Raw genomic sequence first — 72,089 nt, forward strand, 5'->3', positions numbered from 1 at the left:
CTGATATCTATATGCTTTGACTTTGAGTGAAAACTCGGATTCTTGGCGAGATGAATGACACTCTGACTGTCGCAATACACCAAGTACTTGTCTTGCTCTAAACCCAACTCCTTCAAGAATCTTTTCATCCATAACATCTCTTTGCAGGCTTCTATAAGAGCAATGTACTCTGCCTCAGTAGTAGACAAAGCAATACACCTTTGCAATTTTGACTGCCATGATACAACTCCCCCTGCAAAAGTGAGTACAAAACCTGATGTTGACTTTCTTGTATCAATATCTTCAGCCATATCTGCATCTGTGTAACCTGTCAAGACAGTTGGTCCACCCCCAAATCTTAAACAAACTTTGGAGTTCCCTTTGAGATATCTAAAGATCCACTTTATTGCTGCCCAATGCTCTTTTTGTTGGATTTGCAAGAAATCTGCTAGCAACACCTACTGCATATGTGATGTCTGGTCTCGTACATACCATCGCATACATCAAGCTTTCGACTTCTAAAGCATAACGAACTTTCTTCATTTTCTTCTTCTCCTTATCACTTGATGGACTCTGCTCTGAGTTTAGCTTAAAGTGACTTGCAAAAGGAGAGCCAACTGGCTTTACATTGTTCATACTGAACCTGTCCAACACCTTCTCGATGTACTTCTCCTGTGATAATCATATCTTTTTGGTTTTTCTATCACGAGAGATCTGCATGCCCAATATTTTCTTTGCTGGCTCTATGTCCTTCATTGCAAAGATCTTATTCAGTTCCTTCTTGAGCCTGTCAATTATAGACATATCTTTCCAAAGGATAAACATATCATCAACATATAACAAAAGAATAACAAAATTCTCATCGAACCATTTTATGTAGACACAATGATCTGAAGTCAATCTTTTGTATCCATTTTCAGCCATAAATGAATCAAATTTCTTGTACCACTGTCTTGGAGCATGCTTCAGCCTATACAAGCTCGTTTTGAACCTGTAGACAAGATTTTCTTTACCTTTGACTTTGAAGCCTTCTGGTTGCTCCATATATATCTCTTCCTCCAAATCACCATGGAGGAAAGCAGTCTTCACATCTAGCTGCTCAATCTCCAAGTCCAGGCTAGCAACAATACCTAGAGCAACACAAATAGAAGACATTTTAACAATAGGAGAGAAAATCTCTTCAAAGTCAATACCTTGCTTTTGACAAAAGCCTTTCACAACAAATCTAGTTTTGTACTTTGGTTGAGAACATTGTTCTTAAGTCTTCAACCTGAAAACCCACTTGTTCTTCAAGGTCTTTCTACCTTCTGACAGTTCCACCAAGTCATAAGTGTGGTTCTTCTGCAATGCATAGCTATTAGCTACTGCTCTTTTTGCTCACACTCTTATGCTTCCTGGTAACTCTCTGGTTCACCTGCATCAGTAAGCATTACATACTTATATGGAGAATACCTTCTGAAAGGTTGTGACTTTCTGAAAGATCTTCTCAGCTGGGGTTCTGGAGGAGGTTGTTCTCCAACTTCTTCATGCTCAACATGACCTGCAGGTAAATCAACATGAGCCTCTGCATCATCTTCTTGCACTACTCTTTCTTCAACTTGTGCCACTGGAGGAGTAACTGGATTCAAGTGGATAGATCCACCTGCAGAAGTCTGAATTGACACCTCTTTCTTGATATTTTCAAGTGTTTGGTCTTCAAATAATACCACATCTTTGGATATGAATACCTTCTGCTTCTCTAGATCCCATAGTTTGTAGCTGAATTCAGCATCACCATATCCCCAAAAAATGCATTGCCTCATCTTATCATCAAGCTTGAACCTCTCCTCCTTGGGAATATGTGCAAATGCCTTGCATCCAAATACCCTCAGGTGTTTGTAGGACACATCCTTTCCTGACCACACCCTATCTGCAACATCATTTGCTAAGGCATGAGCATGAGACAAGTTGATCACATCAACTGTTGTCATTAAAGCCTCGCCTCTGAATTTCTTTGGTAGCTTGGACTGCGCAAGCATACACCTGATTCTTTCTGCAATTGTATGGTTCATCCTTTCTGCAACTACATTGTGTTGAAGAGTTCCTGAAACTGTCAACTCATGGTGAATTCTAAGAATTTTATAATATTCATGGAACGAACCTGTGTACTTGCCACCATTATCTGACCTAATGCATTTCAGTTGTTTTCCTGTTTCTCTCTCAATCATAGCATGGAATTGTTTGAATACATCAAGAACCTGATCCTTGGTTTTCAGAGGGTATACCCAAACCTTCCTAAAGAAGTCATCTATAAAAGTAACAAAATAAAGTGCATAACTGAAAGTTTTCACATCAATAAAACCATTAACAATTTTTGTTCTCAGAGGCCCACAAACATCAGTATAAACTCGCTCCAGAATAAGAGATTTTTTATGAAAGACATTTCTAACAAAAGATACTCTATGTTGCTTACCAGCTAAGCAATGAACACACAAGTTTAGATGTGTACCTTTTAACTCTGGAAGTTGCTCTCCCTTAGCAAGAATCTGCAAGCTCTTCTTACTCATGTGGCCTAAACGACTATGCCACAAATCAATAGAAGAGTCATCAACTGTATTCAACTGTCCATTGCATACCTTGCCTTGCATCTTGTAAAGAGTATAACACCTCTTTCCTCTGGCCTGAACCAATGACTCGCTACTAAGTTTTCACTGTCCTTGGCTGAAAACACAATTTCTGCCATCTTCATCAAGCTTTTCTACTGAAAGCAAATTCAATCTTAAGTCTGAAATATGCCTGACATCCTTGAGCACCAACATGTACCCAAAATTGGTTTAGAGATGAATATCTCTAATCTCTACAATTTTTGATGTTTCTGTGTTTTTCATTTGGACAACACCAAAATTACCAGTCTTGTATGTACTGAAATACTCTCTTCGTGGTGTGGCATGGTACAATGCTCCTGTGTCTATGACCCAATCTGTATCCAGGCACACACAGATACATGGATCATTAGTAGTAGACAAAATCACAAGCTCACCTTCAACTGTGGCTGTGGTATCTTCTTTGGTTTCTGATGATTCTGTCTCTTTCTCTTTTTTCTGATTTTTCTTTGGCTCTTTGCATTGGTTCTGCAAGTGTCATTTCTTTCCACAATTGTAGCAAGTGATGTCCTTCCTTGACCTGAACTTGCTCATATATCTGTGGTCATTTTTTTTGTCCTTTGACCGACCCCTGCCTTTGGATGAACTCACCATCAATCCTTTACCAGAATCGTCATTTAGTGATGGTCTTCTCCTAATTTTATTTGAACTGAGGGTACCTGTAACCTTTTCCATATCCAATGTTTCTTTTTCATAAATTATGGTTGTCACAAGATACTCATAGGATGAGGACAATGAGGTTAGTAACAATAAAAATTTATCCTTATCTTCAAGTTTAACATCCAAACTAAACAGATCAGCAATAATCTTATTAAATACACTGAGATAGTAAAAAATGAGAGTACTTTTCTTCATACGAAGACTATAAAGCCGTTTCTTGAGGTGTAACTTGTTGGACAAGTTCTTGGTCATATAGAGGCTCTCTAGCCGCAACCACAATCCTGCCGCTATCCTCTCTTCTATCACGTTGTACATGACTTCATTTGATAGACACAACTCAATCACACTAGTGGCTCTCAAGTCAAGATCATCCCATTCATCATCGGCCATGGTCCTTGACTTATTCGCCTTTCCGACAAGGGTCTTGTGCAACCCTTACTGTGCGAGTAGAGCCTTCACCCTTCTTTGCTATAAGGACAAGTTTTCTTTGCCATCAAACCTCTCCACCTCAAACTTGGAGCTAACTGAATTAAAAGACATGACTTTCCACGAACCGGTTTTGATACCACTTGTAGAGTAATGAAGATAACAAAAATATTCGCGAAAGCAATATAGGATCTAACAAAGTCACAATTAAATCACAACACAAGGGTTTACGTGGTTCGGTCAACACGACCTACATCCACGTAGAACGAAAAGAATAATCCACTATAATAAGAGTAGAGAGTACAACGTCCAATAGCTAAAGAGAACAACAACAAAATAATCACAAGAAAAAGGGATACAAGATTACCTCTGAGGTGCACAACCCAGGTCAAAACCCACACCACAACCAACACCTCTCTGAGGATTAATGTGTAGTGACGAACCTTCTTCTCTCCACTCTTTCTCTCTCTTACTTCTTTTCTTACTGCACACTGTCACTTTGCTCACAACACCTACACTTGCACACAACCACTGCACCCCCTTTTTATAGATGACATAGAGTCTTCTAGACTCATTCCAGAAACTGAAAGGATTTTGGCCCTTCAACTTTTTCTGCATTAATGGGAAGCATTGAGTGGCTATTCCACTTCCCCACGTCATTAATGGAAGAATAGGACTGGACCCAATAACAAGAGTGTAAATCGAATGTACCTACACCCACTAGTGGGCAGGGGATGGAGTGGTACTATATTGAATCCAACACTTCATGGACCTCAATTTATTTTAAGGTGCATCAGTCTCTTCTTGCGGAGGAGTCCATCACTCTCCCTCAACAATGCAGCTTAATATGTAATTCTCCTTCAATCTGTTCCATCCATTTTGTCAATTCAAATGACAAATCACTCTTTTGATGTCAATTCCTCTTTTAGACCTTTGGTTTCTTCATATATCATGGAACTTACATGGTTCAACTCACTTTTATGTTTGCTATCCTCGTGAGTTTTAAACCCCCTAGTGAAAAAGTCCAATTATTATAAAAAAATTTGCATGACATGGCATATGTGATTTACATGTTGGATTTTTTTTTAATGTGTATATTGAACTTTTTTTGGCCTACATTGTACCAAAATTTCAACCCTCAAAAAAACATATTTTCATATAAAAACTATGATGCGATGGTTGATTCCTACTATTTTAACTATAGTGAATACATTCATAGGGGCAGATTTGGTCAAAACAATCTCCCCCTAAGATCCGGATAGAGCTGAATCCTCCAACTTTTTTATTAATTTGTCAAAAGATATAACTCCTTGAAAGGTTGCTACATCTAAGGAATGAAAGACCTTCCTTGTTACAATATAATTACAAGCCAAATTGAAAACTTCCTTATCAACAGGTTTATTGGAACGATTGAAGATTCTTTTCTTCTCTTATATTGTGTAGGTAAGCTGTTTTGGAAACTTGCGATTCAAGTCTCTGGACCTCCCTTGACTCACACCTATTAGTCTAGCCTAGTATAGGATCCAATCCAAGTAGAACAGCTTGGTCCAGATCATTGTACACCTTCACTCTCCGCCCTTCAACTTGTCTGTAAAGAAACAAAACTTTGATCCAAACAATGCCTTAATAAGATATCTATGGGCTTATCTGCTGAATAAATAAATTAAACTTCTATATCTCCTTTTGCTACTCTTTCCCTTATAAAGTGATAATTAATTTCTATATGCTGCATTTTTGCATGAAACACTGGATTGGTGATCATGTATGTTGCTTCAAGATTGTCAAACCATAGAATAGGCACCTCCTGGGTCATGACACACAAATCACTTAGCAATTGTTTTAACCACATCAACTCTGACACTGCTCTAGCTACGCCCTTATAGCCACAGTGTATTGCTTATATGTGTTCCATGAGAGCAAGTTTATACCTAGAAAGGCGAGTTATCCAGTGGTAGATCTCTAATCATCAGGACAATAAGCCCAATATGCATAAGAAAATCCTGCAAGTCTAAAAGAATGACTTTGTGATATGCAAACCAAAATTCAAAGTACTCTTAAGATATCTCAAAATCTGTTTAACATGAGTCCAATGAACTTGAGTGAGTTCATGCATAAACTGACAGGCCATATTAACGGCATATGTTATGTCAGGTCCCGTAAAAGTTGCATACTGTAATGTCCCAACAATACTTATATATTGTGTGTCATTTTCTAATGTTTCATCAAAAAATATTGATAAAGGAAGATTTGTTGCAGTAGGCGTGATGACAGGCTTACACTCGCTCATATATGAAGGTCAGTGATGTATTTCATGACTTTATTATTAACTTTTAAATAACTTTTAAAACAATGCAAAGTACTTAAGTCCTTTATAGAAAATTCTTGGCCAAATGAATATATTATTCTTTACTTCAACATGGGAGGTCCATATTAAGATAATATCATCTAGGTATGTCAAGATATATATTTTTATTTTTTCTTTGTTTCTAACAAATAAGGACATGTCAACATTATATTCAACAAAGTTAAGTTTTTTTAAATATGAGGTACTTACTTTAGCCCATATATTATTTTATTCAATTTGCCAGATGTTGTTTATTCTCAAAACCAGGAGGCTGTGACATATAAATCTCCTCCTTCAAATATCTATATAAAAGACACACCAAGTTGATGGATATGTCAATTCAAACTAACAACAATTGAGAAAACCATCTTGATAGTAGTGGGCTTGACCATAGGACTAAAAATTTCAAAATAATATATACCTTTTGGCTACAAGCCCGACCTTATACCGAGAAATAGACCCTTCACCATATTGCTTGATTTTGTAAACCCATTTGCATCTTACAATATTATTTGCAAGTTTAATTCTTATACAACACTCATATTTCTTCTTTTATGGCTTGTGGCCACTTAGGCTCTTTGATAGCTTGATCAGCCGGGTATGGTTCATTTTCTTCTTGGACAACTTGACCAAAAAAACTAATAAATATAGAATATTTGGTGGCAACAAACAACCTTGGCTTCAATGTTCCATCCTAGAAACTGGTTATCATGTGATAAGCACAGGTAAGACCTTGGCTAGTGAGATCAACTATAAGGTTAAATCCTAATGACTTTGAGCTGAGTGTAGGGCTTAACTCTTGAGAAAACGCTGTAATGTATGGGAATCAGGGCTACCAGTTTGAGAATGATTTGGTGTAATTGGTGAACCTAGGTCACCTTCATCTTCCTCACTCAGTTCATCAACATTAATATCATGGTTTTCGGCAGCAGGCGGACTCATGATGATGGTCTGAACATGATCAGTGAATAGACTCACTAGTGGTTTGGTCTCTAACTTGACTCTCACGAGAGCTTTAAATCCCAGCTGCCACCTCACTGTCCGTAATCGATTCTTTTGACCCAGCATACAAAAGCCTTCTTTAATCAAATTTAATCAAAGAGCACATGCCAAGACATAAAAGTTCTCTGTCATAACAAATAAATAAACAAGCCTTAGATTTAGGATCAAGCTTCCAACTGGTATAAGATTTAAAAATTGAATAACATGTACATCCAAAAACAAAAACCATAAGATGCTTATATCCTGAAATACAATTTAAAAGCAGTTCATAGAGTTTTCTCATTAAAATTTGGTGTTGGAAGCTGATTTAAAAGATAAACGATTCTTCCAAATCCATCCACCCAAAATTTAGCATTCAGAGATGCACGAGTCATCAAAGTCAAACCTGTTTTCGACATGTTTGCGCTCCACAACCCCATTTTGTTGAAGTGTGTACGAACAAGGCAACCATCCCTTAATACCATGATCCATTTTTTTGAAAAAGCTGCACTAACAAACTCTCCACCACGGTCGCTATGAAAAGCTTTAATTGTTTCTCCACAATGATTTTGAAAATTTCAAAATATGGTCATGCAAACAAACCTTTTAACCAAAGGAAACAACCAAGTAAACTTTGAATAATTGTCAATAAGTTGGTATCCATAGATCAACATGAATCAACTCTAATGAAAACTTAGCAACAAAATCAGTTCTTTTAAATGAAAGTTTATGAATTTTATTCACAATGCCGAACAAAGTTTAGAATCATAAGAACCATCACACAAAATTAATCTATTCCTCTCAAGCAAATTAATAGTCTTAGAGTTTAGGTGACCCAAACATGATGCTAAATAATTATAGGAGCTTTAAACTGTTTTTTATAAACATGAGCAAAATAGGCTTCACCACCTTTAGATCTGTCAAACTGTTGACTAGGCCAAGGATATAAATCACCTTTATTCGGTCCTCTTAAGAGAGTAATCTCGCTCGATTGATCCTTCACACAAAATTCATGAGCATATAACTTGAAAACATTGCAAATGACATCAAATTCATCTTTAACATTAGGTAAATGAAGAACATATCTAAGGAGAAAAGCATTTTTATGAAAATTCAAAGAAATATTACCTAATGATGTAATAGGGAGATTTGAACCAATACGAACCATTATAACATCAAACCTAAGATATAAGATTTTATTAGTCATCCGCTTATCATTGAATAGCCAGGTACCATGAAAAATCTTGCATGTTAAGTGTCATGGCTGCAATTAAAAGCATTGAAAATATCATAATAGGTCCGAGCAAACTGATTTTTACGTCCACATAATTGGCACACTATTTAAGCATCACGTTGAGGTGATCCAATCTGCCCTTAATTGTCCTTGGCCACCACATTCTGCATATTTTGAAATATGATATTATAATGGCCAGCTCCTCGACCATGGCCACATCTTCTCTGAGCAAAGAAAGTCGTGGGCAAGGTCTCCATTTGTTGTGGTATCTTGTGATGTATCATCTAAAGTCTCTTCTTTTGATTGAAGAGAAGATCAGATATCTCTATAAACATGAGTAACTTCTTAATCATTAGTGGTGAAGCTTTTGTACTCGCTAGGCAGTGCATTCAACATTTGTGAACCCTAACTCATTCATCAAACTGACTCATCTATACCACAAAGCGAATCAACCAAAAACTTGACGTGATTTAAGTAGTTTACCATCGACTTCTCCTTCTGCTTGACATCTATAAGATCACGTTTCACCTGCATGATATGGATAGTAGACTGGGAGGCATATGAATGTCGAGAGCAAGCCAAGCTTCACAAGTAGTAGTGATACAAATGATTTGTCCCACCAGGCTTTCGTTTACGGTAGCCTTAGTCCAACTTAGTGCAAGTTGGTTTGCATGCTCTAGATTTAGTTTGCTCTGTTTACCTTCAGTAACAAATTAACTTGGTGTCGGAGATGATCTGTCCATATATTTGATGAGATCCTGATTACACATAACTAATTCGATTTGTGACTACCATAAGAGATAATTGTTCAAATCTAATTTGATCGATGCTCGGAGATGCAAAAGTGTTCTATTCTATGACAGGATTAGGAATAATAGAAGAAGACAATCCAGATGCCATAACAAGTCCTACACACCAGCGGCGGAGCCAGGGGTGGGCAGTCGCCCACCCCAGAATTTGAAACCGAAAAAAAAAATACTGTGCCTCCAGCGATATTTCGTAAAGAAACAAAGAATCTGATTTTAACTCTTGTATGCTAATGCCTACCGCTATGTGTGTTTTAATTTGTCTGGTGTGTGACAAACAGAAAATAAGTGTATGTTTACTTTCAATCCAGCAATTTGTTCTGGATATTATAGTCCGTGGTGTGTTGTCATTTAGATGCAGTTTGTTTTAGGTGGCAAGCACTTGCCCAGGACAGCAATCAGCAAGTGGTGCTGACACGTTTATGTCTTCCCGTGGCAGCGGTATCACATACACTCTAAGCTTCCACCTAATCTGGACCCGTGTCTGTCACTCCCCGAGTTCGAATCTGCATTCAACGCATTTTAAACTTTAGAAGCTGCTTTCGGAAAGCAGCTTAATGTTCTGGTTCCTTGCTGTTTATTTGAGCTGAATGTATGCAAGACTGATCTCAAATGATTTGAGTATATAGTGATAAATATTGCTGATTTTTTTTACATTGATAACCAATTGATTTCAATATAATTCAAAGGCTTATTTAAGTTTTATCTCTTCAGGAAGGACTGTGCCTCCAACGATTTTTTTTTTGGCTCCGCCATTGATCCCAATAAATGGATCATCTTTCAAGACCATAGCATTGTCCCCGAGACCCGAGGTCTGCCCACCCAACGGAAAACTCCTGGCTCCGCCACTGCTACATACAACCCACGATCTGGTATGAGCCTTATGACTCATATCATGAAAATTCACACCAAGAACAAAGAACAAGAACACACAAATTTAGAGTGATTCAGTCAACATGTGACCTACTTCTAGTATGAATCATGACACCTCTCTCTCTCTCTCTCTCTCTCTATATATATATATATATATATATATATATATATATATCTCACGATAGAGTTCCTCTTCTCCCTTTTTATTAATTTTATCAAAAGCTACAACTCCTGGAAAGGTGCCTACAAGGAAGGAATGATCTTCCTTGCTAGGATAGAATTACAAGCCAAATTGCAAACTTTTTATCTGTTGTATAGGTAAGCTATTTTAGAGACTTTTCATAGCTACAATCCTTGTCCTTCAAGTCTCTAGACCATCCTCCATTCACACGCCTGCTAGTCTGGTCTAGTATATGGTCTGATCCAACTAAAACACCATGATCCAAATCATCGTGTGCCTTTACAGGTCCTTGGTAAAATGCCACATGTTCGAATGATGATCGCCTTTACATGAGAAAGACAAATCACTCTTTAAGCCTAAGTATTCCTCAATGGCCAATAGCATATACGTACCAACGGAAAAATTTTATACCAAACCCAGACCCGACCCGAGCTCCGATTAAGACCCATAAATTTTCAATGTAAAAATGATAAAAAAATATGGTTTTACCGGGTTCGATTCACGTAGTTCTTAACAGGTCCGGGTATGGCTTTTCTTATAGTGGACCTGATTAGACCCTGATCTGAACCCGATACCATACCCAAAAATCTGGTCCAAGTCTAGTTTCAATTGGGTCTGAATCAAACCTGAACCGTTGACACCCCTAATCACCATACCCGGACCCTATAGGGTTTGGTTCAGGTCGGGTCTGGGTAAACCCGACCCATTGACGTTGCAAGCTCGAATCTCAATGGTATATGGTTGTATAACTAGTATGGGTCGGTCTAACCCCCATCTTTTTCTGTCAAAAAAAAAAAAGTAAGGTATAAAAGAAAGACGCTGTACAACTAACGATATGCAAGTTGTATTTTTGTTCTCATTAAAGGAAATGCATGAAGACACATGCATCATTGGGACAACACGTACTCCTCTAGGCTAAGATGAGAGCAAGTCGACAGGCAGAATTAAAAATAAAAAAATCAGATCTTTTTATCGTTTTTATTTTGAGAAAGTTTAAGATAGAAAACCCCTTTTTTAATAACCAGATAGAAACTTTAGAGTTTATTACTTTACTGTGCCCATTTTAGCTCAAAGCAAATCTTGTTAATCTTAGAGGATATGGGTCCGGGTGTCAATGGGTCAGGTTGGTTTGGACCTAAGTGAAACCAGACCTAGACCTCATTTGAGATGATGGTTTCGGGTTCGAACCTAGGTTCACTCGGACCCCACCATAAGAGAAACCATACCCGGATCCTATAAGGATTAGATGACCTAGATGCAGACCATATATGGTAAAATAATATTTTTTAATCTTTTTTACATTGAAAAATTGCGGATCTTAATTGAAACTCGGGTCGGGCTTGGGTCAGATAAAAATTTCACAGTCCTTACCTGGCTCCATATATTAATTGGACCCTTCGGATCGGAGCCGAATTCTAATCAGACCTTATTTATCAATAAACCCTGACCCTATAGTATCAATCTTACCACCCACACTACCATAGAGCAAAAATGGCCTATTCATTGGAACAAGATCCAGTCATCCCCTAAATAATCCATATAATCATATCATTATATGGGATCTCATTGTTGCTTGTTGTCGTGATCAAATATGTCATGACAGATATGGTTCATTTAGTTTAAGCTTGAAAGCAACTTGTGTACATAATTTCTTGGTGATTAAGAAATTAGCAGCTGGAAAAAACTAATTTTTTATGACTTAAAATATATCATGATGTTCTAGCCCACAAGGGTTCTGCTCATGTGGTAGGAGTGACTTGTGAACGTTACCAAGTTGACAGGAAGTCACAAGTTTGAAACCAGATGGGGCATCCTTTGCCGCAAGGTTGAAGTTGGTTGTACTTGTGGGTGGTCAGGGGGAATTTCAAAGGTTTTACCAACTGGAGGCTAGCCAAGTTGTCGTCGGTGATTTGGAGGAAGGGTCAGTTCCTTCTTTGTTTTCAAGCCACACAAAAAAAGTTCTTTTTATTGAAAAAACACGATTTAATAATCGGTTATTATCAAATCAATCATGCTGAATCTGGTATGAAGTGGGATTTGATCAAAACAGCTAGCAACAAAGAGTTTCATACTGGATCTCTTTCCCTATCCACATCACCTTTTTTGTTTTCCAATTGTAGCTAGGAGTGTCCATGTGAAAAAAAGGTGTAGTCTAAGAAAAGATATCATGGAGCACAATGTAAAATCCTGGATTATCCAATATCCCAAGGTGGTGAGGCAAAATACAACAACAGAATAAAATAATGATTTTTGTTTTTTTGCATTGCATGTGATTTGAAATCACAAGGTAAACAATGTGATTTTTTTTAAAAGGCAAGGTGGGGTTAGGCATAGGGATGGCAGTGGACTGAGGGAAAATGGGCCCCGCCCTGCCTTGCCCCGTTTGAACCAGGGGGATGGAGGACATGAAATGGGGATGGAGGACATAAAATGGGGATGGAGGTTAAAATCAAAACCTGTGCAAAGATGGAAGCCAGGGTTTCACCCTGCCTCGCCCTATTTGGACCGGAGATGGAGGATATGAAACGGGGATGGAGGTTAAAATCAAAACCTGTGCGGGGATGGAGGGAGGGATGGAGAGCAGGATTTTGAGACTGGGCTAAGGTAGAGACCTTGTTCCCCGCCCCACCCCAGTCCATTTCCATTCCTAGTTAGGTAGACCCCTACTAGTTATACAACGATATCATTGGGATTTGAACTTGAAACGTCCCCTCACAAGGTGACTTGCACTAGCTGCTCCTGCCAGACAAGCTGAATCCTCCGTTGGTGTAAACAGTGTGATTTTTTAGTCAGAAGAAAAGTGAGTAAAATGACTCTTCATCTGATTTTGATTTAAAAAAGGGATCCCTTCCCACGTTTGCTTCCACTTGCACGTTAGAAATGAGAATTGTTCTCACTGTTCCCATTTGGAAGCTAAGCAAACGTGCTCATCATGTTCACAGCTGTAGGCAGAATCTTTGGGAATCCAATCAATTATTAAAACTCATGCTATAGTGATATAGTCTTTCAACTCCATGATTGATGATCAGTAAATTTGACTAACACTTAATCTTGACTCTTTTGAAAGAATACAAGCCCTTTCTAGATCCTGAAAAGATAGTAAGCTTGACACACTTGTAGATGCACAAATAAAGTCCAAAATTGACGTTTTGCTTGCACAACCCAATAAGAACACTTGTCTTGTTTGGATCATGATCATTATATTTATTATGATTGATTTACATAAAATGATCGTACAGTACAACAAATATGATGCATTTTTCAAAATGCTCTACAATGTTTGCTATTCTCTCCATGTTCAAAATCACAAATATTTAGTTTTAAAAAAACTTTTTTACTTTTTGCATATGCGATTTTCTAAATATCACTACAAGAAAAATGTTAATTAGCGACGAAAATTTACGACAGAAATAATCCGTCACAAATTTGCGACGAATTAGCTAGAAAAAACTACTTGTCCCTAAAATTAAAATTAGTTGCGGAATTAGCGACAGAAAAATTCTGTCTTCAAATCCATCGCTAATTAGCGACAGAAAATTTTTGTCTTAAACTTCGTCGCAACTTAGCGACGGATGAGCGACAAAATATTTTTGTCGCTACTCCGTCGCTAATTGACGATGGATTAGGAGACAAAATTTTTCCGTCGCTAATTTTTTCATAAATCCCTAATGCAAGCCCCTTTCTTTTCCTTTCTTTTTTATTCCTCGCACGCAGTCACCTCTCGCCGCACGTCGGTCGAGTTCTTTCCTTTTGCCGCCCGCCGCCCGAGTAACTTCTTCCCTCACTCTATCTCTCTCGCCGCCGTGTGCCGCCACCGACCACTGAGCCCGAACCCTCACTCACCTTCCCAGAAACCTCTCTCCTTCCGCCAATCGTCGTGTGCCACCGCCAACCACCGACCACCATGTTACTTCTTCCCTCACTCCATCTCTGTCGTCGTCGTGTGCCGCCGCTGACCGCCGACCTCGAACCCTCACTCACCTTCCCTGAACCCTCTTCTTTCGCTGATCGCCGTGTGCCACCGCTGACCACTGACCATCGTGTGCCACCGTCGACCACCGACCACCGTGTGCCATCGTCGACCACCGACCGTCGTGTTACTTCTTCCCTCACTTACATTGTTGAACCCTCTCCCTCGCTCGAATCTCATAGTCGAACCCTCATTCACCTCTCTAGGTAACCTCTCACCCCCTCTCTCTTTCTCCTGTGTCTTCTTCTTCTCCTTCTATTTCTTTTCTGTCAATCGGCAGGGGCCGATCGTTCTTCCTTGTCGGCAAACCATGGCCGACCTGCAGGGGCTTAAGGCCCTGCCAATTTTTCTGACAGGTCAGCAGGGTAGACACCCATTGCCGCCTGTGAAAAAAATTTCAACAGGGGCTTTGGCCCCCTGCCTCAGTTTTCTTGGTTTTGAGGGAGGGGCTCAACCCCTTCCCGTTTCTCCTTCTTGGTAAGGGAGGGGCTGAGACCCCCTCCCTGTTGCTTGAGTTATGAGGGAGGGGTTCAGCCCCTCTCCCGTTCCTTCTTTATTTTCATTCGGTCGACAGGGGGCGGAGCCCCCTGTCCTTGGTTCTTTCAGTCGGCAGGGTGCAGAGCCCCTTCGCCCCCTGTCCACTTTGTTTCTCTGGTTGGCTATTATCTTTTCTCGTCGGGCAAGGAGGGTGAAGTCCCTACCTGAGTGGTTCTTCTATCGATAAAGGAAGGGGGCTTTACCCTCTGTAGTGTTCCCCTTTCATCAAGCAGGGCGTGACGAAGCTCACTGTCTGTGTCTTTGTCTTTGGCTAGCAGTCTTTGTCATTGCAGGTACATAGCAGAGAAAAATACACAATGCTTAATCTAAGCATCGTATGCGACTTAAAATGCTATGCGAAAAGAAAGAAGAAAAATGCAAATGCAAAAACATGCAAATCGGGTAAATACCCATGATGAGTAAGTGATGCAAGCACATCACAAGTTATTTATTTTCTTGGATGCAACACTTTCCTGCTCACACACACACTTAGTTGTGGATATTTAGGACTGTTTTGTTGGAGTTCGGATTACATGCTAGGCATGATAGTAGTTAGTGGGATATTGGAGTGTGTTTGTTGCAGGTACATGTTTGACATTGTCGCAATATGAATGATTGAATATATTGCAATATTTGATATGACTGTTTGCATGCTTGCATGAAGTTATTTTGGATTTTATTATGCATTATATATGAAATTGTATCATGAAAACATGCTTAAATTGAATGTATCACATTTGTGAATGTGATTTCATCTTTCTAAATATCCTTGTCATTTGTATAAATATGATATGATGGTGTTATATACAAAAATATTGAATTATGAATACATGCATAATAGTTCATGAAATTGCATTTCATGTTAAACATGTTTGTGGTAGAGAGGGAAATAAAATTTGCGCATTAACTGAAACAAAAAAAAGTGCTCACCAACAATCACCAAACAAGAATTTCTAAAAGATTTGTAAACCATATAGCATTCTTATGATTCTCTTTTAGCTGGTTAGGATAATATCCATAACATCATAGGACAAAATGACTGCAAACGGTAAATGGATGTACCGTAGGATAGTTGACAATGAGGTATCACTTGAATATATGGATGGTGTTGACAGTTTTATTGAATTTGCAATGACAAGTGTCAGTACAGTGGATCTCACAGGTCGGATCAGGTGCCCCTGCACGACATGTAAGAACAATCGATTTATAGAACTTCATGATGTTAGACATCACCTATACAGGAAGGGTTTTGTGAGCGATTATCAGAATTGAATGCTTCATGGTGAAGAATTTTGGAAAAAAATTTGACGGAAGGGTGGATGTGGTGCACGATAATCCATATATGGATTTGATATTTGATGTCGTAGGACCAGAACTGGGTTTTGGTATGATTCCTAGTGATGTACCAACTAGGGTAGAGGAAGAAACAGCAAACAATACAGCTAGTAGATTTTATGACTTACTTAGAGATGCTGATGAGCCACTTTGGAATGGTTGCGAGAGTCACACTATCTTGTCTGCAACTTTTCAACTATTGAATTTAAAGTTCGAGTATAATTTGAGTCAATCATGTTTTGACTATATGTGCTCTATTATGAAATGTATGTTGCTCAAAAATGAAAAATTACCATAAAATTTCTATCATGAGAAGATTATGATCAACACTCTAAGTAAGAGGTATCAAAAGATAGATGCTTGTCCAAATCACTGCATGTTGTATTTCAAAGATCAAGAAAATAACAGATCATGTCCATCAAGTGGGCATCCTCTATTCAAGCCAAAGACAAGAGACAATGGTAGCACGAGGTCAAAAGAAGTGTCATACAAGTCGCTCCGCTACTTCCCTCTCACCCCTAGATTGTAACGATTGTATATGTCTTTGAGGATAGCTAAACACATAAGATGACATGCAAATAAAGTTTGACATAATGAAGACAAGATCACGCATCCTATTGACGTGAAAGCTTGAAAGTACTTTGATCATACTCATCAGACATTCGCAATGGAATTGAGAAATGTTAGGCTCGATTTATATACAGATGGATGAATTTAATCCATTTGGGGGTAGATCAACTCTATAATCATGTTGTCCAGTATTTGTCACTCCATACAACCTTCCTCTAAGCTTGTGTATGAAGCGTCAAAATCTTTTCTTATCTCTATTGATTCCTAGTCCGACATCTCTGGGTCAAAATCTTAATGTATATTTAAGGTCATTGATTGATGAACTGAAAATACTGTGTGATGACGGTGTTCTCACGTACGATGCACACAAAAAAACAAACTTCAATATGAAGGCTGTTGTTCTATGGAAAATCAGTGACTTTCCTGCATATGGTATGTTATCTGTTTGGAGCACACATGGGAGGTTGACATGTCCGTAGTGCATGAAGGATACAAATTTTTTTAGATTGACGCATGGAAGAAAGTCGTGTTGGTTTGATTGTCACTATCGATTTCTACCCAACGACCATCTGTTCCGACAATAAAGAATATGTTCTGAACATGCATAACTGAAATAGAAGGTTCACCTACACTATTGTCTGGCATAGAGATTTTAAGATGATTGTGATACTTTTCATATGGACTGACAGATGCCTGTAGTCCAACGCCCTTCCTTAGATTTGGGAAGGATCACAATTGGACAAAGAAATCTATATTTTGGGAACTACCATATTGGTCGACCTTATTGATACGATATAATTTGGATGTGATGCATGTGGAGTGTTATCATCGCAAATTTTTTTTACTTTCAAACTGACCTTTGAAATAGTTTTTGAAAATAACTCGCCTCCGTTTTAAAATGCGGGAAAATTCCGTAGAATGGGACTCGCCTGTCGGTATGAGGTTCGACCTTTTCTGCCACCTTTAACAGGGGTAATCGAACCACGGATCAATCTACTGCTTCGCTCTATTCAACTTATCTAAATCATATTCTAATTTCTAAATGCACATAGAATCAGGCATGTGCTATGAACTTTCTGAAAATGCATATTTGAAAACATGATGTTTGCTTTGAATAACTGAAACACTTAGAATAGATATCACATGGAAAATCGTGAATTGGGATTTGAAATGTTCTTCTGAGAAAAGTAAAAATCGGTTTCTGAAGAAATCTTGAGATTTTGTGAAAATTGATTCTGAGAAATGTGAAATAACTTTGAAGAACTTGATTTCTTTGAATTCAAACTTTGAAATTGAAAATATAACTTAGAAAATCGAATTTGGAACTTGGGAAATACTTGAAATATCATTGGCAAATCAATATTTTGAGAAAATTGATTTTTGAATAAGACTTAGAGGATTTTGAGAAAATGAACTTCTTTGAATTGAGATTCGAATTGGAATTGGCAAATGCACGAAATGAATGAATATGGATTTGAGGAATTGAGAAATACTTTTTTGTATTTTTGAGAAATGCAGTGCATTTTGAAGTTAGCCTAAGAGTGTAGGCTGAATGTGGCTAATGTGAAGATCATAAATCTGGGTATCATTCATGTTCTGACTATGGCCATAAATACGAATTCCACCAAGTTTATAAACTTCATAAAAGCTAGTGTGTGTGCCATTCGTGTAGACCATAGTGAATTAATAAAATGTGCATGAATGATACATTCATCAGACATTTAATATTGGCAGAATTAAACTATATGCAATGCATCCTATTCTATGCAGGAAATGTAAATTCTCATTCCAAAGTTAATTTAATTTACATCACTATTGAAATTTAAATACATGAAATTAAAATCTTCAATATACCTGCAAAACTAGAAAGCTTGGTTAGTGAATATATGTTGGCTTTTCTAGGTTTATCCAGTAATATCTAGAAATTACTGGATTTTGCTAGATATAAGCCATTTTGCCATGATTTCCTTAAATAAAAATTATAAAATATGAAATAAGATTGAATAAATATGAAAATGAAATTTGAAATTTCGAAATTGGGGTCAAAATGACCAAAATACCCCTAATAACAAGACTATGGCCTTGAAATCAGGGTTTTTAGAAAGATATTTTGTAAAAATGCAACTTTTAAAATTCAAATAAGAATAAATTGAACTAAGTATGATGTGACATGATAAAAAAATATGAAAATTAGGGTTAGGGAATTCGAAATTGAGGTTAAATGACCAAATTGCCCCCGATAGCAAGACTATGACCTTGAAATCAGGGTTTTTAGGAAATATTTTGGTAAAACTTAGGTTTTATGCACTAAATGAAATCAAATGAACATCAAATTTAACCTAAAGTATCCTAATATGATTATGAATATGATTAAACCCTAAAAATATATGCTTATACACGAAAATCCAAGAATATCACAAATTTTGTGATTTTTGCAGTGTTTTGGAATTCTTCGGGTGCCCTGTTTTGCAATTCAAGCCATTTAAGTATCAAACGGATTCTAAAAATCCTCAAATTGGTACCTGCACTTGTTATAACTCTAATATCAAATTAGAATTATAAAAATATTTTTTTGGCATTAAATTAATCCAAAAATAACATCAAACCCTAAAACTATGCTATTTTTGACCTAGTTCACCAACCAGTCTCAGCCCAAGACCCGAACCAGGGGTCAAAACTCCATGGAAATCTATGAAATTTTACAGAGACTAAATAGACAAGAAAACAGAACTTTTCCTTTTTACAGATATGAAAAATCCTTTAAAACCAGGGAGATCCCCATCTGACAATCCGGACTTGAATATATTGATTTTAACTTTGGTCCTAACTAATACTTTCAATTGAAAATTCCGGGATAAATAGCAGTACTCATTAAAAATATCTGAGATTTTAACAGTGAACAGTTGACAGAAAAATAACAATACTCACTTTATACAGATCATGAATCGGATCTGTAGTTTGGGATTTATAAACAACACAAGTCTGATTAGAGTTTTGGAAAACCCTAACGAGTTTTAAATTGAAAATCAGAGTCTCTGACAGAGGAAAAATAATAAACAGTAATAAAAAATTCTTAAAATTTCACAATAGACAGATCTAATTAATGTGAATCCATGGCACTTTACAGATATAAAATCGGATATAGGGTGAGAAAAATATCATCACATCAAGTTACCTTCTTGATTTTAACAATGATTTTAAAGTTTTAAAAACCCGATTTGATGTCTGATTTTTCTGACAGGGTTCCCGAAGTCCAAAATCTCTGATTTTTTTACAGTAGTTTAATCACATATGCATGCATCACATATAAAAAAATCAGAAATAAAAAACAAGTATTTCAATCCGAAATAGCATGCTTTTTTCTGTTCTAAACTAAAAACACACAGAAATCTAAGAAACTTGAGAAAATATGCATTAACTATTGAAAAACAATAAAATAAACCATAAAACAGTAAATAAAAATTATTTCTATGCTATAGAACGTAAAAAAAACATGAATAAACCATGAAAATAAAATAAAATCAGGGAATCAATGGCTGGAGTTCAATATTACCTTTAAAACATAGATTTAACCCATTAAAAGGGTAAATCATGTATTTTATTGGTTAATAATGCAAAAAATCATGCTCAAATCACTTTTAATGGATTAAAATCTCTGTAAAACACACAAAACAGGGTTAGATCACCTTCTTGGACCGTTCTTGATGGTTCTTGAGGTGAAACAATGGTTGAATCTTCATAGGGAGGGGTGTCCAAGGCTAAATTTAGGTTTAAATAATTAAAAACACTAAATAAAATATTAAAAATTGAAGAAATTATTTACCTTGGAGTTGCAGCATCGGAGGAAGGCTGGAGAGGAGAGAGAAGCTCCAAGAATCCAATAGGAGGTGGCTGGAAAAATCGTCCCCCATGGGGCCTCTTTTTATAGAAAATTTTTTAGGTTAAAAAAAATCAAGTTTTCTAAAATTTTTGGACTCTCTAAGGGGGGCGATTTTGGTGTGAGTTTACCTAACTACCCCTAGCCTAGTTTATCCTAATTATTTCCTAATTAACCCCTAGACTATCCTAGAAATCCCCCAAATGTGATGCCACTTGACATTCTCTACATTTGGTTTTTTTAAAACACTTTTAAAAACCTTTAAAAACACTTTTAAAAACCTTTAAAAACACTAGTTTTAAAAACTAACCTTCAAAATGAGTTTTCAAAATGATTTTTTTTTTTACTCTTCTAAACCCCTAACACTAACCAAGACACTGACTAACCCTAGTCTAGCCCTGACTTACTCGAATATGGCGCCACCCCGAGTGGGCCCTACTTGAGTTTTTCAAAAAGCGATTTTAAAACTTGAAATTGAAGGAGTTTTCAAAAGGACTTTCAAAAGCAAACTTTTAAAATGGAAGTTTTGAAATGGCATGGGGTCCTAACTGGATTAGAAGTCCTCTGGATATGGTGCCAACTGAGTGGGCCTACATCGAGTTTTGAAAATTTTGAAATAAACACTGAAAACAACTTTGAAAAGGGGTTAAAATCAATAATTGAAATTCAAGATTTTTGAAAATAGAGTCTCAAGCGAACTGGAACTCTGGGCTAGAGTCCTGAAATTTTAGGACTCTGAGATTTTGGATTTTAAAAGCCAAATGAAGGAGTTTTTGAAAATATTTTATAAAAAATGGTGAAATAAGTAAAAAAATACTGTCAGGGTTAGACTCCTAACTCAATCAGGACTCTGAAATAGAGTCCTGGATTAACTGGACTCTACAAAATGACCTAATTTTTGAAAACAAATGGAAATAAATAAAAAATAGAGTAAAAATAAACTTCAAAACAGACTCCTGTCTGGACTAGGACTCTGGGACAGAGTCCTGATCGAACTGAAAGTCTAGATTTTTTGGTGTTTTCTGAAAAACAAATGAAATAACTTGTCAAAACATTGAAAACAATAACGAATATTGAAATAAAACAGAGTTCTGATTCAACTGAGACTCTGAGGACAGAGTCCTAATTGAACTGAGACTCTCCAATTTTTGAATTTTTTGAGAAATCAAATGAGAGGATTTTGAAAAACAAGTGAAAACAGGATGAAATTGAAGTTTTGGTTCAGAGTTCTGATCTAATTAGGATTCTGAGAAAGAGTCCTGATTCGATCAGAACTCTAAGAATTTTGGATTTTTTGGTAAGCAAATTTAGAATTTTAAGCAAAGCTTTTGAAAACAAGTGAAAATGAAGTGAGAAAATCAATTTTGGATAGAGTCCTACTTCGATCAGGACCCTGGGGTAGAATCCTGATTTGATCAGGACTCTGAGATAAAACCTCAGAATTTTAAAATTCTTTGATAAAAATGTAATAGTTTTGGTAGATTGAAAGATTTCTGAAAGATTCTCTCAAAATTGAAATCAGGATCAGAGTTCTGATCCAACTAGGATTCTCTGAACAGAGTCCTGCTTTGACTGAAACTCTGAGTTTCCGACTCATTTTGAAAGATTTGATTGAAAATAGATAAAATAGCTGTAAAAGATTAGAGTTCTAATCCGATTAAAACTCTGAAGAAGAGTCCAGATCCGACTGGACTCTTGAAGAAGAGTCCTGATCCAATTAGGACTCTGAAATTTTTGGAGATTTTTGACAATTAAAGGAATCCAGAAGCGACACCACCTAAATGGGTCTCATCTGAGAATTGAAATCAATTGAAATTGAGTTTGAAATGAATCCAGATTGTTTTCTGAGAAAATATTTCGAAATATGAGGTCCTGGGGTTGGAAAATGATAGAATGTTGACTAAAAACCCAGGTTTTGAAATTGATTTTGAAAGAAAAAGTTTTAAAATTCAAATCTGGATTGAATGTTTTGAAAATAGGAGTGCTGGATCTCGAAAATGAGATGTAATGACATGCAATGCTATGTAGTGCAATGAAATGGTATGCCGAATGCATGCAATGACACATGAAATGTGAGCACTGGATAAGAGTGAAAATTTGGGGTGTTTACATGGAGAAAAATGTATTTGATAATGTGTTCAATACGGTAATGAATGTCAAAGGAAAAATGAAGGATAATCTGAAGGCCCGTATGAATTTAAAAGTAATATGTAAAAGACCAGAATTGAAACTCAAAGAGTACAATGACAAAATACTGAAACCAAAGGCAAAGTATGTGCTTAAACCATATCAAGTAAAGCAGGTATGTCAATAGTTGAGACAATTGAGACTTCCAGATGGATACGTTTCTAACATTGTTCGAGTTATGAAGATAGACGAAGAACAATTATATGGGTTGAAGAACCATGATTGTTATGTCAATATTCAACAGTTGATTCCCCTAGCATTCCATGATATGTTAGACAAACCTATATGGGGGGTATTATCTGAGTTGAGTAGATTTTTTAGAACATTGTGCATTGTGAAGATGGACGAGGGACAATTATGCATGCTTCCATAAAGTTATTTTCGATTTGATTATATATCCATGTTCATGAAATTGCATATCATGTTACATTCCATGCATACTTATCATGTACATGCACAATTTATGCATAGTTATAAAATTGATTCATGTAGGACCTTTAAATCTTTACATTTCATGCATATGTCATGTCCATGATAAGATCAAGAGTTATGTAACTGATCCAAATAATATTTTTATTTGTTAGAATATAGTTTGTGGAGGTCACAGTGGTCGAGCACCCAGTGGTCGAGGATTAAGTGAAGGCCGTGATAGCCAGTCTCAACCTTCATCTTTATGTAATGCTTCGATAGGTATATCATTTAAATAATTGTATACTTGATTAGTTTAAATGTGGATTGTTGAATTTCTAACTCATTTTTCTATAGATGTTGTTTCGTCTGCACATGACCCACCTACACCAGCTATTCATACACATCACGAGACAACGCCGGATATAGTGTCTTCTCAGTCTGACACGCGATGACTCATTCAAATAGTATATATCGATAGTCGACTGTAAGTATTTTATTTTCACTTATCAAATACTTATATTATAAATAATGTATATCGATAGTCGATTGTTAATGTGTACCAATTCATGTGCAGTGCGAGGTTCGAGCCACAAGAAGTAATACGAGAAATTAGTCAGTCACTAGTTCAGCATCTTCCAGAACCGGTAGCTCAATGGAAAGAGTACCCGAAGGAAGTGTTGGAAAAATTATGGTCCTTATTCATGGTATACAATCATTTATCATAGCTAATGTGTTTTATATTAATTTTTTTGTTATAGTCATGTATACTAACTTTTTGAAATTATTTGTAGGCTTCGAATCGCTTTAAGACTGCGAAAGAAGAACAAGACGCGAGGCGGGTATGGCAAAAGGTGGCTGCCAGTCGATTTACCGACATGTTGCACAATATGAAGACTACAACAATAAAAGCATCTGGTAGGATAAATGATTCACTGCAGTGGAAGGGCCATGACCCTCTTACTATCAGGTCAGATTATTGGGATGTAATATGCGACAAGTGGGTGGACCATAAATTTTGAAACCGCTCAACAAAGGTTGCACAAAACCGAGCGAAGATGCCCGATGCCCATCTACACATAGGTCGATTTAGGACTTTTGGAAGCCACCAAAAGAAAATGGTAACTCATCAATATATATATATATATATATATATTCAAATTTATAAGTATTATTGCATATTTTTAATTGATTTTTTTATCATTTAACCTTGTAGGCAGCAGAAAAAGGAGGCATTGTGTTTTACAAGAATGTGTTTGTTGAAACACATAAATGTAAAGGCACGAGAGAGTTCATATTTGAGAAGGTGAGAGCAACAATGATATGCATTTATTGTATTAATAAATATTATAATAGACAAGTTACCATGAATTATATTATCATAAACATTGTAATTCTTAATTATTAATCCATACTGTAATAATTACTTTGTAGGAGTCATACGAGTAGCAGATGGTAGAGCGATATGGCGATGACTCCACTCAGCATCTGCCTTTTGATCCTACAACATGGATGACTGCAATCAGTGAACCCAAAAAAGGTTGTGTGTTCGGGTTTGGGAATAATATGAACACCACACCAGTCGTTGCCTCCTCCAGCCAGGGCTCTCAGAGTTCTCCCGCCAGCATTAACTTCCAGCGTCTGATTGACCCTGCTAATTCTTGGGATGGTGTCCGCCAGCTTGTTAATGACACAGTGCGTGACTCTTTACATGAAGTCATTTCCGACGTTATCCATAATGAGTTGTGTAGTTTTTTCGAGACAGAGGAACTTCGTCTGTAGGTGCCTGTCAGGTATGAAAGTTTCATGTCATTTGTTTCATGTTGTTAGATTTCAAGCTAGTATATGCATGATTTCATCATATATGAGCATAATTTCATCACTATAAAAGTTTTTTGACTGCCTTATAACACATATATGCATGATTGAATCACTATGAAAGTTTTTTGACAACCTTAGAACACATATATAAGCATGATTTCATCATTATGAAATTGTTTGACTGAGTTATAACACATATATGCATGATTGAATCACTATGAAAGTTTTTTGACAACCTTAGAATACATATAAGCATGATTTCATCACTATGAAAGTTTTTTGACTGCTTTATAACACATATATGCATGATTGAATCACTCTGAAAGTTTTTTGACAGCCTTAGAGCACATATAAGCATGATTTCATCACTATGAAAGTTTTTTGACTGCCTTATAACACATATATGCATGATTGAATCACTATGAAAGTTTTTTGATAACCTTAGAACACTTATGAGCATGATTTCATCACTATGAAAGTTTTTTGACTGCCTTATAACACATATATGCATAATTGAATCACTATGAAAGTTTTTTGACAACCTTAGAACACATATAAGCATGATTTCATCACTATGAAAGTTTTTTGACAACCTTAGAACACATATATGCATGATTAAATCATTATGAAAGTTTTTTGACAACCTTAGAACACATATATAACCATGATTTCATCATTATGAAATTGTTTGACTGCCTTATAACACATATATGCATGATTAAATCACTATGAATGTTTTTTGACAACCTTAGAACACATATGAGCATGATTTCATCACTATGAAAGTTTTTTTATTGCCTTATAACACATATATGCATGATTGAATCACTATGAAAGCTTTTTGACAACCTTAGAACAAATATAAGCATGATTTCATCACTATGAATTTTTTTTGATAACCTTATAACACATATATGCAGGATTGAATCACTATGAAAGTTTTTTGACAACCATAGAACACATATATAAGCATGATTTCATCACTATGAAATTGTTTGACTGCTTTATGACACACATATGCATGATTGAATCACTTTGAAAGTTTTTTGACAATCTTAGAACACATATGAGCATGATTTCATCACTATGAAAGTTTTTTGAATGCCTTATAACACATATATGCATGACTGAATCACTATGAAAGTTTTTTGACAACCTTAGAACACATATAAGCATGATTTCATCACTATAAATTTTTTTTGACAACTTTATAACACATATATGCAAGATTGAATCACTATGAAAGTTTTTTGACAACCTTAAAACACATATATAAGCATGATTTCATCACTATGAAATTGTTTGACTGCCTTATAACACATATATGTATGATTGAATCACTCTAAAAGTTTTTTGACAACCTTAGAACACATATATAAGCATGATTTCATCACTATGAAATTGTTTGACTACCTTATAAAACATATATGCATGATTGAATCACTATGAAAGTTTTTTGACAACCATAGAACACATATATAAGCATGATTTCATCGCTATGAAATTGTTTGACTGCCTTATAACACATATGCATGATTGAATCACTCTGAAAGTTTTTTGACAACCTTAGAACACATATGAGCATGATTTCATCACTATGAAAGTTTTTTGAATGCCTTATAACACATATATGCATGATTGAATAACTATGAAAGTTTTTTGACAACCTTAGAACACATATAAGCATGATTTCATCACTATGAAAGTTTTTTGAATGCCTTATAACACATACATGCATGATTGTGATACATAACAAATTTATTTGACAGCCTTATAAACCATATATGCATGCTTGAATTAGTATGACATTTTTTTGGCAACCTTAGAACATATATCTGCATGATTGGATCACTATAAAAAAATTTTGTCAGCCTTAGAACACATCTGAATTCTGTTAATGTCCTTCACTTTATTGCTAGTCTATGTGTCATTCATCCATGTTACTTTGATTACCTTAGATTAGGTGCATTGCATATAATTTATTTTATTATATTTTGTTTATCAATACTAACCTTTCGGTTCTCTTATAGGATGCTGGAGATAATCATCGTAGAGGAGCTGATGAAGGCATGTATGAAGGGGGAGATCGAGACAATGAAGGGGATGATGCTTCAAATTTTGGCGATGATTAGATTTATATGTTGAATTTATTGCACCTTCTTATTGTTTCAAACAAAACTCTTTGTATATGTTCACTTGTAAATAATTAGAACTTGACGAATATTATAGTGGATTGATAATTTTTTTCCTCTTGTAACTTGTGTTAAATTTGTTTCACCTGCTTTGTATATATATTTTTTATGTGTACTTTGTTTTTTATACACATGTTATATAAATTATATAACAACATTTTTTTTCTCAATATTTATATTTCAAACAAATTTTTTATCTTTTTTTAAAAAATTTATGACAGATTAGAGACGGAATATTCATCGCTAATATCCATCTCAAATTTAGCGACAGATTAGGGATGAATATTTATCTATCTTAAAAACTGAATCAGTCGATGTTTTGTGGCAGAATATAATCTATCGCAAATCCGTCGATAAACTGACAACGAAATTTAGCAACAGATTATCGACGGATATGTATCTGTCACGAAACCAAATCAATTATTATTTTGCAATGGATCATGACATTCAGTAATCCATCATGAATTAGCGACATATCAGTTCTATTGCTAATTAGCGACCAAGAATTTGTGACAGACTCTATCCATCGCTAAGCCGTCACTAAACAGTTCAATAATGGATTTATCATGGATTAGCGTTGGATAACGTCCATCGCTAATCCGCAGAATTCTTGTAGTGTATATGCAAATTTTCTCTCAAATATGTGATTACTTTTCTCAGAACAATCTCTATTATTAGATGTGTATCTCTCCAATCTGATGTAAAAAACTTAACGTTTTTATAATCATTAAAAAGTTTAAACATAGGCCTGTAACTTTTTTGTTTTAAGTTAAAACTGAAAACCCCTCTAAGGTTCCCATTTCTGTATTCTAAAACTAGAATATAAGCATGCTTTGTAAACTGAAATAGGTGGGGCTACTCCTTTTATTTCTATTATATGCTAATTTATAGTTAAATACATAAAAAATTTGAGAAAAATAAAAAAAATAGATAGTTCAACACGTTAGCTTTCCAATACCACCATGATCTGATAAGCGGTTGGGGTGAAACATCCTTTGAAAGATAGACTGTTTAGTTGTTCCAGTCTGCAGAGCATGCTTCTATTATGATTTTGAAGCTAAAAAATGAAAATCTTAAAAGGGTTTTTAGCTCTGACTCAAAACATAAAATTAGACGCATATGTCTAAGCTTTTCAATGACTATAAAAATGCAGGTTTTCGATTTCGGAGCAAAGAGATATAAACTTGAGAACAAAGACTATTTTGCAAAAAATATAATTATAATTTTTGCATATATTTTTTATGATTTTCTCTTATATATATGTGAAGATCCTCCTATATATGCAATTTTCCTCCTATATAAGAGATTTTTCTCCTAAATATGCAATTTTTGTATATATTTTTTGCAATTTCCTCTTAAATATATGTATAATTCCTTTTATATATGCAAATTTTCTCTTATATATGCAATTTTTCTCTTAAACATGCAATTTTTGCATATATTTTATGTGATTTTTTCTTAAATATATGAAGACTTTCTCCTTTATATGATATTTTACTCCTAAACATGAGATTTCTATATATATTTTTTGCGATTTTCTCTTAAATATATGTAGAGTTTCTCCTATATATACAATTTTTCTCCTAAACATGCACTTTTTGCATATATTTTCTGTGATTTTCTCTTAAACATATTTAGAGTTTCTCATATATATGTGATTTTCCTCCTAAATATGCAAATTTTACATATATTTTATGCAATTTTCTCTTAAATATATATAGAGTTCCTCCTATATAAGCGATTTTGCTAACATATATATGATTTTCTTTTAAATATATACGATTTTCTCCTAAATATCTATAAAGTTTTTCTTATATATGTAATTTTTTATTCATGAAAATAAAATATATTTAGGAAGAAAATCATATATAAAGGAGAAAATTCACATCTATTTAAGAGAAAATCATATGTAAAGGAGAAAATTCACATATATTTAAGAGAAAAATCATATATATATATAAGAAAAAAATATTATATATTTAAGAAAAAATCATATATTTAAGACAAAAATCACATATATAAAAGGAAATCACATATATAAGAGGAACTCTATATATATTTAAGAAGAAATTACAATATTTTTTGCAGAACAATGTCTGTTCTCAGGTCTGTATATCTTTGCTCCAATTTTGAAAACATGTGCTTTTATAGTTATTTGAAAGATGATACATAAGCCTATAACTTACTTATTTTGAGTCAGAGCCGAAAATTCTTTTAGAGTTCCATTTTTTATCTCTAAAACCAAAATAAAAGCATGCTCTGTCGACTTAAACAATCGAATAATTTATCTTTCATAAAACATTTTTTCCCAACCGCTTATCAGATCAAGGTGATATTAGTGTCGTTGAAAAGCTAACATCTTGATCTATATCTGTGTTTTTTTATTTTTCTTGATTTTCAGTGCAAGTGGTTGAAAAATAGCATAGAATAAACAAAAAATAAGCAATCACGCACGTTCCAGTCTGCAAAACATGCTTATATTCCTGTTTTAGAATACAAAAATGAGAACCCTAGAAAGGTTTTCGTTTCTAACTCAAAATATAAAAGTTACAAGCTTATATCTTAGTCTTTCAATTACTATAAAAACATAACTTTTTGATGTTAGATCAGAGATATATAGATCTGAAAACAAAAACTGTTCTACATAAAACAATCATATATTTGAGAGAAAATTTGCATATATTTAAAAAATTGTATGTGCGAAGGTAAAAAGTTTTTTTTTAAATCAAATATTTACGATTTTGAACATGAGGATAATAGCCAAAATTATAAAATATTTCAAAAAATGCATCATATTTGTCGTACAATACATTCATTTTCTGAATGATTTACCTAGTTGCTACGAAGGAATGTCAAACTCACATAACCTTAATTATCTTACCATGGTGACAAAGCACTAGCTTTGCATATCAATGGTAACTAAGACAACCTCCACAAGCCAACTAAGGCTTTGTTTGGAAAGTGATAGTCTCATGGAATTTATGCATTTGAGAAAGTGGTGGTTCTCAAATCATGAATCAGGTAACTACCAAATCTACTCTTTAGTACAAATATAAAAGGGAGACAGTCTCGCTTCTTTTCCTAAATGCATAAAACTCCTGTCACAGTTACCAGTTTCCAAATACCCACCACCAAAGCAGTTTCACCATGTATCTACCAAATGCATAAACTCAAACTCTCATCGCAGCTGCTAGTTTCCAAACGGAGCCTAATAATGCCCACAAATTAGTGATGCACTAAGCTTGCCCAGGATGCTCGCAGGGGGTTCAAATGCGTGATGTCGTGAAAAGATCAGGTGCAATATGATTGCACAAATATTTATACATTAAACACCCGATCACCCTCTATCTTGGGGACAAAACCTGTCAAGTGTGGGACCCAAGACCTGATGAAGGGCTATTAGATGCTTAATGCGCAATTTTTGTGCAATCATATTGCACCCTATCCGGACTCTGTGATGTCACGCCTCTAGTAACGTGGGATTTGGCATTTCTTGACTGCGTGCCTGCAAGAAAAATGGTTGCCTTAGTTGACTCCATTACAGAAGGTCGCTGCCTATCAACCTCAATGAAGGCCCACATGTACGAGTTTGACCAAACCTGAAAATACAAGGTGGAGGAGAGGATGCTAATGATGTGCCTTGAGGCACGTAGCAAAAACGAAAGCAAGCATAAACACACGGTTATGTGGTTCAGCCATCAGTGGCCTACATCCACGAAAGGAGCCCTCTTTTATTCTCTTATTTCTCAGTCATACGAATGTAAGTTACAGGGAATAGATTTTAAAGAAGAAGGAAGAGGCCTGCAGAGGAAGCGATAACTGTGCCAACGAAGGGTTGTTGCGGAAATCCAGGGTCTGGAGAGGGAAACTTGATCCCTGGAGAAAGAATATCGGAGGGCCCCAATATGCGTCGAATCTCAACACTCCCCCTCAAGTGGGGTGTATATGTCAAAGTATCCCCACTTGCTAATACAATATTGGAACTGAGTTGGGTTTGTTCCTTTAGTGAGAGCATCCGCTAGTTGTTCGGAACCTTTGAGGAACGACGTCTGAATTTCTCTGTTGGTTACTTTTTCTCTGACGAAGTGGCAGTCAATTTCTATGTGCTTGGTCCTTTCGTGAAAGATTGGATTCACGACTATATATATAGCAGCTTTGTTATCACAATATAGCTGCATCAGTTCCGGGTGATCCACTCCCATTTCTTGGAGTATACTCTTAATCCAGATCAGTTCCCCGGTGGTGGATGCCATGGCACGATATTTGGCCTCCGCGCTCGACCTTGCGACGACATTTTGCTTCTTGCTTCTCTAAGCAACGATGTTGCCTCCGACAAAGATACAGTATCCCGTGGTTGATATCCTATCATCGGAATCTCCTGCCCAGTCGACGTCTGAGTATCCTTCTATCTTTATGTGACTATTTCTTGTGAGCAGGATACCTTGTCCTGGCGCCTTCTTGATGTACCTTAACACTCTGTCCACAGCCTGCATGTGTGATACTTTGGAGTCATGCATATACTTGCTTAGAGTGCTAACGGTGTAGGATATGTTGGGGTGAATGACCGTGAGGTAGATGAGCTTCCCAATCAGACGATGATACATGTCTTTGTCTATGGATGGCTCTTCAACACCATTGGTGATTCTAACGTTGGGATCAATAGGGGTGTTAGCGGGGTTTGATCCCAGTTTCCCAATCTCTGTGAGAATCTCGATAGCATACTTCCTTTGGGACAAGAACATCCCCCTCTTTGAATAAGCTACTTCTATTCTGAGAAAGTACCTTAGCTTACCGAGATCTTTGATGTCGAACACTTTGTTCAGGTAGTTCTTTAGATCCTGTATGAGGTCGGTGTTGTTCCCTGTTATGATGATGTCGTCCACGTATACCAGAAGGAGGGTGGTGTCTTCACCTTCCCTTTTGATGAACATGGAGTGGTCGGCTTGACTGCTTTGGAACCCTTTGTTTTTTAAGGAATAACTAAGCTTGGCATACCAGACTCTAGGAGATTGCTTTAGGCCGTATATGGCCTTCTTTAGCTTACATACCGAGTTTGTATGTGGACTAGGATATCCTGGAGGTAGTTGCATGTAGACTTCCTCCTTTAGTTTGCCTTGAAGAAAGGCGTTCTTTACGTCCAGTTGGTGAAGCCCTCAGTCACAGTTGCATGCTATCGAGAGAAGGATGCATACAGTGTTCATCTTTGCTAATGGTGCGAAGGTCTCGTGATAGTCTATCCCTTGGGTTTGAGTTTACCCCTTTGCCACGAGTCTGACCTTATATCTCTCGATGTCCCCATTGTTCTTGTATTTGATTTTTTATGTCCATCTGCATCTGACCGCCTTGAGGTTCTTGGGGAGATCAGATATTTCCCATGTTTGGTTCTGCTTCAGAGCCTTTAATTCCTCCTCCATGGCCTGAACCCAAAGTTTGTTCCTTTTGGCTTCTTCATATGTCTCCAGTTCTCTTTCTTTGCTAATTTTGCAAAGGTATGTCCTGTATGTTGATCCCATGTTGTAGTAGTTGATTTGCTCACTGATGGAATAAGAGGTGTGGGTCACATAGTCTTCAAACCTAGGAGGGGGATGAGAGATGCGTTCTGACCTTCTCAACATTACTATCTCTTGACTGCTTGTTTCAGGGATAGACTCTTATGTGTGATTATGGATCTCATTAATGGTCGATGGAATCCGCGTTTCCTAAACAATGGTATGATGGTTGTTGTCATTGGTAGTCCAGATCTCCCCCTAACTGTTAACATTCTGCTCGGTACTTGAGAAATAGGGCATCTCTTCATTGAAGCTTACATCCCTCGATATGTAGAGATGCTTAGTGTCATAGTTGTAACACTTGTATCCCTTTTTCGAAGAGGAATACCATAAGAACAAGCATTTGGTGGCTCTTTTGCTCAGTTTGTCCCTTTTGTGGGGAGAGATCCACACGTAGACAATACATCTGAACGTTCTTAGACGTTCGATGTTGATCTTTCTCCCTTTAAGCTTTTCGAGTGGGGATTGATTTTGGAGCCATTTTCGGGGCAGCCGATTGATAAGGTAGCAGGTCGTGGCAATGGCGTCGCTCCAAAACTTCTTCGGCATGTTTGTTTGAAACATAATGGCTCGAGTGACCTCTAGGAGGTGCCAGTTTTTCCTTTCGGCAACTCCGTTCTGTTGAGAAGTGTCAACACACGTGGTTTGATGGTCTATTCCTTGATCTCTGTAGAAATTCACGAAGGCGTGATTAGTGTATTCCGTCCCATTGTCGGTTTGAATGGATTTAAGCCTATTTCTGAATTGATTTTCGATCATTGTGCAGAAGCCTTTGAAATTAGAGAACACCTCATCTTTGGATTATATATCCATGTGGTTTTTGAAAAATCATCAATGAAGGAAACAAACTACTTAAAGTTCCATATTGGCTTTGCAGGAGCTAGTCCCTAGACATCTGAGTGCACTAGATCAAACTCAGAAGTGGAGTAACTTTCAGACTTAGAATAGTGAGTGCGGGTGAGTTTGGCAAGATGACATACATCACACGCATTTACATCAAATTCAAGTTCAGAAAAAAAAGAATTAAGGGTTTGGCTGGATGGATGTCCAAACCTGTGGTGCCAGTGTCTCCCTTCATCGTTCCGTGTAATCATAGCTTTTGGGCTTTGTCGGATTTGATACAGACCGTTGACTCACCTTCCTTCACCAATCTTCTTCCCCGTTATCAGATTCTGAAATTTCACGTTAGATAAAAAAATACAACTTTGCAGTTGAGTTCATCAATGATTGTACCCACAGAGAGCAGATTAGAGGTTAAATCGAGGACAAGAAGAGCTCTACTAGGAATGAGCGAATTAAAGAATGAGGTGTAGCCGGTTCCTTTGAGATTCATAAGGGACCCACTGGCTGTGGATATGGGCCCCTCTTTGCTTTTATGTTTCATACTCAGGTTGCCCTCATCGTTTGTCATGTGATGTGTAGCTCCTGAGTCTGCAATCCAAGATTTACCTTTGAGGTGAAAGGGTTTGAACATACCTGAGTCATGCTGGCTCTTGGTGTTGTGGGCAGGGATTGCCATTCCAGCAGTCTTCTTTGTTTCTAATGGTTTGTAGAGACCGCAACCTTTGAGGAGATCGATCATAACTTCAACCGTCAGAGGGGTGTCGACCAAGTAAACCTGATGACGTCTGGGATCGTGTTCGGTCTTACTACTGTGAGTATGGTCGTGTCTGTCGTGCAAGAACCAACATGTTTCTTGGGAGTGACCAGGTTTCTTGCAGTGGGAGCATCGAGACCTCCTTGGTTTGTCACGACTAAACTGAGTGGGTTCGGTCTTGTTTCCTCTGTGTTGGGTTTGTCCGAATTTGGAGTCAGTTAGGAATGTTGATTTCTCGTTCCTATCTTCAACGCTGCTAGTAGGGTTCATAACTTTGTGACACACTTCCTCTCTCATTATTATTGTGCATACAGAGTTTAGGGATGGCAGGTCGTGAGACATGAGCATTTGGCTCCTCAGGTTCTTGTAATCTGGATCGAGGACAACGAGGATCTAAAAGATCCTCTATTGTTCTCGTAATTTGGCTATATCTCTGGGATCATTCGAGATGGTCTGGTAGGAGTCCAATTCATCCCAGAGACTCCTTATATGTTTGAGAAATTTGTTGAACGGTCCTTCCGACTTCTTCGCCTCACGGATTTCTTGTGACAGTTGGTACATGCGAGCGATGTTGTATTTCACTCCATAGAGTTTGTTGGCAGCGTTCCATATGTCCGCTGTCATTTGAGGAATAGGAACCCATCGGCGATACACGGTTCCATGGAGTTTAGAAGCCAGGACATCACCAAATGATTGTAGGATTCCCATTCTTGGTATTTGGGATCGGTAATCTCTGACTTGGGTTTTTTCCCGTTCACAAATCCGAGCTTGGATTTTCCACTCAGATACAGAGTGGCAGCTTTCGACCATGACAAATAATTGGTTTCGTTTAGAAGGATGCTGGTGATTCTCAGGTTAGGGGTTACCTGTTCATGAATGACTACCCGTTGTGTGAGAGCCTCTGCATTTGATGAGCCTACACCGCTTCTTTGGCTGTCAACCATGACTGAGGGAGCCCACAGGTGAGTGCCTGGATATCCTTTGTGAGCCTGCTTTGATACCATGAAGACACAAGGTGGAGGAGAGGATGCTAATGATGTGCCTTGAGACATGTAGCAGAAACGAAAGCAAGCATAAACACACGGTTACGTGGTTCAGCCATTAGTGGCCTACATCCACGAAAGGAGCCCTCTTTTATTCTCTTATTTATCAGTCATACGAATGTAAGTTACAGGGAATAGATTTTAAAAAAGAAGGAAAGATTTTAAAGAAGAAGGAAGAGGCCCGCAGAGGAAGCGATAACTGTGCCAGCGAAGGGTTGTTGCGGAAATCCAGGGTTTGGAGAGGGAAATTCGATCCCTAGAGAGAGAATATCGGATGGCCCCGATATGCGCCGAATCTCAACAAAACCTAACAGAGCTAATCACAGTCCAAAACAAGTCCTATCTTATCTAATGAATGATAGAACCCCTAGTCCCTGTATTCGCCAGTGGGTAGGGGACCTCAAGGGTTTTACCAACAGGAGGCCAACCAATATGCGGTCGGTGGTGATTTGTTCGAGCAGGAAGATGGGAGGATTTTCCATTGATTATCTAAAAAAAAATAAGAACCCCTAGACCTATAATTGCTAGGGACGCTTGGGTGGGATTTTTTTTATTTTTATTTTTGCGGGGGTTAGGCATACATCTACCAGTTATACAACTATACCATAGGGTTTTGAACCTGCAACGTCCCAACACAAAGTGACCTGCACTAGCTGATCCTACCAGACAAGCGGAGCCACCTTTGGGTGGGATCTTGTTGGATTTTAGATAATCAGATTCAGACTAGCGTGCGTAGCGCTTATACTGAACCCAAATCCTATTATAATATATACTTTATAGCTAGGTCCAACTTCATATACACATAATTGAGTTGGATATTGTCAAACCTTAAATCAGATCTGGATTTGGTTTCAGACTCAGATGCGAGATTGCCTACAACAGAATCCGAGCCCCACATAGCATTTGAATCTAGTTTTGCTTACTGAATCTGACTGGATGGACTAAGATCCAGGCAGATACCTGACCCGAATCCAAACCGTTTATGTTCCTTCTAATTGCCTTGATCAATGCAAGAAATTCAAGCCATGATGTTAACCCTTTGGAAATTTCAAGTGGACGTCCCACTTGGGTCCACCCTAAACTAAAAGTCAAATGAAATATCAGAGATGGGAAGAGTTAGTCGCTGACCTAGTCAATCTGTTTGACTTGGCCCAGCATTAAGTGGGTCAGGGTTGGTCCAAGGCCTTTTAATATACTGATCAAAGTTTAGTTGGGTTCCTTTTCCGTCTTCCTTTTATCTTTTTCTAATTGCAAGACAAAGGCAGACAAGACCCAAGGAGTTTGGCATAGTGGGATGAGCCTAGACCGTTTGACGGGCAGTCTAGGGTTCAACTCCCATGGGCGTCACCCCGTGCGTAAGCCGGAGCTTGGCGACTCCCTGGGGTCAAGGGGTAAGCCCTTGTAGTGTTACGCCTACGTGGTAAGAGAACATAAGTATGCCAAGCTGAGCAAGCATGGCTAGGTCTCTGCGCATGGGGCGGTTTCTCTGAGGAAGGCAGACATGGGCACCAGCAGGAGTACCCATTGTTGATTGTCGACAATAATGACAAAAAAAAAACAACAACGAGGTGGTATCCCATGTGGTAAGTGGGGTCCTGTGTCAAGCTGAAGGCCTGGGATCGAATCACTCTGCCACACGGGGCGACTGTAGTTTTGGTAGGGTCAGCCTAACCCCAGCTTGCCTTTCTCAAAAAAAAAAAAAGACAATGATGACCAAAAAAATCAGAAGTTTATTTAAGAAATTAAATTAACATCTCCATATTTCAAATTATTGTTAACATATAAAACCATATGTGATTAAAGTTTTTTTTTTATATAGTCTAGCTGGGGTTAGGCATAGACCCCTACCAGTTATACAACAATATCATTGAGATTTGAACTTGCAACGTCTCAACACAAGGTACTAACAATCGGAGCCCCCGTTGGTGTGATTAAAGATTATATTAAGATGCATTTGTACTGGATATTTGTTTTGAAAATAGCGTGCTTTTGAACACAATGTTAATGTGATAAAAAAACAATTTTCCTAGTTTTTTATATTATTCACATTTGTATTTATATTATATATTATATATTTATATATACCAATATTTTCCTAAAATCTTGGCAAGAGAATCTTTTTATTTTCACAATACTGTATGATCTAAGTCCCATCCCACTACGCCAAACCCCGGGGTCTTTGTCCCAAGTAACATGTGGGTTGGGTAACCAAAACTCAAAACCATACCAAATCCGCTTTTTTACATGTAAACGGATTCGGATATTCATCAAATTTAGATTTTACTCGGATTCGGTAGCAAAAGCTCAAAACCATATTTGCATCCAATTATACCAAATGCAACTAAATGGAATCAAATACGGTCAGATAATGGATAAAATCAAAACCACATATCTTGATAAACTTTATGTGAAAAATGTCTGTATAAATAAATTTTTAAGGAAATGCATAAAAACTAAATAAAAAAACAGCAGAATTGGGTTTCTCCTCCCACGGGAGAGACAGAGAGGTGAGCTCATGAAGTAGAAGCTTCCGCAGAGCTACTGTCCCGAAAAACAAAAAAAAATCCAAAATTAAAACCACAATTTTTTTATGTAAAAACAAAAAAAAGATATTATGTTATAGAATTTGGTTAATTATATTTTTTATAGCTTTTTTTAGGACCCAGGTACGGTTTTCAGTATGGTAGGTCTAGTTGGACCCCGGTCAGAACCCGTACCATACCAGCACTTTAAAGTTGGATCCAGGTCCTGACCCACTGAAGACTGGGGAAGTTTCTACCCATTGACACCCCAACTTTGACATACCTGAACCCGACCCATTCACTGTCAGGTTAGCCCCCATTTTTATCAAGCTTTCATGCTGCACAAGCTGCTAGTTCAATTTCGGGTCGGTTACCTGATCCGATCTATACGCACCCACCCTTCGACCATGTCACAGAGACACGTGATCACAACGGTGTGTGACATGGCTTCGACTTGCAAGTTCGAGAATTCTTTTTGAAAAAAAAGGACATGAAAATAAATTTATTTATTTATTTAAGCAATAAAAAACAATATTTTAATGTTTAAAAAGAAACATTAAAAATATTGCCACTACGTGTCCAATTGTCATTGCAGTGTCATAAGGACACGCTGGCCTTCGACCAACTTCCGGTTGGTTACCCGATCCAATCTATACGCACCCACCCTTAGACCTTGTCACAGAGACACGTAATCACAAGGGTGTGTAACATGGCTTAGACTTGCAAGCTCGATAATTTTTTTTTTTTGAAAAAAGGACATGAAAATGAAATTTTTTAATTATGTAAGCAATAAAAACTAATACTTTGTGATGATATTTTAACGTTTAAAAAGGAGCAGTAAAATATTGCAACTACGTGTCATATCCGTATCCAAGTGTCGTCTCCGTATCATAATGACACCTTGTCTAACTTTCGTGTCCCTGTGACATTATTCGATACTCTTGGCCGACTCCGGTGGTCGACAAGTCAAACCATCGCTTTCTTCAAAACCGAAGGGAAAAAAAAAAGGAAGAGAACGAAGGTCACCCAACCCGAGTCCCGTCAACTAAGAGACCCATGTTTGTCCCATTTCCAAAAAAAAAAAGAAACAAAACGATAAAAGACAGGATGGTCCCACGTGCCAGTTCGCAAGTACGACGGGGCCACCCTCTGCCGCTATCTAGATCGCACGTACCGAAACGTCACGAGTTTCCCATCTCTGGCAGATCGTACGGCGGCGATGGGGCTCGTCTTGACATGAGCATTCTGTCATACAGCGCACCACGATCTTCCGGTTGTTATCCCTCCACGTGTTCTTGTACTATTGGCCGTCGCAGGAGAACATTAAATTGACGCTGCCGATAGAAAAGGGTCCGCATTCAATGGAGGGCCACGTCAACCTCCACCTACCGACATAGTTACAGAAAGGGCCACGAGGGAACCCTAAATTACGTAACTGCCCCCACGACATCCCAATAGTTTTCCAACTTCCCACTACTAAAACATTCATAAGAAATTAATTTCCACTATCGAAATTGATTTCCACGATCTCATGTTTGGATCTGGATGTAAACGGTTCGGTAGGAATGGCAGTGGACCCGGGCGAGGGTGGGGACGGTGGACAAGGTTTCCACCCTCATCCTGTCTTAAAATCAGGACCTCCATCCCCGGACCAAACGGAGCGAGACAGGATAAAAAGGAAAGACCTTTCATTGGAATGAGCATAAATTTCTAAGAAATCTTGTCAGCTAAGCTTCCCATGAAAATGCTCAGAGCGGGGGAGGCATGAAAAGAGTTGCATATAAAAATTTGTTAGCCGTGGAAAAAATTGCAGCCCACTTGCACCAGCATGGCACTGTCCTACCATAATAATTATTTGATGTTTATTTTACTCATGATAGATAACTATTGTAAGATTTTTATTTTTAAAAGTATTTTATTTATATTTTCTTATAAAAAATAATTTTTTATTTTTAATTTATTTTTTATTGTCAAGATTTTACCAAAAAACATGCCATTTATGAAAATTTTCAAAAATCTCCCGAGTTTTTAACTTCCGAGATTTTGGCGTTTTTAACTTTTGTCAATTTAATCAAGACACTTCAGTTTATGAAAGAGGTGGCGCCAATAGAATTTGAACCTAGACCACCTGGCTAGCAGCCTAAGTCCCATCCCACTACGCCAAACCCTTTTGGAGCTTATGCTGGTTTTAGAAGTTGCTTTTACACGTAATACAAACAGCTTACTTTTTACAGGAACCAAACAGTCATCGAAACCAAGGAACAGGACAAATCCTTCTTTCCACTAAATCCAAGTTGACATTCAATGACAGCCCAATAATAAAACAAACAGGTACTTGCTGCAAAAATTTGTCAAAAAACTTTTGCCAAAGAGCACGAAACTACCCCCTCCCCAATAAAGACAAGAGAAGCAATGAGCCTTTTTCACTCACTAGGCATCCAAAAGATAACACCCACCCCCCCCCCCCCCACATCATTTTACCATATCAGTAAAACCCATTATTACAAAAAACTGCAAAAAAGGAAGCACCACACAGTAGGCACGCATAAAACAAATAAAAGTTAAAAGCATGCAAAGATTTTACCATATAAAGAAAGGAAACAAATGGAAGAAAAGACCATCAAATAAAAAAAAAAAACAATCACAATTACTCTCAAGTCATTTTTCCTTTAGCCAAATTTGCTGATCATCCTACAAGAAGAAACTCACTCACAGACACACACACAATGGCTAAACGAGTCAATACCCGAACCACCACCCTTTTACATCGCTTCAGAGAGAACAACCAACTTTTGCTCCACTGTCAATTGCTCGCTACGTTATGCATGGATCCATTTGGTGCAAGAGCGGTTCGTTCTTGACTCAAACCTTTCCTTTTTAACACCATTAATGACACCTACCAAACACCATATTCCCTTCTATTACACCAAAGAGCAGAGATGGCTCGGGACATAAAAAAAAAAAGGCAAGAAAATGACTAAAACCACCCCGAACTCCATCGACCAAAGAGACTCTCACCCCTCGGTCGATCCGTCTAAATTCAAGGTCGTTTTGGTCATTTCGCCTTGGACGATAGAGCCTCAGTGCAGCACCACTTTTATTTTCCATTTTCTTATTTCATTTTCCATGAGAGAGTAGGTCATGGGTCAGTTCTCGCAATGAAGGGCAGCTTTGATCTTCTGAACGGTGCAAGAAATGAGGTTGTTGACAGTCTCTACGGACTCGACCGTGAGCTTGGCGGTGGGCAGGCTGTTCACCAGGATCTGGAAAGCCACGGTCAGCAGTGAGCCCCTGATCCTCGCAGGCGGGTTCATCCCGCCGAGCTGAGGCGGCGGCCGGCAGCCAGGGCCGTCAGGCAGGATCGCGAACCCAGAAGGCAGTAGTGCGACGTAGGCCGAGTCACCGCCGTTCATCACGACGTGTATTGCCGGTATGTCAACCGGCGCATAGACCACCAGGCTGCCCGATGCGTCAGTGCACGTCTCCTGCAGGATCAGCATGCTGCTCTGGTTGGCGTTCATGGCCTGCGGAAACCAAGCCACAACAAACCAACCCCTTATCTCTCGATACATCATACAATTCAAAGCGATCAGTCAAACGAAAGAGAGAAAGAAACAAATAATCCAGAAACAAGGAGATTATGCACCAGTCGATAACGCAATTTTCAAGAACAAAATAGTTGTCAAACAGTAACCAAAACATTTAAACAGAAATAAATATATTCTGACGTATTCTCTAGTCGATAATGTGATTTTAAAGAATAAAATAGTTACCAAACAGAACCAAAACAACGTTTTTCCAAGCGTGTATTGAAAAAATGCGGATTCCATCCTTGCTGAATGAGAATGACCAACAATGTACAACGCATGCAATCTTTTCATTAATGACAAATATATCCCCAAGCGGACCAGGCGCCATTTTTTTCCCGCAGGAGGAATACGAATCGCCTTGTTTGTTTTTCAGAATGTAGGAAAATTCGATGAGATTGAAACAAAAACAGAGAAACGTTAGAATAGTTTTCTGGGGGAAAAATAGAAGGGATGCTAAAACTCACGCTAGCCCGTAGGAGGGACACGCAGTTGCTGTTATCCTGACCCTTGATGTGAGCCATCTCCTGCATCGGCCCGCCGTTGGACAGGATGTCCCACTCACTCCGGAGCCGCTCATCACGCAGGAAGTCAAACAGGCGCTGCGGTGAGACCGGCAACCAAACCGAGGTCGCAGCGCTGAGCACCACGCCAGGCGGCTCACCAGGGTCGTCGATGCTCTTCCTTGTCATCACCCGGACATCCTCATCGACATTGCCAGCACAAAGCTTGTTCCACTCGTGCACCGTTGACGCGCACACACCTGCGCAGAAGTTGTTCGTCATGCGCTGCGCCAGCTTCAGCATGCTCCGGCGTCCCGCCGGAGTGATCACTGCAACCAACAAAAAACACCATCATCTCATTCTAGATCGAGCTCAAACCAGAACAGAATCAAATGCGCCATTGAAAAGTTCGATCGTCGATCAAGGCATACCGGCGTGATCACGGCTGGGCACGCTCGACGACACGAGGATGGCCAGGCACTCGCATTGTCTCTGCAGGGTAGCAACCCACCTCTGTGCACCGAACCCCATGCCCGAGCTCAGCAGCGAGCGATACAATTGATGAACCGCACCCTCATCGTACTCTGCGTGCTCGATCCACACCACCTTAAGCAAAGTCAACGACCCACATCAATTTCTGGGTTCAACTAAACCATTTTTGTGCACCAAGAATAGAGAACCCTTAAAATAATACATTATACATAAAAATATACAAGAAGACAATGGTAGACAGATTGAAATCCGGGAGAAATGGGAGAGACAAACACGAAGAAATTTATACATATATTATATAGGCATTATATAGTCTTAAAAAAACACCACCAACAGCAATACAAGGAGCCACTGTCGGTTGGAAGATAAATGATTGCTGAATAAACTAATATTGAATAACAAGGAAGCATTTTTGGGGAAGCTCAGAACAAGGATTCCAAGGGGAACCCCATATTGAGATTTTGCAACCAAGACTTTCTGAGGTATGTGAGCTGTCACATGGGACACGACCACTTTTGTAGAGTTTTCAATATAACCAAGTATATAAAGGGACACGAATCGAGGGCCAAACTGGAGTATCATTGTGAAATGGGTATAGAGAGATGGAAGAAAATGAATGGAAAAATCAGTCTTTGCTGTAGTGGCTAGACTGGGGATATCACAATCCCACATTGAATGTCTTCGCTAGGGAAAAATGATAACTTGGGGAGTCACTTTATTGCTTATGGTGGGCAGAAGCATCTATACCCTAAAAATATATTCCCAGCAAACTTTATCAGATTATTATGACGGGAGAGGTGCCTAGGGAGGAGTTTCAGAAAGAGGAGAAGCATCCATCCTCTAAAAAAGTAAGTTTGCATAGGGAGGGGGCCCTATCCTATAGACCATAGATCAGTAGCAGTAGAAATTGTCAACTGCTTCACCGTGGTATGAACGAGGAGTTTACCCTAACGCTAGATTCAACATTGGAAAAATGTAATACCGCATGCCAGACGGAGCTTCACTGTTAATCAATTTCTCCCCCCCCCTCCTCTCTCTCTTTATATATGTATAGAAAGTGTTAACTGCTAACCACTTTTCTAGATAAGCTCCTTGTTAACCGGTCTTTAGAAGGGTTTCAGTGTTTTTGTTACTTTTGGATCATCTGATTCCAATAAGCAGGTAGTTTTTATAAAGTTTTAAAATGAGCGGTCTAAGATTTAAGTAATACATGAGGAAAACCCTTCAGCTAGCTAAAAAAGTGGTTAGCAGCTACCACCTCTCTCTCTCTCTCTCTCTCTCTCTCTCTCTCTCTCTCTCTCTCTCTCTCTCTATATATATATATATATATATATATATATATATATATATATATATATATATATATGTGTGTGTGTGTTCACCTTGGAGTAGCCATTGGGCATATCTTGGACCACACAGCCCGAAGGGAGTCTTCTACAACTCATGTAACCAGCAGTAGTTTGGCTCTCCCTAATGCTGTCGATGGAGACATCAACCACAGCCCATACGCCTTCAGCATGCTGCTTGCAGAATCTGAGAAAACGAACTTCTCGGATTGGCACTAGGGGAGAAAGAACTTGAAGCTCGGCATGCATCTGTGGACATTACGAGACAAAAAATACTTCAGACCAACATAAGAGAAGGGACTAAAATTCAAATGTGAGTGCCCATGGAGTCGCAAACTGGTTGAAATTTGCAGAAACATTACCAACTGAAGGGCACCATTTCGCGTCCCACCCAAGCCGCTTGAGATCACATCAGTGGTGGATGACCTTGCAATTATACATGGGAACATCTCCCCCCAACGATTCTATGAGACAGAGATAGAACCAATTAGACCTTTTATGCTCTCTTCAATAGATTGTTCATTTAAATCTGATAAATGAGTGTCAAGGCTTCAATTGGAAGGCCTACATAATCAGATAAAGTAGCACAGAAGACGATGATCAAATCAAACAAAGAACAACAACAAAGAGATTCCACCAAGAATGAGATTACACAAGCAAGATTCCAACACAAATGTCACTAGTAAAAGAGAAACCCAATCTAATCACAGTGCCTGGTCAGTTTTCCAACTTAGCAGAGAACTAATGCAATTAACAAGTTCACAAAGGTATGCGTAACAAATAGAACAGCAAACAGATAAAGGAGAACGAAATTCAAATGTATTACCGGATCCATGAGAGTTTCAACCAGTGGCACACTGTTTATGATCACCAGGCCACTCTCCCTAGTCGCCTCCGTGACATATCCAACAGGCTTTGGACCTATACAGCGAGGGAATGCTCGAAGGTATTCCTCGTAATTGAGGGTCTCTCCCCCACCTTCCGAGCTCGGAATCCAGAGAGGCCGGTCAGTGTTCGCCATCTTCACAAGCTCATCCATGGCGACCAAGGCCAGCTCTGCAAACATCGACCTCTCGAAGCTCATCACATTGGGAGGCCTCGGCGGAACAACGCCTATGGCACCGCCACAACTGAACTCAGTGCCGGAAGGCAATGTGGCGGTAGCCCCGCCACTCAATCGACCGAACCCATTGCTTCCCACCGCGAGCTCCAGAGACGAACTCGGGATAGAGGGAACGGAAGCCATGGTCGACACAGGCCGGCCGAAGAACTTGCCTGCAAGAGCACAAACTCTATCCAATTCGTCCTTCAGCCTCGCGTTTTCAATCCGAAGATGCTGTTCCTCCAGCGAAATCTCTCCGAGCATCGCGGGTCCTCCGCAATTGCTGCAAATTGGATTCCTCATGGCGTCCCTAATCGACATGTTCTCGGCTAGAAGCTTATCGTTCTCTTGCCTCAGTATAGAGTTCTCATGGCGTTCCAGTTGAGTCTGTTAAAATGGCTCCCACATACACATAAGAAAATAAACAAACCCACAATAAACACCAAACAAGAAATCACCACAACCACCACCACCACCACCACCACCAACTCTTGAATAATAGAAGAAAAAGGAGATAAAAAATGCTACCTTCATTTGGGTACGCCTATTTTGGAACCAGAATTTAACCTGCCTGCTCTCAAGATTCAATCTTTTACTCAATTCCAGTCTTTGCTTCTCATCAGGATGAGGGCATTCCTTGAAAAGGCTACAGCAAAAATAAATAAATAAAGAATACCCATCAATATCATCCTTCAAAAAAAAAAATTAAACTAGATTTTCTTACGATTCTAGCTCCTGAATCTGCTGGGGAGTATGCCTATGATATCTTTTCTTCTTTGGGGGATTATCACCGTCTTGTTCATCACCAGACCCACCCTCCACATTATCACTGCCTGATCTGCTCTCATACCCATCATCCTTAGTCCTGCTGGCTTCAAACTCACCAACACCACTACCACCACCAAGTCCTTGACCATCCATCCCTCCTCCACTACCACTGCTTGTCTGCCACAAGAACCCAAAATTTCTCAATGAAAAAACACAAAGACGGATAACCACAAGAAGAGATGAAGGACTGAACCAAGATTACCAGTGCTAAAGATAACCCAGGAGAGCTAAACATGCTTTTAGAGGATCTGGGCATCACAGAAGGGGCAACAAGCCGGGGATAAGCGATTGCACCCACAGGCATATTGTAAGGCAAATCTGTCACTATCCTTGCACCACCAGAGTTCCTATCCAGAAAACCCCCAAAACTCATCAAACCCACCTTTAATCTCCTTTTTATCCCCTTCAATTCTTCCCTATCATCTCACAAAACCCATTTACCATACCCCCAAAAAGGGAAAAGAAAAGAAAAGCACCACTAAAAATATAAAGAAAAAATGGAGAAAGAATAGAGGCGGCAAAAGCATACACAGAAATATATGAACTAACGCCTCCAACTCTCTCTCTCTCTCTAGAAACTGAGAGAGAGAAAGAGTGAGAAGAAAGGGAAGCAAGAGCAAGGAAAGACATCTCCGTACAAATCAGGGAACTCTTTCCTTGCTAGCTTATAGCTCTTCATTCTCACTCCCCCTCTCTTTTCTCTCTGCCTACCCCTTCAAAAACCCTACCTTTTCCCACTCTCCTCCTTGCATGCACCCCCCCAAAAAACACCTCGCAGAAGAAAAGAAAACCAAGATCTCTTCTTAATAAAAAAATGAAATAGAAGCAAACCCAAATCTTCAAAACTACAGTGGAAGAAGATAATCAACCATGTGGACGCAACCAGACCTTACAAATATTAAAAGGAAATGAAGGAGAACTCTAGAGAGGGACAGAAAGAGAGAGAGATTGGTTGACCAGTACCATTTCAAAATGTGCCCAAGTAAAAACAAAACTTGGGCAGAGTTGAAACCTTTGAAAGATTACTAAACACCGAAAGAAAGCAGGTGGAAATGGCCTTCCTAGTCCTTGTTTTAGACCACTCACTTTCTCTCTCTACCCTTAACCCATTCCACCGCTCCTTTTTCACCTTCCTCTTTACCACGAGCGACGCTGTAAAAACTGCAGATTCATGCATTCCACCTTTCTCCTCTCCTGCAGACTAATCGTTACTACCATGAAGAGAGCAACATAAAAAAAAAAGATAAGAAAAAGAAAAACAGTACGAAGATGAAGGGCAGGCTCTGCTGCTGCTGACTTTGTGTTCTGCTCTGCTCTATCCCCAATATAGCCTTTTCTACTTAGTCAAGTGTTTTTTTTTTTTTCTGCTCGCTTTTTAACCCACTTTTACCCTCCTTGGTCCTCTACCCCTTTCCCCATCTGGATGAAGCAAAATCCTTTTCAAACTAAACGCCTCGAATTGGTTCTGAGCACAAATAGTTTTTGGTGACTAGGAACTAAACGTCTCGAATCGGTTGTGACTCGGAACAGCGTCTCGTACTGGTTATGGCTCGGAACTTTTTTTTTTTTTCTAAATGATAGATTATGTTCTACCAATGACTGAACGTGTGGCACTGGCAGGTCGTTTCTGTCAATGATGTGTTTTGAAATATCATTGTCAAAATATCCCGATATTTTTGGAAATTTCACGAAGATATTGTTGCACTTTGTCAGTCGTTGTATGCCCGTTCAACATACCGTGATACTTAATGTGCCCACCCCACTGCAAGGTAAAACCCAAGTGAGGTTACAAAGCTCCAATTAAAGGCATCAAACACCCTGGACCTTCTCCCAAGTCCGCTGCCAATTGGTACACCCGTCCGTGCGGGTGTGTGTTGTTTGAAAGTATTCTTACTCTGGTTTGAATGCATTATCAAAAAGATTACCAGACTTGTCAAAACCAACAGCAGAGATGCACACAAATTCAAAGGTTTTTAACGTGGTTCTATCACTAAGATCTACGTCCACATTTAATCATCTCACCATTTCTCTCTTAATCATGAGAGAGAGAAGACCAACAATTTATTTATAATGTTGTCACTGGGTTACACCATTTTGGAGGGGAGCCCTCCTGTTTAGAAACAAAATAGAGTCTAGCATCCTTAAGGAAGTTAGCATTAGGAGGTTTCTCAAGATTCTGAACTGCATTAGGAAGGTGAGACTCTTTGGAACTACATCTCTTGATCTTTTTGGAATCTTCTTTTTGCAACTGATGAGGACTCCCTTGATTGAGATTCTCTTTTCGTGAGGACTCTGTAAAGCTGGGAACACCCGCACCCATGGGAGATGTGTGGGCCATGTGAACCGTGTGGTGTTCTCTAACAATTCTACACTGGCCATTAGCATAGGGGGGTAAGTGACCATTATATCAATATGGGCGTGTTTGAAGCTATGGGGTTCTTGCAAAATCCAATGCAATCATGAACGCTCCACAAAATACCTAAAATATAAAGATCTTAAGTTCGACGCACCCTCAATCATATTTAATACTTAGCCCATATGTTTAAAATTTGAAACTATAGGGATCAATGACTTGTGTGCTCACTGGCTACTCCATTGGAAAAATGCCCTAAGTTTGTTTTTTTTATGAAGAGGAACCCTCGCCGAGCATGGAAAAGCCTAGCTAGGTGAGGCCCCACGACCACCCTGCCTTATGTGGCCCATCTTTGAAAGCTAAAGACATACCCATGCGCTAGCGGAGTTTAGTCCTGTGCCTTCATCTCAACCACCCTGCTAGCTACACGGGTGACTCCATGGTGGTCTTTCCATATGTTATCATGTCTTTCTTATTTTTAGGTTAAGGATGAACTATAATCACACAACATTCAAAGATGAATTAACCAATGCTTAATCTAATTTTAACTTATCTTGCCCAAGTTAGTGATATTTTGATGTGTTTATTCTCACATTCATGGTCTTTCTTATTTTCAAGTTAACTTATGAAAAGTTGTGAGAGATATGAGACACTCAACACACCGAGTTTAAGTGGTTCAACAATGAATGCCTACATCCACGAAAAGGTAAGCTCTCTTTATTTTCTTTCTTTTTCTCTTTATCTCTCTTACACGATTTTTTGAGAGACTCCATTAATATACAACAAGTCTATTACATGGCTCAATAAAAGAAGTCTTCTCATAATATGAACTTCTTAATTTGCAGTGAATCCCCGTTACTATATTCTTCTGGGATTCAAGTTTCCATACAAGGTGGGGCATGCCATCCTGGTGGTCCTACACTACAAGAAACCTGTGGATTAGCGACGACGTAAATCTGTCGCTAAACGGTTTAGCGTCGGATTAGCAATGAATAACTTTCATCGCGATTTTTTCGACGTAAGTAGTGACAAAACTTATCCGTTGCTACTGTCGTCGCTAATTTATGACGGACATAATCCATCACGAGTCATTCGCTATTTTAAATTAGCGATGAATAATATCTGTCGCTAATCCATCATTAAATTTTAAAAAAAAAATTAAAAAAAATTGCTCTCTGCCGGCGCGTTTTCCGGCAAGGAGCAAATTTTTTTGCACAGGCAGGTTCCGACGTTGGGACGCTCTTCCGCAGCGAGCCAATCACGATAGAGGGCCTCAGGCGAGGGACAGGCAAGACGAGCGGTGGAGACCGGCGAGGGACACCGCCGAGAGGAGGAGGATGGCGCGGGGGAGAGGTAGCGTGAGGAGGAGGAGACCGGCAAGGGGCACCGCCAGAAGGAGGAGGACGGCGCAGGGGAGAGGTAGCGGGAGGAGGAGGACAGTCCGGGGGCCGACACCAATCACGCTCGGAAGGCCTCAGGCGAGGGAGAGGCAGGACGAGTGGTGGAGACCGACGAGGGGCACCGTCGGGAGGAGGAGGATGGCGTGCGGGGGAGAGGTAGCGGGAGGAGGAGGACGGTCCGGGGGCCGACGCCAGTCACGCTCGAAGGGCCTCAGGCGAGGGAGAGGTAGGACAAGCGGTGGAGTCCGACGAGGGGCACCGCCGGGAGGAGGAGGACGGCGCGGGGGAGAGGTAGCGGGAGGAGGAGGATGCTCGGAGGGCCGCTGCGCATCGTCAGAGGAAGGGCGGTTTAAATCAAACAGGGGGGGGCGAAGGGAGGGAAAATTTTGCGCTTCAGGCGGAATGGTATAAATCGAAAATTAGCGACGAAATTAGCGAGGGAATTTTTCCGTTGCTAATCTGTTGCTATTTAGCGATGGAAGAATTCCCTTGCTAACTCTGTCGCTAATTAATATTTTTTTAGTGTTTTGGCGACGAAAAAATTTTGTCGCTAATCCATCGCTAAGTAGCGATGGATTTAGCGAGGGAAATATTTTTGTTGCTACTTTTGCAAATATTTCAAATGTTAGCGACAAATAGTTTTCTCCCGCTAATCTGTCGCAACTTTATGACGGAAAACATCCGTCGCAAATATTCGTCGCTAATTAGCATTTTTCTTGTAGTGCTACCATATTGTGAAAAGGCCACCTTGAATCACTTGTTACCTTTCTTGTCTCAGATATATTGATCCTACATGGTTGCCATACTATAGTGTAACTTCTTTCTGTAGGTGATGGTTAGTGTCAACATTTGTATTGTAATTCCTGCTTCTCTTGCTTTTCTCAATTGTTTTTTTTTACCACTTGCTTGATTCACCAAATCACTAGGATCAAGCCTTTCCTTCTCATGCCTCGCCAAGTCCAACATGTTCATGTTACCTTCCTTAACACGCCCCCTCAAGCCAATCAACATGTCATGGAGAATGAGCTTGCTACATAACTTGCAAAATATGTCCTGCCAGAGCTTTAGTGAATACATTTAGCAGGTTGGTCATAATAAGGAACAAATTAGACTTAATTTCCTGGTTAGTGACAAGGTGATAGTCTATCTTAATATGTTTTGTCCTTGCATGAAAAACATGATTGGTAGCAAGATATGTTGTGCTAATATTGTTACACTATAGGGTAGGGACAAATGTGTTATGTATACCCAGTTCTAATAGGAGACCTTTTAACCACATAAGTTTAGACACAACACCTACCAAGGGTTCACACTTAGCTTTTGTCTTGACCGAGCAACAATGTGTTGCTTGCTAGATCTCCAAGATAGAAAATTAGGGCCTAAATATGTTAAATATCCACTTGTCAACTTTCTATCATCCAAGCATCCTGCCCAATCATCTTCATAGTAAGCTGAGAGATCCAACGAGTTGCTCTTAATAAATTTGAGACCAAAATTAATGAGGGATTTTAAGTAGTGCAAGATCCTTTTAACGTGTTGCCAATCCTTCTGAGAAGGTTCATGCATGAATTGGCAAGCTTTATTAACAAAAAGCACAATATCAGGTTGTGAGTGTAACATATTTAAGAGCACCAATTACACTTCGGTATTGTGTGCCATCCATAGATAGAGTAACATTAGGAGCCGTAGGGGTGACCATGGATTTAGGTCATTTGAGTTTTGACCAAGAGATCATAAATATATTTTCTTTGAGATAAAAGAAAGTCATTGTTAATTTTGTGAACCTCAATCTCAAGGAAGAATGAAGATCTCCAAAATCATTGATAGAAAATTCTTCACCAATAGTGTCAATAAGGTATTTCACTTCTTGTTGTGAGCTCCTTGTAAAGATAATATCATTCACGTAGATCAAAATATACATGGCAAAGTGAACAGATCTCTTAATAAATAAAGAAGAATTTGCTTTAGATTCCACAAAATTAAGTTCAACCAAATAGTGCTTAAGTCTTTCAAACTAGACACGAGAGGCTTGTTTAAGACCATAAAGAGCTTTAGTGAATTTACATACATGATGTGGGCACTCTTTACTTTCAAAACTAGGAGGTTGAGATATATAGACCTCTTTAAGAAACCATGTAAAAATTCATTGTTAACATCTAACTGTCAAGCCATGGCAGGGCTAGTAGCAATAGATAAAATGACTCTAATGGTGGTTGGTTTGATGACGAAACTAAAAGTTTCAAAATAGTCACCACCCACTTGTTGATTATAACTTTTAGCCACAAGTCTGACTTTGTAACAAACAATTTGACCATCAACATGCCTCTTGATACAATGGATCTATTTACATCTAATAATATTAAATTGTGAGTTTGACTTAACTTAAGTCTAGGTATCATTTTTATGAAAAATACTCATCTCCTCCTCCATACTTTATACCTACTTAGGATCTTAAAAGGCTTCCTTATGACTGCAACACTCTTGTTCATCTCGGGTTAGCTCATTAACAAGTGCTTTGGGTAGAGGACAAAGACTAGCAAAGAGGGTCTTGATTTTTCTTGTGCCATCTTGGGACCGAATTATCATGGGATGACTTTGAAGTGAATATTGAGATGAGAAATCAACAACAAGATTGATCCCTGCATTGGAAGTAGGAACATCCAACCCAAAATTGGTAGAGAGTTGTTGAAACTCGGCTTCTTGAAGCTCAACTTGGGGAGCCATTTCACTTGGAATATTGGTTTGGACAATAGGGTCGGCTTCTTGAGACATGGGTTGAATAGTAGGATTGGCTGCATAGGGGTTGAAGTATGATTGGGTATTATATTTACCGACTAGGTTGTTTAGATAAATAGGTGAACGATTTGTGTCAACACTTGCTCTTTTAATCTCCTGAGTTGAGATTCTTGCTTCTTCTGCTTTTCCCAACAATTGTTTTTCTTGACCATTTGCTTGATTCACCAAATCACCAGGATCACTTTCCTGATTCACCAAATCATGTGTCCACTATGTCCAACATGTTCATGTCACTTTCTTTAACAACTCCTCCTCACCACTCTTCCCTTCTCCACCCAGCCACCCTCACAACTCTTACAATTGATCTTACTAAACACAGTTCTTTCCTTAACCCTACCACTACCTCAAGACTCTCTTCTCTCTGTTATAACCTTAGGACCCTTCTTTCGACTTTCTTGTGCCAAACCGTGCCTCCAGTTTTCACCTTGATCTCACTTCTTTTGGCCCTCTAACTTTTCTAGGAGGTGTCCCATCTCGTCTAATTTTGGGGGAAGGGACTTTTGTCATGACTTTCGCCTTTGTTTCCCCTGTTGGCCAAATCTCTACCAAACCCTTGTCTTTTCTGCCTGTAACCCTTCCCCCATCTTCAGAGGTTTGGTCTTTTGTGACCTTTGCACCACCACTTATGGTGGTGGTATTTCCATCGTAAGTTGTTCCTTCTGCTCGCCCTGCCAACTTGCTTATGACAGAATCCCCTTTGGGCATTCAATCATCCATACTAGCTTTAGTTGTGGAATGATCACCACTCGTGTGCCCTCTAGAAATGATGGAGGCTTGCAACAACCATGCCTTGTTGTGTCTCAAGAAATTCATGTGTTCTTTGGAGTCGATCTTCTTTTGTGTTTTCAAATCGTCGTATTTGAAAGAAGCATTGAATGTGTGGAGGGATATTTTGGTAATTATTTGGGTGGTCATTATCAGAAGGGGAGGGGATTAATGGGTGGCAAACAATGGCACATTAACATAGGGTTGCCCCCTTTCTGAGGGGGTGACCCAAACATGAATGAGCTATAAGTGAGCCAAACTATGAGCTACTTGGTTCATTTAGCGGGGTGTCAACGGGTCGTATTTGTTTTAGACCCAGGCGAAACAAGACTTGGACCAGATTTTTGGGTATGGTATCGGGTCCAAACTTGGGTCTAATCGAGTCTGCTATAAGAAAAACCATACCCGGGTCCCATAAGAACTACATGAACCAAACCCAGACCATACACGGTAAAACCAAACTTTTAAATATTATTTTTGCACTAATTTTTACAATATTCTCTCATAATTTCAAAATAATGAGATATGAAATTCAAAGCTTATCAAGATATAATATGCATAATTGAAGGTATATTATGGGTTTGAACCTTTATTTAATATAAATACATCAAAGTTCATCAAGGCACTAGAATGAAATTAAATCTTTAATTCGGGACCTTTAATTGATAAACCAGATATTTTATACATATACTATTTCAAATGCTCATATAGGCATTTGTTAAACTCAACACATTACAATTTTATTTTTTATCCCCAAGCAATAGATGTTCTAAGGATTGGCTACGTCATAAAGGAAGCGGTCTTACTTACACATCCACATATGTAAGTCCATTAAAAGAACCTTGTAACTAAAGTTATTCAACCTTATAAGCCTATGCGCTTATTAAGAGATTAAATCTTGTCTTGCAAATTGTTACCGTCACAACACTTACTTCTATAGATAGAGCTAAGAATTAATTTTAGACAATTTTCTAAAAAACTCTTTTTATTTTTTAAAATTTTAATTATATTAATTTCTTAATCACTTAATAACTTGTCTATTTGAGCCTAGGCTTTGTGATCTCTAAGAACTGTAGGTAGGGTTTCTGTTATTGGTGACTTATGACATTATAAGTTTTAACCTCATCTCTCTAGAAGTTTGATATATTATATTTCTTGTAAGACCTTTTATCAATATATCAACTAAATTTTGGTTAGATTTGACATGTCACACTAATTGCTCATTACTTAAGTACTTATTTTATATAGTTATGTTTAAGACTAATATGTTTTGATTTTTTACCGTAAACTTCACTACTTGCCTTTAATATCACCGACTGACAATCACAATGCATGAATATTGTAGGTAGAGGTTTTTCAATTAATGAAGAAAACCACAATACATTGTTTCCAAACATCATAGGGTGTCTGGGAAACCACAATGCTTCAAAGTTTCCAAACAAATCCTAAACCGGGTTCTCAAATTTGAGTGCCTCATGTGATTGTGCTCAAATCTAGGTCTACCCTTTCAATGAAAAAGTTCAAACTATGTTAATAGTATTGAACTTGTTTAGAAAGTGAACATAGCAAAGAGTGGGAGGGACCCAATAATTTTTTGGAATTAAGAACTTTCAAAGTCACTTTTGGTTGAAGAAACCTTCTTAGTTAACTTTGACTTTGATGATCTCATGTTTTTAACATATTCGCTTCTGTGAAAGCTATAACACTTTCTTGCAATCTTTTCGCTTTGTGCAAGAGATTTTGTTGCTTATCTTTAAGCATTTCTACTGCTTGTACTCCTAAGGAGTACTTTGCCTCGTGATCCTATTCAAGGTAGAGGCTCCTTTCCTTGTAAATATCAAGCAAAAACAATAGAAAATGAAAAAGCTAAAATCCCTAAAAACTATAAAATCTCAAAAGAAAAAGAAATGGTAAACATTGGATAGGAAATAAAACTCAAAGAAACACAAGAGAAAAGTTTGTAAATATTTGAAATAAAATGTCAATGCACATAAAAGAATTTCTCAAAAAAAGTATAAAAAACTGATTAAAAAAAGTAATAAACAAAACCATTAACAAGTAAAACGGTTTTAAATTTCTCATGTCATTGCTTAGGAACATGTTTAAGTCTATGCAAGGATTTAGTGGGTTCCCTTCTTGACACACAAGAAGCCCTCATTCAAAAGGCTGCAAACATGTTGGACCTGGGATGGAGGTTTTGCAAATTTTGCTTGTTCCAAATCTGACTCCCCATGTATTTAGCCATTTTGGATTTGATTTGTCAATGTCCCTTGTAGAAATGAGAGCTCACATGAGGACTTATCGTCAAGACAGGGGGAGACCTCCTTATCCACCAACTTAGATCATGCAGGCAACCCCTTGAGTTTTGATCAAACCTTCAAACATTGATTTTCAAAAGAAGCAGTGAGGCCTTTCAAAACATGGATCTAGAAGAATGTATCCTATGATGTATCACACTAGGTATCCTATATTTATATTAGACACACAACCAAATGCATCTAGATGCTTGGTTAAGGTGCATCCTTGTTTATGGCCCAAGGTGGATTTCTCTCCCGGTTATTGAACCGCCCCCTGTAGAGTCATAGAGCCAATTAGTCATACGGGGTATTAAAACACATAGCATAATAAACCCCCATATGGTTTCACCTGGCTCAAAGTTTCTTCTGTGAGTACCCATAATGAGAGTTAAATATTGAAACTTAAGAACTTCCTACTCACACTAATTATTGTGTTAATGTTTCTTCTTCTGATTAAAGAAAGCATATATGTTTATAAACTGTAACATCTGAATGGATTTTTTGTTCATTGCATTAACATTTTTGAATCATGTTTTTCTACATATCCATTGAATTTTTAAAATATGTAATCTGATGTAAATGTTAAATATTATGCTTTTACTTGGAATTGGTACGAAACCCCACTAGGCTTTCACAAGTTTGACCCCTTTTATGGACCGATGATTGCAGGTGAAGAAATACAATATAAGCTGCAGAGCAGATGTGGGATGCTGCGATGTTGTCGATGAGCCAATCATTTTTCTTTCTCGGGCATTGAATTTAGACACATGATATTATATTGGTTTTGTAATATTTTAAATGATACACTTTTCTTTGAAATGAAAGTATTTTAATTGTGTCATATTGTTCTCTTTTGAATTCAGTATAATCATTTTGGGTGAAACGTAACCCACTCGAGGTTTTGAACCCTTGTTTGAAAATATTTCTGCTGATGATTTTAAATGTTTTTCAAAAATTTTAAATTTTCACGTAATTTTCCCAAGGGTCCAAAATGTTGGGGCATTATAACTGAGAAGCTTCTGCATTAATTATTTTTAATTGTGCTTCATTGAATGAGAATTTGTTCATTGAGAACCAAGGGCCTGACTTCTCAAATGTCATTAGCGCATTGTTTTCACCCACTAGTACTTGTTCTAAATCATCACTAATTTGGTCCTCTCATATCATTTATGAGTCCGACCCAGCTGACATGGTATACTCAAAATCATCACTATTATCTGATTCTGCATTATGCTCGTCATCGTTGCTAGTGCAAAATGACTGATCAGCTGCACAAAGTAAATCAAAACTTGTATCTCTGGCTCTCTTTGCTTTAAAAAATGCAACATTCTTGTATATTCAACTTTCAAGATTAACAAAAAAAGGACACCTCAAGTTCAAGCAAAAATGAGAAAGATTGTCAACCTTTACCTAGTGTTGCAATTCAAAATTCAAAAGATGATCCAAATTATGTGACCAGGATCCGGACACCACCTATAGAGACCCATGGGGGTAGACTAACAATGTGTGGGTCCTAGGATTGTGACATTGAAGCAGAGCTGACTTTTCTAATTAAGGGAAGACTAATTGATTCACAATCCCAGTCAGAAGAGGAGAAGCCAAATATGTGGCATCATCAAAGAGCAAGTCAATTTGCAAAGGGCCCCCCACATGTGGGGGCGTGAATCTAGAGACTCTCAGAGGACGTGCCTCCCTTTTAGAAGTTGATTTAGTATATTAGATAGCTTTTAATTAAGAGTCCTTAATTAGTGCGAGTTATTAATAGAGTAGAAGTCCTAGCTTAGATGAGTTATTGAGATGAAGTATGGCTTAATTAGAACTCAATCTCAACCCCCTCTATATAAGGAGGTTTTGAGTAGCTTATTGATTTATGAATTGAAGTCTCATATCTCTTTAGCCATCCCTTTCTTTCTCTTCTCTTCTCCTCTCTCATGATTCCCTAGTCCTCCCTAGACCCCTGTTCATATAAGACCCCAACGATTGGATGTCTAATCACTTCATTAAAGTCGGAGCTTCTCCTAATGCCTAGACTGTGCATTTTGCTCTTCTGGCAGGTCGAGTGGCATCCCCATAATGCAAATCGTGTGTCCGTATTTCAGAATGTGTGATACCTCATACCAGACTTCTACATACCTCCTAGGTAATTATACCATCCCTCCTTAACCTTAGTATAACTTTTGTTATTAGGTCCTAAAACCCAAAATCGTATATTGTTGGGTTTCTGAAATGCCCAAAATTGCTATACTGATAGATCGTAAGTACTAGCAAACTTCTTCTAAGTTTATGTCATATCCTAGAACCTCACACACATTACTAGGTGACACTAGGACCCCTAGACCAGAGCATCTCAGTTCTGAACCAAAACTACACCCAAAATGCTTACTTGATCCAAATTGCACCTATCTAATTTAGCTGATTAACCATGTTTTCCTCGTTTCTTCGAATTTGCAACCATGATTACCCTTAGACCTCTTTCCCACCTTGTCCAATAGGGTTTTGTACTCCTGACACATATACCATAATTCCAATGAATAAAGAATCTCAGGTTCAATCCTCTTGCATCCGTCGGGCTCAAATTGAAGTACCTGTCCATTGAGAATTTAGATATACCTTTTGGGCCTTCTTTCGAACTATCAAATTCAATTTTTTTTCCAACACCTCAGAATTTTCAACTCAAAATAAGTGTAAATTTTCAACCATTTTTTTTTAAATAATCAAACTCGAATGAGAGGATCAGTACACAACAAAAATAGTTTTGGCTTTTTAATTGGACAACCCTAGGCGGGTTACAGAAACTAACAACTCTAAATCAGACTAGATATGATTCCTGTTTGAACTTGGATCTAGGTTCGCACACCAAGAGATTCTATTGGAAATCTGACTCTGCATGAATTAAAATAAAATGCAATAGCATTTCAACTTAAATCATAATGTAGCAACATTCACTTAAACAATAACATGTTTACATACAAGAATCAAAATCATCTTAGTCTAACTGAGATCCAAAAAAAAAATCCTAGGTTCGACAAAGGATAAAAACTATAAAACACATATTTTTTTGATTTTTTAAAGAGAAATAATGGTAAATTTAAGGCTAAAATATTATTTGAAATTAGGGTGAGAATTAAATTAGAACTTGAGCATTAATTAGGATTAAGAATAAATTTCAAGTTGAGAATTTATTTTGAATCAGATTTTTTATTTATAATCGGATTTAATCAGGATTTTTGTTGAACTTAAATAGAATTTAATTTGAATTTCAATATTAGTCTAGATTCGAATTGAGTATATTTGAATTTGGAGTCTTATTTGGATTTTGATTTAGGAAATTGAATTCAGATTGGATTTGGATTCGAATTCAGATTTAATGAATATGTCTCAAATACTATAATTAGATTTGAGTTTGATTCAACTCTAAATTAAGATTTAATTGAATGTTAATTCAAGTTTGAATTATACAATAATTTAAATCCATGTCAAAATTGAATTTAGAGGTAATATATTCTATTCTTCATGGTATTTTTAATGAATAAAATAATATAAATGCTGAATTTTATGAGAAAAATCTGTAAAAATATAAATTAACCTAAGATGAATTATAAAAAATATCTTATAAAAAATTAAAGTTGATTCGAGTTGATTTTAGTGAAATTTATATTCAAAATTGAATTTATAAAAAAGATAAAATTTAATAAAATAATTGATAAATTTCATCGAAATAAAGTCGAATATGATTTCAGACAAATTTAGGATAAATCGATATATAATTTTAATAAATTTGAATTTAGTTTCATGAGTTTGAAATCCAATTTACAAAATAATAAAAATGGCTAAATTGTCCTGCCGACCCTAATGAAAATCGCACTCAAAATTAATTTTAATAAAAATGGCATTTCTGAGAAGGAAATTTAGATAATTATAAAAAATTAGCATTTGAAAGAATTTCACATGAATTTGAAAATAATTTAGTTTGTATTTAGAGTCATTCTAGTTTTGAAAGAATTGAAATCCAAAATAATAAATAAAGTTAATTAGAAAATAATTAAAATAGAATAGAAAATTTAATTCAACTAATTTGAATAAACTGGTAGAGGTCCATAGGTGGACTGTCCTATCCTATGTGGCACATCATAGCTTTTTTAAAAAAAAGTTAATTTAAAACATTAAATTGAAAACTTTTAATAAAGTTCTCAAAAATCACATCTTTAGAAGCAAGTCAAAACTTGCTATTTATATAAGGGAAAGCCTCCCAAGGGGAGGAACGTCTCATCCTAGACCCTTCTAGGATGGGGTGAATATTTAAAATGGAGGAAAGAAAATGAAATAAGGAAAGAAAGGAGAAAGAAAGGAAAAAATGAAAAAAAAACCTAGTTTAACATGTCATACTTGCTTGCCAAGCAAGCAAGTTTGACAATTTGTGATATGGAAATGTTGAGACACCCATGGGGGTGTCGTCTAGCCCGATAGAGGTCTTTTATATGCAGTATATAGTATGTTATATGTATATTATACATATAATATATAGTGTAATATTAACCTAAGTTAGAAGATATGAATATATATATATATATATATATATATATATATATATATATATATATATATATATATATATATATATAAACAAGGGAAAAGAAAACTTGAAGAGATAGAGAAAGTAAAGATATTAGGATTTAGATCAAGGGTTGAGATTAGCCTAGCCATTGACCCAAATCCTAAACATCATAAATAGAGAGGAGAGGCTCACCCCCCCCCCCTCCATTTGCCTCTTGGAATTTTAGTCTCTCTAGTTCTTCTTCTCTCCTCCTCTTGCTTTCTTATTCTATTTTCTTTCTTGTTTGTGATTTTTCTCTTGTGCAACCAAGAGGGGAACCTACGTACGTAGGTGGAGTGAGTAGATGTTCTCGATGCAGCCACCATTTGAAGCGAACGGCCAGTTCACTTAAGGAATTTACCTTTTTTCGACCGAAAGAGGTGTTTCGCCCAAAAGAGGTAGGGGGTTCTATTCTCGACAAGTAAATTAGAACTCGTAAACATAAGTTATTTTAATTTTTAATACGAACAAACCCTGTACCATACCCCTTATGCGTGGATTGGTATTGGGTTTGTCAAAAAAATAATAGAGAGGGTTTTCAGAAGAAAACCTCTCTCAAAAATCATTTTTCTCAAGATCAAGTTTTTGAATCCGAATTAAGATATTGTCAAAAGAAAGTGCTTTTGTAAAATATAAATTTGATTGATGAAAAGGGGCTGATTAGGATTTTCCCAAGAAAAAATTGATTTCACTGCTAAAGTGATCAAAATTTTGAAATTTAAAGCGCACAAAAACTACATAATACATGCTATAAATTTGTCAAAAATAAAAATCATAATTTCTTGAACTTGATGTATTATTTATTTATTCCTTGCAAAATTTTTAGCTAGAAATTTTAGTTTAATGTTCAAATACATATACTATGGTGATTAGCATATTTTTTGTTATTTTTATCATGGAAAGTTATGCATTGCTATGTGTGTTCTTGCAAAAATACCGAAACTATTTTTGAGGAAATAGGGTTTAGAAAGACGGATCAATTTTTTGGCCCAACAACTCTGAAAATGAGATTTGTCTATGGTAAATTATTTAAAAATTGTGATATTAGTTTTGAAGTTTTATTTGATATGTTCGTGTGAAAGAAAACAAAATATGAATTCAGATGGCTTGTTTTGGCACACCCGAATGCATATTGCTCGTTAATATGTATTTTTGGTCTGACACTCGACTGGTAAATTGTTTGTATCTCTCTCATCCAGAAGAATTTTTATGAACGATTTGTTATGTTGGAAAGCTAAAAAAATTTCTCAGTCTTTATGAAATTTTGAACTTTGTTCTTGGAATGAGTATTGAACCGTGATAAGTAAAAAAAAAAGTAGAGGCATGCACTAAACCAGTTGTATCTCCCTCATCTAGAGGAATTTTTATGAATGATTTATGACATCAGAAAGCTGACAGATTTATTTATAAACTATAAAAATTTTAACTTTGTCTGACGACTGTACATTTTTTGTGACCTCTATAATAGTCAGACAGAATTAAATTTTTACAAGTTTTAAACCAGTTCAAGACCCGGTTAGCATGTACTTGCGAATTACATGTGTATTCGGGTGCACTTTTGCGAATGAACATCATATTGTACACACACTGTTAAGTTTAGTTTTTTGCAAAAAATTAAGTGATAAATATGCGACACACATTGAATAATATCCTTATGCACTAGCTTGCCTTTGTGGCCTTTCACTAATAAATGGAACAAATAGAGTCCACCTTGTGATCGAATGCAATTGTTAATGGTTTATGAATGCTGATTTGATATGAATGACATGTACATAATGATGTGAATGGTTTGATACATTTAGTTATTAAAAATTATTGTTTTATTTCGCATGTATGCTTAAATCCAAAATAAAAGAAAAGCATGTGCAATGATTCTTGAATGTATGTTTTAAAAGTGTGCATCTATGGGCTCTGAAGAGGTCAAATCCTTGAGTTGGATTCAGATGTGAGTGTTGCATGAACGTAATTAATTTAAAAAGTTTAATCGTATATCATTAAAGATTAATGCTTGCAAGGAGAGGGCAAGCAATATTTTCGGCTTTGTGAGTATTGTTTTGAGCATAGAAGGTTGCTCATTCTCAATCATGAAGATAGGAGAAACCACTACATTAGACTGCAGTGTAGATGATAGAAATGCATGAATGAAAAACTGATACATCAGTATAACGGTGTTGAGAGCGCTCTCTTGATACGTTTGACTCTCACCCGCAGGATAGGTGAAAGGTTTTCGGCCAAGCTAAAGTCATAATTGTATAAAAACACTGCCCGCACCATGGTTTTAATCTATGTTTAAGCCTATGTTAGTACCCACAAGGCTAAGAACTGAAACCTAAAATAATTGTGCATTTAGATAGACACGACATGCATTATCTAAAAAAGAAAACCTAATTAAAAATAATAATTCATTCATGCATACAATTCAACTTCTGCAATGGTAAGTGCATGCATTTTTAACTGCTCATGCATGTTTGATTGTTCATAGTTAAGTAAATGCTTTGATTGACAGAACTGTGTAAATGTGTGTTTGAATGCCTGTAAAAAATTTCACAAGGTTGTTAAATGCGATGAGGCGAAGCGAGGCGTTGAGCCTGCGCTTCGCCTCTGAGGTGTATGCCTCAGGTATTGAGGCGTACGCCTCTCACAACTGGTATGGAAGTGAAGCGTTGGGAGGGGAGGCAGGGAGCGGCGGAGGAGCAGTTGGCCGGCACGTGGCGGTGGATCCACCGACACTTGGGTTAGCACAGCCGACGAATCGGGTGGAGGAGGAAGACTTGGGGATGAAGGAGGGGGTTCTGGAGGTTGATGAGGGGAATTTGCGCATCACAGCATGCCTCAGTACCTTGAGCGTGCGCCTCACCTCTGAGGCGTACGCTTCAGGTACTGAGGCGTATGCCTCTCACAACACTGGAATTTCATGCACGTACGCTTTGGTATGCTTAATCATGTTTGGGCATGTGAATATCAAATTAATTCTTGTTTACTTGTTTTAATTTATATGTATTGAATAACTCTGCCCTACTAAAGACTTAATTGTTTGACCCTTTTAAATTAAATGTTTTCTGGTAGTGAATGAGAGACCAAATGATGATGGGAGGTTGCAACGGAGCTGAGCCAAGCGTTTTCTACTTTTGGATTGTTTTAGATGATGAACATTTACAAGTGCTCAAGACTCTGATGAATATTTTAATTTGAAAGGACTGCTATTATTTGAATTCAAAATATGATGGACATTGGTTTAATTATGGATGTTTTATTTTAAATTCAATGTATGTTTGAAAAAAGATGTAATTGAGAAGTATTACGCCAAAGTTTTTATCCTGATTGAATTTCTGTTGTAATTTAAAAAAAAATATTTTAAAAAAATTACATAATTTTTGAGATAAAAGATTTAGGGTGTTATAACTTGGTATCAGAGCAGATATTAGATTATCTAGAGATACCAATTTGTCTTTAGGTAAAGACAACTTGGTATGAGAGCAGAAGAGAAAGTTTGGCTCAAGCTCGTACAACTAACCAACATCGCCTGGTGAGTGTGTTCATTTTTAATTTTTATACACTGCTATGAAACTAATTAATAAAATATTTAAATTTTTATGATTTGTACAAATTTTGAACTTAGATGCCAAATAAGGACATTAATAGAAAATTTTATGTATGTTTATGAGTTTTTATGTATGTCAATGAGTTTTGATAATACTTATATAAATTATGTATGTATAACTTGAATGACGTATGTGGAAAATATGTATGCTTAAGGTTTAGATGATTCATATTATGAAATATACATGTTTTGAATTATCATACATAATTGATTTATATTTTGAATTTATCAGGTTTGATGACTTGATAGTGGATTTCGAGGATGAAATTCTTTTTTTTAGAATAATATAATACCTATAATTTTTTTATAGTTATTAAATAAATAAATAATAAAAATAAAACATTCAGAATTGTGTCGATAAATAACCCTAATTAAATTTTAAGGACTGAATTTCTTTAAGAAGGGAAGGATGTAAAACTTGCAATTTTTTTATATTTTTACAAGAAATAATGGTGAATTTAAAGCTAAAATATTATTTGAAATTAAGGTGAGAATTAAATTATAATTCGATCATTAATTAGGATTCAGAATAAATTTCAAGCTGAAAATTTATTCTAAATCAGGTTTTTGATTTGTAATCAGATTTAATCTGAAATTTAGTTGAACTTAAATGAAATTTAGTTTGAATTTCAATATTAGTCCATATTCGAATTGAGTGCATTTGAATTTGGAATCTCATTTGGATTTCACTTTGAATTTTTATCAAATTTGGACTTCGATTTAGAAAATTGAATTCAGATCAGATTTGAATTTGAATTTGGATTCAATAAATATGTTTCAAATATTATAATTAGATTTGAGTTTAATTCACATCTAAATCAAGACTTAATTAAATGTCAATTCAAGTTTGAATTATACAATAATTTAAATTGTTGTCAAAATTGAATTTAGAGGTAATACTATGATTCTTCATGATATTTTTAATAAATAAAATAATATTAATGATAAATTTTATGAAAAAAGTATAAAAATACTAAGATGAATTATAAGAAATATCTTATGAAAAATTAAAGTTGATTCGAGTTGATTTTAGTAAAATTTGTATTCAGAATTGAATTTATAAAAAATATGGAATTTAATAAAATACTTGGTAAATTTCATTGAAATAAAGTCGAATATGATTTCAGACAAATTTGAGATAATTTGATATGTAATTTCAATAAATTTGAATTTAGTTTCATGAGTTTGAAATCTAATTTATAGAAAAATGAAAACAACTAAATTGCCTTGCCGACCCTAATGAAAATCACATTTAAAATTAATTTCAGTAAAAATAGCATTTCTAAGAAAGAAATTTAGATAATTATAAAAAATTAGCATTTGAAAGAATTTCATATGAATTTAAAAATAATTTAATTTATATTTAGAGTCATTCGATTTGAACTTAAATTATAGTTTTAAAAGAATTGAAATCCAAAATAATATATAAAGTTAATTAGTTGGATGGCTAAGATCGACATATGATGCGCGCTATCACACGTAGGAACATCAACTGTTCTGCTTCAGATCGGATATGGCCAATACCATATTTGACTAATCAGATGTTGGCTAAATGGATTCAAATTCAGTTTTGGATTTGGATGGAGAAAAGCTCATACTAAATCCATTTTTTTATATGTAAATAGATTCAGATATCCCTCAAATTCAGATACTTTTCAGATTTAGTTGTAAAAAATCAAAACCATACACATCCTATTATAATCGGATATGGTTTTGGCTTACCAAATGCAACTAAACATAATCAAATTCTATTGGATATCAGATAAAATCCCATTCATCCCTAATCATACATGATAGTGAAGAGTGCAGTGGCCAAGCTAACACAACTATTGGAGCGGACTAGACGAGACCGAGCTAGGTCTGATCATGGTCAGCAACACTACCAATGATTGAACACGAGCTCAAAATTTAAAAATCATTTCATTGTTCTGCACTGGTTTTGGCCAAGTTCCGAGACAGTCCTAGAAGTTATTTAAACTATTTAAGACACATTTACAATGCATAGACAAGTATGATTAGCAATCATATGTGATTTTAATAATGAAAATGAATATGAAGGGAAATATGTAAGGTGCTGATGAAGTAAGAAGAGCTACTGTTAGTCATTTAAAGAACAACCTTTAGGGGACCCCAGGCTTTGCTTCTCATTCATTGTGCAATAAAGAGCCACACTTTGCGTGTTTGCCCTTAATGATGCCTTTAGTGGCACTCATTTCCAATTCTTATTTCAGATTTTGAGTAATTTGGTGGTTCTTGTCCTATCAAAAGTAAAGAAGCCCCAAGATGGGGGGACAGGGCAACTGGGATCGGCTGATCTCTTAACTCATCTCTTATGTCCGCACAGCTAATCCCATTGCATCATTTTGTGTGGAGCCCACATTTTCCAGGTTCGCGGGTAGTATGTCCATTTATAGATCTCGAGAGACTCTGGAGTCGAGAACGAGAACGTTCTGTACAGTCCGAGAATTTCTCTAGACTCTAAAATAACCAAAATACTTGGTGAATTAAGCAGACATGGAGGGAGAAATAACAAAGACAGCTTATAAAGAATGGTGGGAGTCCTAGCTTCAGAGTTTTACGCCACCGGCAGGACGACCGCAGGTATGGCAGGCTGAGCCAACGCGATCAGATCTTCATGCTGGGTGCAGTTTCTTAGTGTTATAAATCCAAAAAAAAAAAAAAATCATCAATCACTAGAATATTAGAGGATATCAATCATAAGATTCTATGCATGCAATGCTTTGTTGGTAACATTATAGAATATCAATGTTGGTTAATAGTTGCCGTTTTAATGGTGCCACTGGTATACAATCCTTGGTCATGTTTGGACATCATGTAAACCATGACCAAGTTCATGAACCATAAAAGACTTGAATTAGTGCTGGATGATAACTTAGAGGAAGCTCCAAGGGCTCCGTACACTTGGTTAGGTAGGTCAACTTAAAAGTGTTCGAGCTAAAGAAGGATGTGTGTTCTTGAAGTATGTGTTCTTCGCCACATGGTCAAAGCTGAGGGTGCTGCAAAGTGGAGTCAGGTGCAGTTTTTATTTCATGGAGGAATGTGGAAACCACCCTCGGGACTAGAGACCTAGCTGTGCCTGCCGCACTTACCGTCACTATTTCGATGGTATAAACCCGTGAAGCACCCCTTACCTCAAAAGAGTTGCCGGCATAAGCAATGGGCATGATTTCCTTAATCTTGATAATGCAGTTAACCTCACAGGTTTTATTAACTGAGGCCTGCACTAGGGCCAGTTGGGCTCACACCCATTCCAGACATGGCTGATGAGAGTTTAGTCTTTTATTGGCTTTATATATATATATATATATATATATATATATATATATATATATATATATATATATATAGAGAGAGAGAGAGAGAGAGAGAGAGAGAGAGAGAATTGTCTCGATTTTGGGGACAAAGTTGGCTGCTTGACATAGAAAGGGAAGGCCATATCGAAGAAGGTGGTCCTAACCAATCAAAAACCACCAACTCCTGTGGGACCCAGAGTCTTTGTCACTTTATATTTCAACGTGCGTCTCTCCAAAGGAAAAAAGCCTTCATGGAGAAAGGTAACTTTTGTTTCTTTATTTTACTACTCTAAAGTTTAATCTAGCCATGCAGTATATATAAAAAAAAAAGCTTGCTTTTCAGTAGGCCATTTTCAATTTGGACGATTTTAGGGTAAAATAAACAACAACCCAATGAGTACAATTTGTCCATGTAATAAATGACAAAAATGATCAATTTTATACTTCTTGATTAATTATTTAAATTTGTCATCCTAAAATATGATGTTATGTACAGTTTGGCGTTTATGATAAACCAATGACTCAATACCATTGCTGGACTTTTAGGTGCCTGTTGTGACCTGTCATTTTCTAGAATACTCTATTCCACTGTTTATTGTGATGTTCTATAGTAATTCCCATATTGTTGATCTTTGATATTGGTATGCATTTTCTATTTGCAGTTTTTTTACAAAATAGTCCTAGCCTTATTGGCAATTTGCAAAATAGTCTCTGCCTTATGAGATTTTGCAAATTGGCTCTAGCCTTTTCATTAACCCTTGCAAATTAGTCCTTGAGGTTAACAGCCATTTAAGAGCAGTTAAATTGATGGTTCTACCCTCGCAGAAGGACCATTTTGCAAAAAAAAAAAACAAGACTAACTAATATCATTCTGCCCTTATTGAGGACCATTTTGCAAAAAAATAAATAAAAATAAAGCAAAGACTGATTTACAAAAAAGAATACATTTCAGAGGGTATAATGGTCATTTTTGTTAATATACAACCTTAGTTGATGCCTAACCATAGTTAACTTGATGCCAACCTAATTGAAGAACTATTTTGCACTAACAGTGCAAAAGGCAGGGATCAATTTGCAAAATCTCACATGGCAAGGACTATCTTGAAAAAAAACCCTTTTATTTAATAGAGCAATAGAGGAAAGACTGAGAAACATGAATAGATTATTGGATATATATATATTTGGATTCTCAGTCAACTCTTCAATATAGTGAAATCCCAAGCCTTTGTAGACAATGATGCCTTCCCTTTGTTTTTTTCGATTAAATTATACTATGCAATAATTGTTCATTGAGCAAATCCAGGGTGCCTCTCACTAGAATCATCAATCCAGCAAAGTCACCCCCCAAAGTTAGCTTTTCTTCTTATTTGGCAGCTTTACTTAAAACTGAACAGGAGCTTGGAGTCCCCACAACTCTGCTGAATAAAAGGCCATAATTGTTCACATCACAATCAAGTAACATCTTGATGCCTGGCATGCACATGCATGGAAAAACTTGCACCCAATATTGGCCTAGTTGCCCAAGTTATGGCTTGAGCAACCAACTAATTTAAGTCCACCCAATTTGGTGACATCACATGCATATATGGATTGGCATGTTCCTTACTCAACTTGCAAAGGCTTCTTGAATTGAATCCCTTAGTTTGTATCCTGTTGATGCAATTTATTTGATTGTGATTGTTTTAACCAATGCTGTTAAAATCAGTTCATTAAGTGAATTGGTTTCTTAAAAAAAATTGAATCGATCTTGAATTAGCCCCTTTTTACCATCAGATGACCCATCATTAAAAAAATAAAAATTGTTAATTTTTTTTTAAACCCTTTAAAGATATTTAAAAATGAATTTGAATCGGTTATCTTCTTTGGGACAATTCTATCTGAATCAGCCAATTCAAACTGATTTTGACTAGTGTTTAAAAACTCGCCGAGTCAACTCGTTCACATGGTTGACTCAGCTCTGATTGCCGATTTACTGGGTGAACCTAGTGAGCAGACTCGTCTAGAGCAAAAACTTGTCTAGACTCGGTTGACTCGACTAGAGCAAAATGATTACATGCAATTCCGTATTGTTTCTGGCGGTTGTGTATCAACAGTTTTAAAGAAAATAAGATCCCAAGACATCCAAGAGCATGTTTGGCATCACATGAAAAGTGGCCAAATTCATGAAATGCAATTTGAGTTTATGAACTTGGCAGTTTCATGGAAAGCCCATACCTTGCTGCAGTATCATGAATTGGAGCCCCCCAAAAACTTGGTCTTGAGATAACCAAACGTACACTGGCAATCGACAATGACACATTTGTGGCTTGTCCACACATGCCAGCATAGTGACAAAGGCTTTTTTAGGCAAAAAATCTTGGTTTTCAAAAACTCGAGAGAGATTGAAATTTTTTCATAAATCTTGCATTTTTTTGGCTAAATCTTGGCAATAAAAAATAATTTTATAAGAAAATATTAATACAAATTATTTAAAAATAAAATTACATGGTTTTTTCATGATAAATAGCCGTTTAAATTATGGTATTTATGTTTTTTTTTTCATAAATCTCATGATATTTGAAAATCTCGCAAGAAATTGCCATTTTAAACTTTTAGGCAATTTTTCACAAGATTTTTTCATAAATCTAGCAACATTTGTCACTATGCATGCCAGCCTATGCCACAACTATTAGGCAAGTTCAAGCTTATGAGAGAGAAGAGAGAGAGAGATGCCAACTCCAACCCGTGACTACCACCAGCCTAATAGGATTCTGAAAGTTTTTTTTCACGTTTTTCTCAAATCTGATCCTACAGTTGTATTCTACATGTTTGATTTTATAAGAGTGGACTCTTGGGTAATTCCATCACTTGGGTAGGTTTTATTACTTTTGAAAAATCAGTAGCCTACAATTTTCTTAAATATTTGAGTTGAAAATTTCATAAATTTTTTCATTAAAAACATGATTCAAGTATCGATTTCTAACAAAATGATCATGCCAAATACGTCTAAACAGTCAGTTTTATGAAAAACACCACGAGAACCCTCGTTCACTCATGGTAGGCTCCTAACTTTGGTATGCACCTACAACATTATTCGAAGAGAAACCACCATTATGGTCATGGGCAGCTCAAGAGAAGTTGAGGCCCTAAGCATATTTCAGTAATGGAAAGCCCATATTTCTCCATATATTTTTTTCTTTGGAAGCCCTTGGCATGTGAAATATAGGTGTTATATATTTTTTTTCATTTGATGCCCTAGGCGGCGGCGACCTCAAATATCAAAGAGGGCCGCCGGCCCAGATTATGGTTCAGACTAAGAAGTGTGACCCTGACTGAAGTCCCATTTCAGTGTCTGTGGTTGGTACACCCTCCCTGTTTATCAAGAAAAACTCTCTCTTACTTCGGCTTTGTAGCAACCCAAATATCGAACCTGTGACAACCTTCAGCTTGAATAGCTTAAGCCAACCCACCTAACCAGATGAGCAGAGACCTTGCGGTAGAGATGCAAATGGGGTCACTGTCTTGGTAGCATAAAACTCTGTGAGCTTACCCTTGGCCCCAAGAGTGACACCACACTTCTGCTTGATGCCTATGGGATTTGAACCTAGACTACCTGCCTAGCAGCCTTGGTCCCATCCCACTAGGCCATACCCTTTTGGGGCAGGTGATCGACATTTGAGAAAACATGTATATGCTATTGAAATTTCAGTATTTTCGGGAAATTAAAAATCCATGTTTTTCTTCTTTATTGACAACAATTATAGGACCCTTTTAGGATTTAAGGGAAAAATTCTTAGCTGGGGCCCACATGTGGCGCAGCTTGCTGGAAAAAAGCAAGCTCTTAATAAATACAAACAAAACTTACACGTTATACTTTACAGATAGAACGCATTGAAAGCTTGAAAAAACATACATAAAGTGTACGGCACATTGATTGCCAAATTGACGGAATAAAAATGGCATAAGTGTGTGAGCTAACCTTTTGGATGATTAAATGTTAGAAATTCAACTCAATATTGATAATTTATTACAAACAAATGAAAACTCACATTATTATCAATAGGGTGGACCGGGGGAAAGCAGGGCCCCACCCCGCCTCACCCTGTTTGGATAGGGGATGAAGGGTATGAAACAGGGATGGAGGCGGGGACGAAGGTTAAAATCCATCCCCGTTCGGGGATGGAGACAGGGATAGACATACACTTTTCCCCGCCCCGCAACGATCCCCGCCTCATCCCCCCCCCCATCACTCTTTTCCCCTCAATATCCCTGCCCCGCCCTGCCTCATCCCCGTTTGAACCGGGGATGGAGGACATGAAACGGGAATGAAGGTGGGGTGGAGGTTAAAATCCATCCCTGTCCGGGATGGAGGTTCTAATCTTGAGGCGGGGCAGGGGTGGAGACCTTGTCCCCCACCCTGCCCCACTGCCATCCCTAATTATCAAACCATTACATTCAATAACAAAAGAATGAATGAATATATAAAATAAACCATTTTATGCTAATTTAAGCATGCCTCAAGTAGAAGAAATATATAAAAAGAGAACATAACACAAGCAAGTTAGTAAAACATAATTTTCTGGATGGTTATGAATTCAAAGGATATTTTTTTTTTTTTGATAATCCAAGGGAAAACCCCCTCACCGACACCTTGGCTGGCCTCCGGTTGGTAAAACCCTTAAGGTCCCCCCTACCCACCGAGGAGTACACCCAGCTTCAACCTTGCGGAAAGGGACACCACCCGTGGGTTTCGAACTTGTGATGTCCCCTCATCTTGGTGACATTCACAAGTCGCCCCTACCAGATGAGCTGAACCCTTGTGGGCAATTTAAAGGATATTTATGCAGAAACTTCAAAGCTCAAACAATTTTATGTGATTGGGAAGTACTACGATAGTAATGAACCCAGCATTTTTTTTAATTCAAGGGAAAACCCTTGGCTGGCGGTTGGTAAAACCCTTGAGGTCCCCCTGCCGACGAGGAGTGCACTCAGCTTCGACCTTGCAGCAAGGGACACCACCCATGGGTTTCGAACTTATGATGTCATGTTAACTTGGTGATATTCATAAGTCGCCCCTATGAGCAAAGCCCTTGTGGGCAAGAAACTCCAATTATTGCAATTAAATATCCCTTAATTGGCTCGTTATTAAAATTAGGACAAGAATAGGAGAAAATATTGAAAACCACAATTATTGCAAACAAGATCAACGTGATGATGGCTGTTTGGCCATACAGTAACCATATTGGCTACTATAGAGCACACATATATGGTATAAAGCCAACCTCGTTAAGGACATGTTTGGAAAGTAACAGTCATTTATTTTCATATGAAAATGAATATTAATTTTCTCACGTGACAATAAATTCAAGTTACGCCTCTCTTTCACCTGACTTCAATA

The 72,089-nt window shown here is 37.4% G+C and overlaps 1 protein-coding gene across 2 annotated transcripts; it reads right to left on the reverse strand.

The window, feature by feature from the left end:
- Nucleotides 1-40,381: 40,381 nt before the first annotated feature.
- LOC149842692 (homeobox-leucine zipper protein ANTHOCYANINLESS 2-like) lies at nucleotides 40,382-46,449 on the reverse strand. 2 transcript variants are annotated; one of them, XM_089999366.1, is made up of 10 exons: nucleotides 46,321-46,449; nucleotides 45,795-45,939; nucleotides 45,489-45,709; nucleotides 45,293-45,410; nucleotides 44,489-45,151; nucleotides 44,025-44,126; nucleotides 43,699-43,911; nucleotides 42,256-42,430; nucleotides 41,789-42,153; nucleotides 40,382-41,258 (listed from the first exon to the last, which is right to left on the reverse strand). In XM_089999366.1, exons 2-10 carry the CDS (start codon nucleotides 45,894-45,896, stop codon nucleotides 40,881-40,883), a joined length of 2,337 nt encoding a protein of 778 aa, XP_089855492.1. In that variant the 5' UTR covers nucleotides 45,897-45,939; nucleotides 46,321-46,449; the 3' UTR covers nucleotides 40,382-40,880. The 2 variants fall into 2 exon arrangements, with proteins under 2 accessions (XP_089855492.1, XP_089855491.1); XM_089999365.1 differs by lacking the exon at nucleotides 46,321-46,449 and having other exon boundaries at nucleotides 45,795-46,283.
- Between the last annotated feature and the right edge of the window lie 25,640 nt (nucleotides 46,450-72,089).

The sequence above is a fragment of the Nuphar pumila genome, chromosome 3 (genome assembly GCF_984573655.1).
Source record: "Nuphar pumila chromosome 3, dmNupPumi1.hap1.1, whole genome shotgun sequence".
Lineage (NCBI taxonomy): Eukaryota > Viridiplantae > Streptophyta > Magnoliopsida > Nymphaeales > Nymphaeaceae > Nuphar > Nuphar pumila.

What these genes read in the sequence shown, in the direction of transcription:
- LOC149842692 (XM_089999365.1), bottom strand. Translation starts at nt 45,965, where the DNA reads ATGAGTTTTGGGGGTTTTCTGGATAGGAACTCTGGTGGTGCAAGGATA. An exon ending in CTGGGTTATCTTTAGCACTG is followed by an intron (nt 45,710 to 45,794) that starts GTAATCTTGGTT and finishes TTCTTGTGGCAG; the next exon opens with ACAAGCAGTGGTAGTGGAGG. An exon ending in TTGAAACTCTCATGGATCCG is followed by an intron (nt 44,127 to 44,488) that starts GTAATACATTTG and finishes TCTGTCTCATAG; the next exon opens with AATCGTTGGGGGGAGATGTT.